Genomic DNA, 72,089 nt, shown 5'->3' on the forward strand with positions numbered 1-72,089 from the left:
TCCCTGAATCGCTGGCTGTCAGAGTGGTTTTCAAAAAATGACATGGACTTCATAGATAATTGGGAAAGTTTCTGTGGAAAACCTGGTCTTGTTAGGAGAGACGGCATCCATCCCAAGTTGGATGGAGCAGCTCTCATTTCTAGAAATCTGGCCAATTTTATTAACCCTCCTAAAAACTGACTACCCAGGGTTGAGACCAGGAAGCAGAGTTGCAGTCTTATACGCCTCCCTCTCTGCAGCTTCTCTCCTCTTGCCATCCCCCCAAAACCCCATCCCCATAGAGTCGGTGCCTGCTCCCAGACCACCAAAAAACAAAGCTAAAATCAGCAAAAACACAATTTAAGCTTTAAAAAATTAAAAAATCAACTGCAACAAAGAATAAAACAATTAAATGTGGATTATTAAACATTAGGTCTCTCTCTTACAAGTCCCTGTTTGTAAATGATTTAATAATTGATCAACATATTGATTTATTCTGCCTTACAGAAACCTGGTTACAGCAGGATGAATATGTTAGTTTAAATGAATCAACACCTCCGAGTCACAGTAACTGTCAGAATGCTCGAAGACAAAGAGTCAGAGCTCTGTAGAGCCGAGTATTCCTTTCACTTTAACTAGTAGTGACTTCATGAATTTCTTCACAAATAAAATTTTAAACATTAGAGAAAAAAAAATCTTCACAACCATTTCAGAGACTTATCTACATGTTCAGCTACTTTCAGCACTGCTGGTATTTTAGACTCTCTCTCAGATTGATCTTTCTGAGTTGACTTCAATAGTTACTTCCTGCGAACCATCAACATGTCTATTAGACCCCATTCCTACTAGACTGTTCAAAGAAGTCCTTCCATTTATTAATGCTTCAATCTTAAATATGATCTTTATTAGTTGGCTATTTACCACAGGGTTTTAAAGTGCCAGTAATTAAAGCATTACTTAAAATGCCATCATCTGACCCAGCTGTCTTAGCTAATTATAGGCCAATCTCCAGTAGTTGTAAAACAGCTAACTGATCATCTGCAGAGGAACGGTTTATTTGAAAAGTTTCAGTCAGACTTCAGAATTCATCACAGTACAGAAACAGCATTAGTGAAGGTTACAACTGATCTTCTTATGGCCTCTGACAGTGGACTCATCTCTGTGCTTGTCCTGTTGGACCTCAGTGCAGCTTTTGATACTTTTTGCCATGTGAGACCCTAACCCCCTGGTAGGGTCTCACATGGCAAATTGGTCCTGGGTGTGGGGCCAGACAAAAAGCAATTCAGAAGACCCCTATGAGAAAGTCATCAAGGTAACGGTTTACCCTGCCTAGGATAAGGTTATTGGGGCCCCACCCTGGAGCCAGGCCTGGGGAGGGAGCTCAAGGGAGAGTGTCTGGTGGCCAGGCATTAGCCCATGGTGCCCAGCTGGGCGCAACCTGAAGAGACACATGCCGGAGGCACCTGCAGGGGGCATTGTAGGGGTTGGGTGCAGTGTGTGTCGGGCGGTGGCCAGGGGCAGAGGCCCTGGTGGAAGGAATACTTCGAGGACCTTTTTAATCCCATTGACACGCCTTCTGTAGCGGAAGCAGAGTCTGGGGATGAGAGGGATGAATTGCCCATTACTCGGGGTGACATCACTGAGGTGGTTAAACAACTCCTTGGTGGCAGGGCACCTGGGGTGGATGAGATTCACCCTGAGTTCCTGAAGGCTCTGGATGTTGCAGGGCTGTCTTGGCTGACGCGCCTCTACAACATATCGTGGAGATCTGGGGCAGTGCCACTGGATTGGCAGACCGGGGTGGTGGTTCCCATCTTCAAGAAGCGAAACCAGAGGGTGTACTCCAACTACTGGGGGATCACACTCCTCAGCCTCCCTGGTAAGGACTATGCCAAGGTGCTGGAAAGGAGGGTCCATCCATTAATTGAACCTTGGATTCAAGAGGAACAATGCAGTTTTCATCCTGATCGCAGAACGCTGGACCAGCTTGTCATCCTCTCGTGGATGTTCGAGTATGTGTGGGAGTTTGCCCATCCAGTCTACATGTGTTTTGTGGACTTGGAGAAGGCATTTGACTGCATCCCTTGAGGTATCCTATGGGAGGTGCTGCAGGAGTATGGGGTGTCTGGCCCATTGTTGCGGCCCATTCAGTCCTTGTACAACCGTAACAAGAGCTTGGTCTGCATTTCCGGCAAAAAGTCGGACTCATTTCCCGTGGGTGTTGGACTTCACCCCTTTGTCACCGATTCTGTTCATAATTTTTATGAACAGAATTCCCAGGCATAGCCCAGGCATAGCCAAGAGGCGGAAAGCTTCTGCCTTGGTGGACTCAGATCTCATCTCTGCTCTTTGCGGATGATGCGGTCCTATTGGCTTCATCACTTGGTGGCCTCCAGCTCGAAGTGGAACGGTGCACAGCTGAGTGTGAAGCGACTGGCATGAGAATTAGCATCTCTACGTCTGAGGTCATGATCCTCAGCTGGAAAAGATGGAGCCTTCAATGCACATATTTTACAAATGTGTAGGACTGCTTTTTTGCATTTGCACATATAAAATAACAGATAACAACCCTACCCTGAGCCTGGTTCTGCCCAAGGTTTCTTCCTGTTAAAAGAGATTTTCCTTCCCACTGTCGCCAAATGCTTGCTCATGGGGTTTTTTTTGACTGTTGGGTTTTCTCTGTAATTATTGTAAAGTCTTTATTTTATAATATAATGCACCTTGAGGCAACTGTTTATTGTGATTTGGCACTATATAAATAAAATTCAATTGGAATTAAACTCAAATTTATATGTTTGTGAAGGCAGTCAAGAGAATACTTTTGGCAATATACCATATCTATTCATGGAGAAACTCAGCAGCAGTTAATATTTTCCTTTTCTGACCTATAGTGTTGTAAATGGTCACTTTGCTGCATATTTACAGAAATTTGCTTATGAACTTATGATGTGATAACATATAGTGTAACTGGTCACCAAATATTTTCCACTCCTTCTCTGGGTGAACTAACCAGTTAATACTGGCAGCTATAAGAATGCCTTCCAAATATATGCTGTCAATCTCACTGTGACTGTTTAACAAATGCAGATTGAGGTAGAAACTGGAAAATGTTTAAATGGTAGTTTGTGGATTATTCACAGTAAGAGTTGCTTCTGTTTTATTGTTTGTTTGTTTTGTAAACCAATGATGTAGCAACCAATTACATTTACCAATGTCCTCTATGCATGTCACTTACAGCCAGTTATTGGATTAGTGTTTCCAAAGTAGAACAGTTACTGTATAAGGATACACTGAAAATGTGTGTGGGTGTGTCGGTGTGTGCATCTGTGCGTGCATCTGTGTGTGTGTGTGTGTGTGTGTGTGTGTGTGTGTGTGTGTGTGTGTGTGTGTGTGTGTGTGTGTGTGTCTATGTGCACCTGCTCCGAATTGTGGCAGATGTGGGTTGCAGCTTTCATGAGAACTGCTCAGCCATACAACACAATATGAGTAAAAATTCATTTGTCACATTAAAACAAATGAAGAGTAAACAACATTTAATAAGAACAAGTCCAGTTATCTTTGAGAACCAGTTTAATTTAGACCTTCACTTTTTCACATGCTTTCAAAGGCCTGTTAACATTAGAATCAAATTTATGTTATAGCAATGTGACTTCCCCAGTCTGTAGAGAAGAACCACCAGACTGCTACTTTTATAGGCTGGGTTATTTATAGCATCATATTAGAGTTTTGCTACACGATCACCATGGCCAGAAAGATTTAACTCCAATTATATTATTAGATGTCTAATATATATAAAAATAATTTTTAAAAAAAGTTTAAAAAAAGAAAAGAAAAGAAAATACAGCAGGCAGTTTGTGTGTTTTGTTTCTCCTTTCACTCAAAGAGGAAGGTGGAGTGAGTCCATATCCACAGCAGTGCAAAAGCAGTACAAAAGAATTTTACATTTTTTTAGGGTACCATATGTGTCATTAGTGGACAATCCTCAACTGCAGAGGTGTTGTTATATACCAGTTTTGAAGATAATCAACATATTTTAAAATGCAATATCATTTAGTTAGTCCATCCAAAGTTGGGCCATGGTGGCAGGAGGCTAAAAAGGCTATTCCAGATGCTCTTTTCCCAAGCACTGTTTTCTAGTTCCTCTCAAGAGAATTACTGGTCCAAATGAGCTACTATATAATCTCAAGGTCTGGATCAATCCTGGGTTCTGCTTCTTGTTGGGCGTGCCTTGAAAGGGTCCATAAGTAAGATACCAAAAGCTTTGCCACAACAACCACACAACACTGTGTCTGCATTACTGCTGATGCTACACCAAACCCTTAAATCCACTTCACAGCCCATCACCCTTAATACCTCAACTCCCTCACTAAGGGATTATTAACTATTGGACAGTAACAACATTCCCTCTTAAACTGAAAGAAAAAACATATTAGCAAAAAAAAAACAAAAAAACAACGGACTCCTCTTCAGGTATGCTGGGTTCTTCTTTAAACTTACATTTCTTTTTAATTTCCCACCTGAAGGACAACTCCAGATTTATTTAGTAACAGCTTTACAACCAAGATGAACCATTCCCCAGCTGGTCTCAAAAGATGACTGCAAGAAAGGTTATGAAAGAGCTTTCTTCTTGTTAAAATGGAGTTGATGGGGATCGTCTGTTGATGCTCTGTCTCTAGCAGTATGATTTTTACCTTACAATATAAACCACCTGTGATGACTGTAAAATTGAATTGAAAGTTCAATTTTCAATTCAATTTTATTTATATATAGGACCAAATCACAACAATCAGTTGCCTCGTGATTCTTTATATTGTAAGGTAAATATTGTAAGGTAAATATTCAGTTTTCCTTTTTTAATAAATTTGCAAACATTTCTACATTTCTGGGTTTTTTTTTCTGTCAAGATGGGGTGCTGAGTGTACATTAATGAGAAATAAAATGAACTTTTTTGATTTTAGCAAATGGCTGTGATGAAACAAAGAGTAAAAAATTTAAAGGGGTCTGAATACTTTCCATACCCACTGTAAACTAGTAAATAGCAGCCTTATGATATTGCATCAGTGCTATGGATGTTATTACTAACGAACATAATTTTTCTCCTTGCAGCATTGTCTGATCTGGTGCAAAGAAAATTAAACTATTTCTTATTTATTCATAGTAGCTGTCGTTTTCAGCGCGTTCAGTTCATTTTTATTACTACAATGCGGAACCACAAGCTTTTTAACTGCCAAACTTAGACAGGACGCTTCCACCGGTTTTGCATAACCCACAGATTTTGCTTTGATCTATTTTCTACTTAATTTTCCTTTCTTTTAAAAGATTTTTTAAAAAAAGTATGAAAGAGAGATGTAAAAAACATCATCCTCCACCAGCCCACTCCCCACGCCCCCATGTAAAACATCCTTGAGTTTAAAACACATACATGACAGATTAGCATAGATCAGCTGCAGAGCTATTTTGTTTTTTCAGAAATAATGGGCACAGAAACACAGAAAAAATTACAACAGAAGTAGTGGTTAGTTGTGTTTATAAACCCCTGAATGTCAGTTAGATGAGATCCCCTTTCACCCACCTGTATGATTCTGTGGTCTGTACACCCCCTCATCTATTCCCTGTGTTTTTTCTTGCATGTATGTGTATAAAAAATACATTGTATATGCATATGTACAGTCATGTTGGCATTCATGTATGTTTGTAGTTTTTTGTTTATACTTGTGTACATGTACAGGCTTACCAGTAAACTTGTGTCTTTGTGTGTGTGTGTGTGTGTGTGTGTGTGAGAGTGTGCGTGTGTGTGTGTGTGTGTGTGTGTGTATACACGTGGGTATTTGTTTTCTATAGTTTCACAGCTTCACACAGGAAATGCTCCTGTCTGAGTAAGCTGCATGCCTCTCTTCAGCAGCTGTAATATTTAACATGTTGTTAGAACGTGGCAAATAGCTTTTAGATAGTGAGGCGTGTGACAGAGCTCCTCGCACCTTGCAGCAGAGGATAACTATACCCATCATAGACCACCATCAAACACTGGCAGCTTAGTAGCCTAACAGGAGGACACGATGATAGTGGGGGTTCTGTGTATGGTGGTGATGGTGTGTTTCAGTGCTGGGGAAGGCACATACTGCTCAGGTAAGACGAGTAAAATTGAAGATAAAATAACTTCAGAATAACAGCTAGGTGAGTGTTTTTACCAACATTACAACTTTCAGAATAACTGAGAGCCTTCATTTTCCCTGTCAGCCATTTAGAGTCAGAGCCTCTCCTTAGTGATTCTCTGTTAGAGTACTTTTATTCACTTTCCTGTGTTCTCTGGTCTGCACTTATTAATGATGTTGAGTTTATAAACTGAATTTTAATGGCATATTTTACTATGGACAGTCCTAAAGCTATAAATCTCTGTGTTCTTCCAGCCTACAGTTTCTTGGTACTCTATATTGTGCAATATGACCGTGAATTAAATGCTAATGCATGGGGTGCAGTAAAAGTCCATTTCAGTCCTTACATGCACAGTCCACATCCATAAAGTACAAACTCATTGGCTAAGAACAATTAAGTAAGGGGTGAGTTATACATATTCTGAATATGAGGTACTTACAAAGAATAACTCACATAAACTTAAGTGATTAAGTACTTTTACTTTATATTAAATTAAGTTAAAAGCCCTTCATTTACCCTTAGCAAATTTAAAGACAGAAAAAGTCATTATGAATGACCTAGATTTATTTCATTTCTTCAGAGCACTTATTGACAATATTTCCATTTTAGGAGAGGAGGCCTCATCGTATTACCGCATACACCACACAGTAACGGGAACAGGAACCCAACAACAACCCTAAACATAAACACTGCCTCAATCATGGTGACCTGTTAATAACTAAGCTTTTACACTTTTCTAGAACACATAAACACCAGAAACCATATTAAAAAACACCTGAAATGGACAAAATATCCAGTGAGCTGCAGTTCTCTTCCCAATAATGCTTATTTAACACCAAAGGCCAGACCTATGTGAGCTGACAGGAAGGCAATAGTAACTTAAATAACCATTTGTTATGAGCAAGCAACACAGAAGAGCATCTCTGAATGCACAGTATGTCAAAACATGAAACAGATTGGCAGAAGATGATCACAGTGGGTGCCACTCCTGTCAGTCTGATGAGTCTCAATTTTTGTTGCAACATTCAGATGGTAGGAGCTGTGCTGCTGGTGGTATAATGGTTTGGAGGATGTGTTTTTTTTTTCACACTTTGGGCCCCTTAGTACCAACTGAGTATTGTTTAAACACCACAGTGTACTTGAGTACTGCTGTTAACCACGTCTCCCATTTTATGAACACAGTGTACCCATCTTCTGGTGGCTGCTTCCTGTGGGATAATGCACTATTTCACCAAGTCTAAATGATCTCATGAAACAGAGAAAGCGGTAATGATATTGCCAGATAGAAGGCAAGAATGCAGTCCAACTGAAAAAAAAACAAACAAACAAACAATTCTGACCAATGTCATTGGATGTCATTCTTATAATATGGTGGAGCCATTCTCCCAGTTTGAGGGTCACTGCCCCAGGTGTTCCCATTACCACGGGAACACCGTTACCTTCACCTTCCACATTCTCTCTAGCTATTCTCTCAGCCCTTGGCATTTATTGAGGTCCTCATGACCCTTGTTCCTGATGTTGCTATGACTTGATTTTGCTACATCTATCACTACGGCCTTCTTCCTCTGCTTGTCCAACCATTTTGTCCATCTGTATCTGAAAGTCGCACAGCATCTTAGCATGGTCAGTCTCATATTGGGCCTGTTCTCATATTGTTCTCATATTGCCAGTGAGAGTATACCGTGGACTGACTACTTTTCATTGTGTCAAAGTGTCATTTTGTCAGTGTTGTCCCATAAAAAGATATACTTTAATATCAACAAAGTGGCTTTTACATATTCTTTATTTATCAGAGTCAAAGTGTCATTGACATTAACATTTCTTTTAAAAGAGAAATCTGGCCAAGAGGGCAGTATAAATCACAAAAAACAGATATTTTAAGTAGCCAAAAAGGACTTAATTGATTATACTGCAGGAGCCACAAAGATTCTTCCAAAACTGGTCGTTTCTTAATTCACAAATTCTGTTGACTGCACTCTTTTTTCCTTTTTTACCAAGATAAGCTAATACATTACACATAAAATCACTTAGAAACATCAGAAATCACTTTTCAGGAACTGAATAATATTTTTTCTATTAAATTAAACAACAATATTTTATTTTTATTACTAGGGATAACTGACCCAGCTGTTACTGATAAATATAATAGAAAGCTTTATAGGATGTTAACTTTCTGTGCAAGAAAATGTCTTCTCCTTAACTGGTTAATGGAAAAAATTCCTTCAAAAACACAATGGCGGAAGGCTATTTTGAATTAAATATCTCTTGATTACCTGGCATGCAGGTTGCACAAAAAAGATATTTTTGTTAAAACATGGGAACCCTTTCTGTTATATATGAGAATGAATATTTCTAAAATCTTTACAAGAGCCTTTGTACTGTAAATATTATCATTGAATATGGCCTTGTATTAGTTACTAATAATACTAAGTGCTTTTTTTTTTGTATATGCAAGTATTGGATTGGGACTCTAGAAACTGATTATGTCTATGTTTATTGGCCAAATGTTTGTCTAAATTTTATTTTATTTTTATTATCAGGCCCGAGCCTCCCGAAGGAATCGGCGAGGAGCCTATTGTATTCACTTGCGCGAAAAACGAAAAAGGGTCCATTGTCAAAGTCGAGCGGTAGGACAGGTCGAACGCTTCTCGAAAAAGTATGTATGGGAGTGAATGGAGCAGCCCATAACTGAAATCGTTAGCATCATGAGCTAGCTTGTGCAACAAAATTGGGTCAATGAATCAGAATCAGAATCTTTATTGTCATTGTACACAGAAGTTGCACAACGAAATTTAAAATGCATTCCTTTCTAGGTGCCTCAGACAATAAATAATAAAATAATAAAAATATGAGTGATAAAAATGATTACTAAAATACAGTGCACAATAGTAAATTAACAGACGAATCTAGCCCCAATACACACCAACGCACGCACACAGTCAGCACTACCACCCCACATCACTGTCCAAACCACACAGAGTTCAGTTCAATGATAGCCCTGGCATAAAAGCTGTTCCTCAGTCTGTTTGTTCTGGCCTTCATTGTCCTGAAATGTCTGCCTGATGGCAGTAGCTGAAACAAGGAGTGTCCAGGGTGTGAGGGGTCCTGGAGGATGTTCTGTGCCCTCCTCTGGCAGCGGGCATTGAACAGTTCCTGGAGGGAGGGCAGGGGACAGCCTATGATCTTTTGAGCCATTTTGAGCCAATGACGAGCGTAACAACGTTGGTCGGATCAAGCGCTTTCCGAAAACGTATATATGAAGGTGACTGGAAAAGCACATTATTGGAATTGTTAGCATTCTCCATTATTATTCTTCTCGTTGTCACAAAACAATCGAAAATTTGACCCCCTAAACATATACGAAAAGTCACCAATTTTTGCACAAAATTCAGGTCCCGTGAAAAATTTTGGTTTTTAATGTCACTATTAAAAAAAATCTTTAAAATGGTCCAACTGTGCCCCCTAGTTTACTCAAAATACATTGCGCCTATGGGAGGAGTCCCAAAATAAAGTTAGGCCAAGAGTCATGAAATTCGGGTCACATAATGTACGTGTGCAAAGTGACAAAAATTTATATTATACCAACTCTGCCATAAAAACAGGAAGTAGGCCATCTTGTATTGAATTTTGAAAAGTGCCAAGTCTGCATTTTTGCACACCTCGTATTTGAATCAACTTGTCCTAGGGCATTTAACCTACTGACACAAAAATCGCTCAGGATCATCTAGGCAAGCGGGGCATCAAAAGTTATGCGGGGTTTTATAGAATGGCGATGCCATGAATTTGACCTTTGTTTTTGTGTCTCGCCACTAATTTGTTTGTGCATTCGTTCGCACAATCTTTGGCCGATCAGCCTCAAAAATTTATCACTTATGTACTTAACCAGCACGAACCCACAATTAGAGAAAAAAGATATAGCTGCAATAGTGCCCATTACAGAAGCAAATGAAAATTTGTATGGAGGTCCACAATTTTAGTTTCTCTGAAATGCATGAAAATTTGTGTCAACATTCCTAACATCATCCCAATCAAAAAAGCCAATCACACCCATAGTCTATTTTCTAACAGGTTGCCATGGTGAAGCCCAAAATGCCCCAATTTATTCTAATGGGAAAAAGCGAAAATTCTCGAATACAAAAGTTTCGACTTAGTTTGCCGGAAATACATGAAATTTGGTAGACAGATTCTGGATGTCAGCCTGATCAAAAAGGGCAAACATACCCATATCATATTTTGGACACTGTTGCCATGATGATCCCAAAACGGCCTCATTCTATTCCTATGGGAAAAAATTTGAAATTTCTACGATTGAAAAATGACCCTTTTATCAAAAATGCATAGAAATGCATGAAATTTGGTACACACGCTCTTCACATCTCCCTGAACAAAAACCTGCAGATGAAAATAATGTAATATGTAAGGTGTTGCCATGGCGAAGCCCGGAATATGGCAACTTTTTCCTTGGTTAGCCAATTCATCCATTTCAACATCTCACATGTAGCAGCTATTAAAAGGGCTAAAATAGGCATGGGTGGAAAAGATGGGTTCAAATCAGCACCAACACCTGGGCCGCGGCCGGCGAGGGCCTATTATTGCCGTTTGCGGCTATATTTATTTTTGTTTTTGTTTTCTGGGGGGGGGGGTTTGGCAGGGGTTGTTTTTTTTGTTTGTTTGTTTTTGTTGTGTTGACAATTTTAATATATACATATTTTTAAAAAAAAAGAAATCACTTCATGGCAGACAGTTAATTTTTGGCACAAGCCTTAAAGGCAACGTGATTATAACCGTAATTTCACTCATGCTAATTTCATATTCACTCCTTTGCCCTCTACACACACACACACACACACACACCGTAGAGACCAGTGGAGGCGTTGGAAAACACAACACATATTTCTGTGTTAGAAGTTTAAGCTAACAGTTAGGCTAGCCTGGTACACTTTAAGCCTATTGGATAACATAAAAATGAATATACACCATTTTCAAGAAAGAGTAAACTAAATTTTAGTGTACCACAGTTTGAAAACGAGTGTGGGGATGATGATATCTCCCGCCTGACCTGATATCCTGGCTCACCTTTTTCATAGCATTTGCGTTGTACCTTGTCAATCTCTAGTTGCAGCAGCAGATGCTGGAACACTGAGCTACTAGTTTTAATGTTAGTATGGACGTTGCATGTCGAACAATCCATAGGTCACACATCCTCTTCATGTAGCTCCTTTCACTGGGGTTAAATGTACAGTAACATTCCAACAGTTCCCTATTCTCACTTGTTCCAGTAACCCACTTATTGTCAGTATGTCCTGGTTCCTCAACACCTGACATGGACCTTGTTATTCCAGGCGATGTCTGAGCCGGTATGGCTTCAATCATATATCTCTTGCTCATAGTCAGAGGTAAGCTTAGGTATTGTAATACTTATTTATTTAAGGCAGAGAACAAAATACAAGGACACTCGACTTAATAATAATATAACTTTATTTATAATCTCAGACTTAAAATAGTTTAATAGGTACTCAGTATGACAACCCCAGACAACAGACAAAGATCAGCTCAGGCAAGGTTCTCTCTCCAAAATGACTGCACCCAATCACTGCAAAATGGAAATCAACACATGCTATTCCATAACACCCCACTGCAACCCAAATGGACCGTCACACTACCGGCCTAAATCACTCCACTGCAAAACACCACAGAGGGAGAAGGGGGACCATCCCTCACAGCTCTACTGCTGCTTCCTAAAATTATCAAACCGGTTCCCTATAAAAACAATCACTTACACAATGAGTTTAAAGATTTATAAAAAGCCACTTAGCTGCCGGTCTGATGACAAGACCCCCTCCCGTGGGGTCTAAGTGTAGAAAACTCCCTTGGCTGATTGGACACACCTTTGGCTTCCGGGCTCTTCTCTCAAGATGAAGGAACTCCAGCTGCACTGTGATTTCAATGGACAGGTGTGGCTTCACTCCAAATGACTTAAACACACTTCAATCTAACCCAGCCACAATGTAAGGCTGGAAGGGAACATCTAAATCCCCAATCCCTAACTACCTAAAAGAGGCAACTAGCCTCTCCTCCTCTCACAGGAACAGCTCTCCTTTCTAACTGTCTTCACCGCCGGCAACGCTGATCGCTGCGAACGGCACCCTCCCACCTGGTGCCCAGCAAAACACAGAAACAAGGAAGCACCCCTCATCTCTACGCCTGTTCCCTTTTATCTCCTCCTCCCCAGGTGAGTTCAGTTACTCCTCATTACGTCCTCTGCTGTGCCAGAGGCCCTGCTATTCATCACAGTATCATGGAGGGCCTAGCCTCGGGAGCCTTATTGAATGCATCCCCTGGCCAGGATTCAAACCCCCGATCTATTGTTCCAAAGATGGTAAAATGGTTGTCACTACTCTTTCTTACTTACTATATATGGGGAGCCACAGTGAGACGCTCACTAAATAAAACTAACTGAATTTATGGATAAAATACTCTTTGTTTTGATATGAAATAATTTTTTCTGCTCTAGCAGTTTTAGCTGGGAGCACCATATGGCACCTCTCTGTGTGTGCGTCTGCTCACCGTGCTAGTCTGCAATATAATGGCAGCAGCAAAAGTTGGAAGAAACCAGCAGAATCCCATATGAGATTTACAATAGAAGAACAATAGAAGCAGATATTTGAAGCTGAAGACAGACAGAAGCAAGTGTCTTGTTGTGGACGATGACAAAATGTGTGGAATACTTCTCAACTGAAAAAAACGCACCAAACTCAAAGTCCACCTGAGAAGCGCGCACAAGTTGGCTACAGAAACCCCTCTGAACTCACACAGTAACCTGCAACACAACCTGATGTGCGCCTCCTGAGAAATGTAACTACACATTGGGTCCACGCTACTGGCACTGATTGTGTTTGCCCAGCACTGTTGAGTTCTCCTGTGAATTTCCGGCTACTTTTTGTAACAGTTTTTGAATTTATCAGTGAGAGAATAACAGGAATAATAATCAAAGCATCAATATAAGGACTCACAAACGTCAGCAAATTCCTGAAGGGAGACTGCTGAAACTATGAGAATGGATGTGATGGAATGAACAAAGACAAAGGGACAAAAAACTGACCACAAAGAGCCAAGGAGGGGAAAAAGTCCCAGCATTTTTTTGTTTGTCGGCTCACACCGCATATAAAACACTGGCACACAACCACAAGGTAATTAACACACATAATGCAGCTACACAAGCAGAAATGTGGCAACACCATTTGCGACTTATGTAGGTTATATACAGAGGCCCTGCAAAGATCCAGGGCTGAAGTCTAATCAGTGAGTATCTAAGACAGAGAACTAGCATCATGTGATGTGATCTATAACATCAGAATGCAGCTGGATTTGAGCTTCGATTCCTTCAAAGATGAAATACAGCTGTATTCTGACCTTATACACCACATGCAAGATATAATTAATCTACTGCACTGATGCTGAAGTTTATTGGGAGTTTATTGGGTTTCGGAGTCTATGATTTTTCTTTGTTTCTCCCTGTTGATGGCTCATTATGTTCATGTGTGTCCTGAGTACTACACACATTTAGCACATAATGCTATCTTCTGAACAGTTGGTTGTTGGGTGTTGAATACAATTTTTTAAATGGTATCTTTAGTTGACACAGTAGTTACTCTTGCACCTTGAATCTTGACAAATAAAGTATGAAAAACTAAAACTAATACTAAAATGAATGAAAACTAAATTTAAACAAAGCATGAAAAAAAAAGCATAAAAAAACCCCAAATTGAGCAAAACCACTCTAAAAACTAATTAGAATTAAAAGTTACAATGAAATAAATCCAAACTATAATGGAAAATCCAAAAAATTATGACCTTGCTCCACAGCCACCAAAATTCAATCCAACAGAGAACATTTGGGATGTGGTAAGATAGGAGATTTGCATCATGGATGTGCAGATGATAAATTTGCAGCAACTACATTATGCAATAATGTGAATATGAAGCAGAATCTCTGAGGAATATTTCCAGCACCTTGTTGAATCTATACCACAAAGAATTAAGACACTTCTGCTGACAAAAAGGGTCCAACCTAGCATGAGCAAAGTGGACCTAATAGTGGCCAGTGAGTGTTTGTGCCCAGTAAAACATTTTACTGGGAGGAATACAGTATGAGGAGCCAGTCTGTGCTTGGAAGAAAAAAAAAATCTGTTGTTCTTTAAATGAATTAAAAAGCATTTCACATTTTCTGACCATTTTTATTCTATATCTGGGTTGTCCAACAGCAGAAAGACGTGAGGTTAGGTTAATCACTTAAATTACACCATAGATAGAAATAATTTTTTAAAAACTTGATTTGTCTGTCATTATATTTAGGTTCAAAATAGTCATGAGGGACCACTCACAATTTATCCTTGTATAAGATACATGGGTAAAAATATGTACCCCTTGTCAAAAGTACAGTGGCAGTACTTTAGCAGGTCCCACTGTAGTGAAAAGCTAGTGACTAGCTAGCCAGTTCAGAAGCTGAAAATGCATCAGTTGATGTTTCAATTCATGTTTGAGAACAACTGCTTTACAGTAACAACTGAGGGAAATACCAGTTCCACCACATGAAACTACCCAGATCAGAACATGTTTTCAGCCATTCTGGCCTGGTGTTTTCTGCAAGGCCTTGGCTTGCAAGGATGGTATTCTAGCTGTGGGTGGCAACGTCCCTGTGTGAATCCAGCTGCAGATCTGAACTGCTTTTGCCTTTGGTTATGATCCATCAAGATGTTCCAGCACATTTTCAGATGCTCTTCTGTTTTAAAAGCAAATATGAGTGAAAGTTCTAGCAAAATGAAGAAGAAATTTTTAAGAGAGTAGTGCAATACTGTCAAAAATGGCTGTTAACAGTTGACAATAATTGAAAAACTCAAATCTTTCATGCCTTTATTGCTTTGCATCTGGATTATATATATATAATACACTATACCTAGATTTGTCCCCTACTATTCTCTGGTTATGTGTTTATGTTTTGTGTCTGCTTACTAGTCCACATGTAAATATATGTGTGTGTGTGCTTATTTGTTCAGGTATACATACTTTGTACAGCACTTTGGTCAGCTTTATAAATAATTTTGACTTACTTTTGCTGCTCATCATAAATTTGATGTCAGCAAAGTTCATATATGTATATGGCATGGGTTAGTGAGCATCTAAGTGCTATATACGGGTTCTGGTGAAAAGATATGCTGTTTATATTTACTACAACTTTATGGTCTTCCAGGTCCTGTGGAAACAGTGTTGATGATGCAGATCACACTGTAGATTATAACTCTGATATCACCATTGTTATTGGTCAGCTATGATCAATAACAACATGAGACCACCTTATGCTTTGTCGATTTGACTAATTTTTAGCATTTTGTTTTTCTGTCCATCAGATGGCCCTGTCCCCTCAGTACCTAAGTCTGCTAAAGTAATGGTCTCCTGTCCATCTTTCCAAGCCTCAGAGATCAAGTATCAGCTGTTCTTCAATAAAAAACTTGTCACTAAAGTCGGCCTGAATAAGGTAAGTGTGTGAGCTCAAGTGTTCAGCTATTTATACAAATGTCTGTGAGCTTGTAGGTTTCTTTAGTTGCCACATTTTTGGGATACCTGGGTCTCTCCACCATTTGATTTGAGAACTGAAGAAGCCTTTTGGATGAGAGGTGAAATGTCTTCAAGAAACAGAAAAGAAGTTTTTCAAGCTCCAGAGACACTTTTGGTACTAAAGACATTACATGATGGCATCGGGGTGGCTGTAGCTCAGGAGGTAGACCAGGTCACCTACTGATCGGAAGGTCAGCGGTTTGATTCCTGGCTACTCCAGGCTGCATGCCAATGTATCCTTGGGCAAGATACTTAACCCCAAGTTGCTCTCCGATGCAACCGTTGGAGTGTGAATGTGTGTGAATGCTAGATAATTAAAGCACTTAGCTTAGTTAATCATGGAAGTGCTTTTATGAACGGGAGTGCATGGGTAAATGTAAACATGTTGTATAAGCACTTTGAGTGCTCAAACTGAGTAGAAAAGCGCTATATAAGAACTAGGTCATTTACATTAAAAAAAACCCTTTAATATAGATTTTTGTATCATGTAAGGTTCAGTTTTGTTGATTTTTATTTTCACTGTCACGGAGTGCAGTACTGCACAGTACACTGAACTCCTTAGCCACTATGCACCACAATTATATAAACATTTAGTTTATGAGCATTAATGTACATGAACTATTTTTATTCAAAATATTCATTCTGCCTTTTTTGTCTTAGAGGAAGCTTTTATGAAGTTGCAATAACTGTTGGACTGTTGAGGAAACCACATTGTCTCACTTCTGCTCTCACAATGCACTGCACTGAAATTCGAAGTTGGGGTTTGTAGGCATGTCACAGTCACAGCTATGAGCGATCGAGGTCATGACATCCACATGTGACCATTTTCAAAGGACTGAAATTGCTTCATGCCCTTTATGAAGTATCTTATGTAAGTTGTTATGCATCTTTGTACAGAATATATTTAGTGCTCTTTGGCATCGATTCTAAAAGACAGTGGAATTTCATTGGTGGGTTGGATTACATTCTTCATATATTTCTTCGTTTGGTATTTTGATAATGGTGGAGAGCTCTGCCTAACACTCGGTCCTAAAATCTCCCATGAGTGCACAAATGAGGTCAGATTTGGTAACTACAAAAGCCATAGCACAAAATCATATCATTTCACTCTTTGTCACTCTTCAAGCTGGTGCACCATTACCAGAGTGGGGCTGAGCACTATATGAAAAAGCACAGGAGAGGAAGAGGCTCTGACTCCTGTTCACGCTGACTGGAGCCCTAAGGCTCTAGGTGACATTTCTATTTGAAAAACATCTCCAATAACAGATCCACAACAGTGTGACCAAAATGAATAATTTGGGCTCTGTACATAAAAGACAATTAGAACATTTTTTAAATGAAATAAAATTTAATTTTATTTCAATAATATAATGGCAATGTACAAAAACAATTGTCTTAAGGTGCTTTATATTGTAGGGTAAATGCCCTACAATATTCCAGAGAGAGAGAACAATGATCAGATGAGTAAAACATGGCAATGGTGGGGAGGAAGAACTCATTTTTAACAAGAAGAGACTTCTGGTGTTTGAGGTTTGCTAGAGAAGTATAATCAGGATGTGGGAAATACGTGTCGGCATATGATTATATCATTTCAGACACCACACACACATCTGCTGTTACTGACATCAGCACAAAATCTTCAGAACAACCTCAGTTCTTTTTGTTTATAGTCTAGTACTTTTTGTATGGGTGACATAACAATCAAATGCTCTTGGTGTAATGTTCCTTAAAGCTATTTTACAGTTTCTCTGTATAACCAACTCATGTTGTTACTTTCCAATCATTACTCTGCACTTAAAACACGAATAATATTGATTAATATTATTAATATATATTATACTGATTAATAGACTTAAATGTTTTCAGAAGGTAAATATATTTACTGGATGCTATATTGCATACTTTCACAGGCAGGAAATGGACCTGAATGCAAAACTCGGGAGACATGAACTAAACAACAGACAAACCAGCAAACAAAAAAACAAAAAAACAAAGTTAACAAAGTACAGACAGAGCTGGACAGGAGCCAGAAGAACAAAACAGGAATCTCACAGAACATGGAAAAATACACAGCAGATGAGGGATGACGAAGAAGAAACACACTGGGGTAATTAGGGAAATGAGAAACATAAGAGTACACAGCTGAACCTAATCATAAGAAAACAAGTTAGAGGAAGCAAAACTGAACACAATGCGCACCAACACAGGACTTGCAAAGTCCAATAGGAAATGGCTAAACATAACAGAAATGCAGACTTGACACACAGGCAGGTACACTGAGGGAAAACCACAAACGCCACAACAGAAAACTAAATACACAAACCTGAAACACTAAAGAAACATTCAAACCTCAAAACTGACAATAAACTAAGAATCTAAACCATAAACTTTGAAAGACAACTAAAGAAATTTAACAACAGCAGAACCTGAAAGACCAAAAAAACACAAAGCAGTGGGCCAAAGGCATGACAGTGTGCACATTACAACTTAAGTGCCTTCTAAGTCAACTTATTATTTCAGTTAATGTAATTTACTTTGTTCAGTATATCCCATTGCTCCAGGCAAGGACAAGACATTTAACTATTATCTTCTTAAAGCTTGTATACTCTTAATGCTGGTCTGAAGCCTGGATAAAGGGTTGCATCAGGAAGGATATTTGGCATAAAATCTCAGCCAAATCAAACAAGCAGATCATAAAGAATGAGACTTCTATAGCAGGTCGGTTGAAGCCCAGGTGCTGTTAGCCAACAGGGTGCTGGTGGAAACTGCTACTGTTGGCCGAAGACAACGAAAGAGGAGAGGGGAAGGTATGTTGTGGACTATGACATTGTGATCTGTATTGAGAGTAGGGAGCAGGTGGAAGAGAATCTGGTGAAGGAGGCTTGCACTGCAGTGAACTGGACTGAAAGTCAGTAGAAGGAAGACAGAATACATGTGAATGAGAGGAGAAAGGAGAACATGCAAGGAGGTAGTGAAGGTACATGAGTTTAAATACCTGCGGTCAACCATCCAAATCAGCAGACAGTGCATTACAGAGGTGAAGAAGAGAGTGGAGATAGGATGGAGTGGGTGGAGACGAGTGTCTGGGTGATTTGTGACAGAAGGAAAGCAGCAAGAGTAAAAGGAAAGGTTTACAAGATGGTAGTGAGACCTGCTGTGATGGATGATTTGCAGATGATAACACCAAAAGAGACGGCAGAGTTAAGATTGTCATTGGAGCAACCAGAATAGACAAGATTAGAAATGAGTATATCAGAGGGACAGTTCAGGTTGAGCAGTTTGGAGACAAAGTTAGAAATGCAAGGCTGAGATGATTTAGACATGTGCAGGGATAGTGGACAAGTTTTATCGTGAACAATATTTGACAAAGGGTGTTGAATATGGAGCTGCCAGGTGGAGGAAAAGAACAAGACCTCAGAGGAGAGAAGAGCAAACAGTCCATCTGAAAAATAACAAGGGGAGAAGCAAGATTACGAATAAAGAGGAGACTAAACACAGGAAGTCACCCAGAAGTATTTCTGTGGCATCCATAATTCAGTTCAGTTTAATCCAATTCAATTTTATTTAAATAGTACCAAATCACAGTCACCCCAAGGCACATAATAAGTGCTATTCGCATTTTCTAAGTTCTCCTTTAGCAGAGGATACACAGGAACATCCTGTATGAAAGAAAGTGAGTTCATAGTGCTCATACTGACCTTTTAACACAATGTTGCCAACCGGCAGGTCATGTAAACGTGAACTTATTAGTGGGTTTTTATTTCATGCCATAAGTGGCTGATATATCTTGAAAGCATAACAACAGGCTATGTTAAATCCACAGGCGAACATATAAACATTTCATTACTGTAAAACATCTGCTTCTTTTAAAGTTGTTACCTTGCATTAAGCACATAAGTTTTTATATATAAAAAATCTCTATAACTCAAGATCATGAGCTATATTAAAATGATCAAAGTGCATTTAATAGAAATGAGGTTTACCTAATCCAAACAATAGTTCAGTTAAAATGAATCATCAACTCAGAAAAGGACAGAATGTAACAGAAACTACAAATATTTAAACGTATATTCAGCAAATTTTTTAGGTTATGTAATTGACAAATATTGTATCATAAACATACATAAATTACTGTATAATTATGTCTTCCAACAAAATGATGCATTCTCACAAACTTAAACTTAATTTATTCAAAATTCAAAGGAGTGGGAGCAGGTTGATGGAAGCCACCATGTTCCCCCACCATGTTTGAATATAGTGGAAGGAAGGACATACAGGGGTTGGACAATGAAACTGAAACACCTGTCATTTTAGTGTGGGAGGTTTCATGGCTAAATTGGACCAGCCTGGTGGCCAGTCTTCATTAATTGCACATTGCACCAGTAAGAGCAGAGTGTGAAGGTTCAATTAGCAGGGTAAGAGCACAGTTTTGCTCAAAATATTACAATGCACACAACATTATGGGTGACATACCAGAGTTCAAAAGCGGACAAATTGTTGGTGCACGTCTTGCTGGCGCATCTGTGACCAAGAGAGCAAGTCTTTGTGATGTATCAAGAGCCACGGTATCCAGGGTAATGTCAGCATACCACCAAGAAGGACGAACCACATCCAACAGGATTAACTGTGGACGCAAGAGGAAGCTGTCTGAAAGGGATGTTCAGGTGCTAACCCGGATTGTATCCAAAAAACATAAACCCACTGCTGCCCAAATCACGGCAGAATTAAATGTGCACCTCAACTCTCCTGTTTCCACCAAAACTGTCTGTTGGGAGCTCCACAGGGTCAATATACACGGCCGGGCTGCTATAGCCAAACCTTTGGTCACTCGTGCCAATGCCAAACGTCGGTTTCAATGGTGCAAGGAGCGCAAATCTTGGGCTGTGGACAATGTGAAACATGTATTGTTCTCTGATGAGTCCACCTTTACTGTTTTCCCCACATCCGGGAGAGTTACGGTGTGGAGAAGCCCCAAAGAAGCGTACCACCCAGACTGTTGCATGCCCAGAGTGAAGCATGGGGGTGGATCAGTGATGGTTTGGGCTGCCATATCATGGCATTCCCTTGGCCCAATACTTGTGCTAGATGGGCACGTCACTGCCAAGGACTACCGAACCATTCTGGAGGACCATGTGCATCAAATGGTTCAAACATTGTATCCTGAAGGCGGTGCCATGTATCAGGATGACAATGCACCAATACACACAGCAAGACTGGTGAAAGATTGGTTTGATGAACATGAAAGTGAAGTTGAACATCTCCCATGGCCTGCACAGTCACCAGATCTAAATATTATTGAGCCACTTTGGGGTGTTTTGGAGGAGCGAGTCAGGAAACGTTTTCCTCCACCAGCATCACGTCGTGACCTGGCCACTATCCTGCAAGAAGAATGGCTTAAAATCCCTCTGACCACTGTGCAGGACTTGTATATGTCATTCCCAAGACGAATTGATGCTGTATTGGCCGCAAAAGGAGGCCCTACACCATACTAATAAATTATTGTGGTCTAAAACCAGGTGTTTCAGTTTCGATTTCCAACCCCTGTATCTCTCCCCACTAATTGCATTTAATGTATATAGCTACACTGGTCACATACGCAGTACACCAAAAAGCTGAAGAGAAGTTGTAGATGTTAGCCTGCTGTCGAGGGGCATTTATATTTGTGCCTGCACCTACAGACTCAAGATAAGAAGGATCATACCCCTGTTTTATTGTGGGAAAAGGAGTCCCCCTTCACTAAAAAGCAAAAAAGGAAAATTACAACACAACCAGCATTGTAATAAAATCCTATCCTCTTCCTCCTTACCTCAAGTCTCATATCCTGAAGTCAGAGCTCTAACACATGAAAATGTGCATAAACATGTTTATTTGTTCCTGATTTGTTATATTGTCAGTAGATTAGATAGATGAACCTCCCTGGTAGCTGACAAGAGTTGGCAAAACAACAACAGCTGGTTAGAAACTAACATCACTTTCTCACATCATATGAGAGCTTATCCACTAGGAGTCCAGCAAAGTTGCATCACTTTGAAAGACAGTTTCACTAACAATGGCTAACAGTAGCTAACAGCAGCAAAAACAGCAGCACTTATTGACAGCAAGTCAGAAGTGAGCTTCTCTGACTCACTGACCTGTATCGGACTTTATTCACAAAGTCTGAACCACCTCACCTGTCTCCTTTCAGTGACGAGGCTTTCAGTAGAAATGACCGTATATTTACTTTCTTTAAGCAGAACCACACAGCACAGTTTGAAGTCACAGCCAGTGAGAGTGGGGTGTACTGCTGCATGATGGAGACGATTTATCCTCCGCCATACAAACAGAACTGTAAAACAACTCAAGTGAATGTGACAGGTAAAATACATGACTCATATACACAAAGTCATGTCCACATCATGTACTGTATATATCTTTGTCACTGGTATTGATATTATCCTTATGAAATCATTGGGTGGTGGTTTTGGGGGTGTCATCGTGTTTGAACTTATTAACTTAACTATTTACAGCACTGTATTTTTCATAAGCCATTCCTTTCCATTTTGTGTCCGAGATCATGATCAAGCAGAAGGTTTTGCTTCCATTTTAGCATCAGCTTTCAGGCAGATGGCCTCATATTGCTCAAACATTCATTGATATTGTGGAAATTTTTTTGATCCAAAGTCCTTGACTCAGTCAATAGATAGTCAATAGTCAGATATTAGGTCTTATTTTTACTAGCAAACCATAGTTTTTTTTTTTCATGATTACTAGGATTATAGTGAAATTAATAACTCAGCCTAGTAATAATAAAAATCCAAGAGAACTAGAACAGCAGGGAAAACAATCAGAAAGCACTTAATAATCAACATGAACCGAAAGACAAAAGGAACTCAAAACCTTGGGTCCAAAACAGGCACCATGGCAGCAGATGAGAGGCTACTGATATTTTTTAAGTAAATTTGAAATCAAACAAAATGTGGCTACATCATTTCCTCTAAAATTTAAATAGTCTAATTGTAAAAAAAAAATAGTAAAAAGTAATATCAATTTCAATTACAAATCTGGTAATTCAATAATCTGTCTGTTCAATTCTTGTTTTACTCACAAACTCATGGGATTCTGTGAGGTATATCAGTTCTTGCAAATGCCTCACAACGTTAAGAAAAGTGATCAACTGCTACTGGAGTTGATGGCCTCTGGAGTCAGGTTAAACTCTTTGAACACCACAGACTCAGATAAAGTGTCTTTTACCACTCAAATTGATGACTTCCTCCTCATTTAGGCTCTTCAATCACAGTTGTGTAGAATCCTCAGGCAGCTGACGGGTTGCACCCACATCTTTAAGCTAAGATTTTTGGTTTGGAGTCAGGGTTTCCTACAGATGATGGGCAAAAAGTTAGGAAAACTTGCCTTTTCATTAAAAGGTGTGAAAATGGTCAGTAATTTGAAATCTGGCATTTTTAGAAATTTAAATGGAAGCATTTCTTTCAAACATAAATGCCCAGACACATAAAACCCTCTTCATAATTGCAGAGCTCTTGGAATGATGACACCATATGCTTCAATAGCTTTTGAAGTGTGATAAATGTAGCAACACTCTGTTTTTTCCCTGTATTTAAATTACAAAAAATACTTTTAAAGTATTTTTGCTTTTCCAAATATGTAAAACAAACAAAAGTTCATCAAGTTCTAAGCAGGAGGTACTTCTTTTTCCACATGAATATAAAATCTAATGTGAACTGTCTTCTTGTGAAATTTCAGATGAGAAGCCTTTGTCATCAATCAATGCCAGTGTCACACCTGTTAAGAGCTGTGCATGCAAGCCTCCATTAATTCCAGAGGTGGTGATGTGGGGAGGATGTGGTGCTTTACTGGTCTATAGCCTGACAATCACCTGCATAACCATTGCTATATGGGTAAGAATAAACAGATGGATGGATTTCACACATTTGCCTGCAGTAGGGAAAGTAAGTAAAGGAATCAAAATAAGGTTCTGCTTCTCTTAAGGCCTCATTCCAATATTGGGTATCATTAGATAAAATTGAATGCAATGAGGTTGCTTCACCAAAAACCGCCTTGGGATTGCTTTGATCACTAACAGATTTCCATAGTTGTCCATAGTTTGCATGGAAGTTGCTACTCATTGAGTAAAACTTGAAAAAGTATGACACAAACCAGAAATGGGGAACATTCACCTTCAGAGTAAAGTTGTACCTCACTGCTGCAACAGGTGACTGTAGAAAACGTGGCTGAAGGCAACCTGAGTGTGCCCTAGAACTAAAGCAAAGACATCTCTATGTTAGTGATGAAAAAACAAAGTTCAACTCATGATAACAAAGATGGTTTCTGCCATTTTATGTAGTTCTGATTTGAGTTCAGGGGGTTGTTATTCTCATAAGTCTACTTTGAATTACAAACTTGATGCTGTAAAACTAAATTGTAATGCCATGATTGACAGCTTTGATTGACAGCTGCAGTCATAAGAAACTAAAAAACATCTTTCTGCAGGAATTGCAGGTAAAGTAGGAATGCAAGATGAGGTGCAGTTTAGTTTCTAGAATCGTCTGTTTCAAACAATATGAGAGCTGTTTTAAACTGGATTAATAAGGGACTTGAGGCACCATCTTACTTTTTTTGGTAAGTTATATTTATGTTTTGTAAGCTAACCTGTAAATGAACATCCTTAGCTAGCCAGAAAGGTTGAGCAGTTGTTAGCCATCGAGCGAAAGAGTTTTTGGTCACTACAATGTTTTAATGTGAAGTTTGCATGTTCTCCCTTGTCTGTGTGGGTTTCCTCAGGGTACTCTGGTCGCCTCCCACAGTCCAAAGACATGCAGTTACTAGGGTTAGGTTAAATGGTGATTCTTTTTTATCCTCCATTGAACTGTCATGTTTATTGGAGGAGGATAGAGAGAGATTGGACAAGCCCTTTGTTAAAGCTGAAGTATTGGATACTATTAAATCACTCCCTAGAAATAAATCACCTGGTGAAGACGGTTTTCCATCTGAATTTTATAAAGAATTTCAAGACCTTCTTATACCACTGTTGATGGATGTCCTAGAGCAAAGTAGGAGAGATGGGTACTTTCCAGACTTTTTCTCTCAAGCTGTTATAACAGTCATCCATAAAAAAGGGAAAGATCCTCTAAAATGCTCCTCCTATAGACCAATCTCACTTCTCAATACAGATTATAAATTAGTTACAAAAATGATAGCAAGGAGGTTGGAAAGCTGTTTACCCCTTCTTATTAATCAGGATCAAACAGGTTTTATTATAAATAGATTTTCTACTAATAATTTAAGGCGTTTCTTTAATATAATACATTTCAAAAAGATACCAAGTGTAGTTGTCTCACTAGATGCTAAAAAGGCATTCGATATGGTTGAATGGCAATATTTGTTTTCAGTCTTTAAGAAATTTGGCTTTGGTGTGGGGTTTACTGATTTGATACGATCTCTTTATAGATCCCCTCAGGCTAGGGTTATTACTAATGGGATTATATCTGATCCTTTTAGGCTATATAGAGGCAATAGACAGGGAGATCCAGTAAGTCCTGCTCTCTTTGCACTTGCCACTGAACCCTTGGCAGAGGCCATTAGAACAAATCCTAATATTTGTGGATTTGAGATGGGTACTGATATACATAAAATTTCACTTTTTGCAGACGATATAATTTATTTCTGACTAATCCAGATCACTCTCTTTGTTCCCTTCAGGAACTACTGGGTAAATACAGTTCATTTTCCGGATTTAAGGTTAATTTGGAAAAAAGTGAAGTTTTACCGTTTGTTGAATTTGATAACAGTATAATTAAATGTATACCTAGTTTCAAATGACCTCCTTTGGGTTTTAAATATTTAGGGGTGTTTGTGGATAATAACATTAAAAATCTTTTTAGACTTAATTTGGAGAGCCCACTTCAGAGGGTGAGTGAAGACTTGAGAAATGGATGGTTTTACCCCTCACATTACTTGGTAGAATTAATGTTATATTCATGTTGACAGCAGACGAATAGAAATCCGGCTTCAAACAATAGGGCAAGAGAGGGCTCGCGGTAAATCGTGTGAGAGCGGAGCACAGCATCCGGAGGTTGTTGAAGTTAAACTGACCCGAAGCAGTCTCTGAAGATGGCATCCGCTGAAGATATCCAGGTTAAAGAGCTTGACAAGCGGGCCTCTGGTCAGGCCTTTGAGGCCATCCTGGGTGCTCCTGCCCCTGATGCCAAGGGTAATTTTCCCCTGTCTCCTCCCAGAAAGATGGATGTCTCACTGGAGGAGATTCAAAGGAAGCTGGATGCTGCAGAGGAGAGACGCAAGAACCATGAAGCTGAGGTTCTGAAGCACTTAGCTGAGAAGCGTGAGCACGAAAAGGAAGTGCAACAGAAAGCTATGGAAGAGAACAATAACTTCAGCAAGATGGCAGAGGAGAAGCTCAATCAGAAGATGGAGGCTAATAAAGAGAACCGTACAGCAATTATGGCAGCGATGAATGAGAAATTCAAAGAGAAGGACAAGAAGTTGGAAGAGGTGCGAAAGAAGAAGGAGACCAAAGAGCCCTCAGAAGAAGGCACTTGGAAAACTGAAAGTTACAAACTGGGGATTGTATAGGGTTTTTTACGTATCCAAAGATTGATTTATTTTTTGTTCAGCCAGTATTTTTGTTGTGTTCACTACCCACCTTTTTGAAGTAAATACAAGTTCCACTTAGCAGAAGAATTGAAATCTTCACAAAGTGTATTTGTGCTGGTTTTACATGTGGATCATCACCCCCCCACCTTGTCTAATCCATCTGATTGTGTAGCTTGTCAGTGCAGCTTCTGCCCTTTTTGAAAATTAGCAGTGTGTTCCTAGATTTCTATATATGTTTCAGTCGCTTCCCATTCATGTCCCAAAAGCATTTTTTTCCTCTCTCAAAAAAATAATTAGGAAATTTATTTGGCAAGGCAAGATGCCAAGACTCAGCATGGATAAATTATCATTGCAGTATGAGGATGGAGGTCTCAATCTCTCTAATTTTCAGTTGTATTTTCATGCTGCTCAATTTAGGTTTTTGGCACAGATGTTTGACATAGAAACTTCTCCTTCATGGCTTAAAATTGAAACACTAGAGATGAAAGAGACTCCTCTTTCATCTCCCTTAATTATTCATCCATCCATCCATCCATTCGCTTCCGCTTATCCTGGTCAGGGTCGCGGGGGGGCTGGAGCCTATCCCAGCTGTCATAGGGCGAGAGGCAGGGTACACCCTGAACAGGTCGCCAGCCTGTCACAGGGCCAACACAGAGAGACGAACAACCTTTCACACTCACATTCACACCTATGGGCAATTTAGAATAGCCAATTAACCTAACCCCAGTAAGTGCATGTCTTTGGAATGTGGGAGGAAACCGGAGTACCCGGAGGAAACCCACGCAAGCACGGGGAGAACATGCAAACTCCACACAGAGAGAGGGAGAGGCCTGGGCCAAGGTGGAATCGAACCCAGGCCTTCCAGATGGTATTCTATCTGTGAGGCAACAGCGCTAACCACTGCGCCACCGTGCTGCCCCCTTAATTATTCAGTCAATTCAAATTTGGTATAAACTTAGTGAATTGTTTAAGTTAGAAGGGTTTCTTTCTCCTAAAAGCCCTTTATGGGGAAATAGACTGCTACCGAAGATTTTTCAGACTGGTAACTTTAAATCCCGGCAGAAGAAAGGTATTAGCTGATTAGAACACTGTTACTGTATAAAGATGGAGTATTTATATCCCTAGAACAGTTAAAAGAGAAATTTAAGTTGACAAATAAGGATTTTTTTAGTTATCTCCAATTACGTGACTTTATTAGAACTAATCGAAAAGGAAATTGGAAGTTACCTCCCATGTCTTCGGTCGAGTATATGTGTCATGCCGGCCAGCCACTATTCAAAACTATTTCAAGGGTGTATACAGCCCTTATGTCAACTTTAACAATGATAAATATGGACAGTTCATATGGGTGAAAATATTTTACTGCTGGCTTACTTGTGGTTCCTAGGATACTTAAGAGTAGAATGGGAGGCAGAGCCTTCAGCTTTCAGGCCCCTCTTCTGTGGAACCAGCGCCCAGCTTGGATTCAGGACACAGACACCTTTTCTATTTGAAAAACTTTCCTTTTTGATCAAGCTTATAGTTAGGGTTGGGTCAGGTGACCCTGAACCCTCCCTTAATTATGCCTTAATAATCCTAGGCTGCTGGGGGGTTCCCATAATGCACCGTGTTTCTTTTCATTCACCTCTTTTTACTTTGTTTATACCCCACTTACCATTTAACCACTAGTTATTATTAATCTCTGGCTCTCTTCTACAGTGTGACTGCCCCTCCCTGAGCCTGGTTCTGCTGGAGGTTTCTTCCTGTTAAAAGGGAGTTTTTCCTTCCCACTGTCACCAAATGCTGCTCATAGGGGGTCGTTTTGACTGTTGGGTTTTCTCTGAAATTATTGTAGGGTCTTTGCCTACAATATAAAGTGCCTTGAGGTGACTATTTGATGTGATTTAGCTCTACATAAATAAAATTGAATTGAAATTGAATTATGCTTTCTGCTAATACTGTATATTATTTACCGTAAATAATTAGAAGGCATGCAGGAAATAAGAGGTATTCATACCAAAGTAACCACAGGTTTGTATATACACTCACTGGCCACTATGGAAGGCACACTTACTTGACTGATTGTTAATGCAAATATCCAATCAGCCATTTCCATGCCCGCAACTCTACATTTAGACACGCAGACATGGTCAAGACAACCTGCTGAAGTTCAAACAGAGCATCAGAAAAGGGAAAGAAAAGGGATTTCATTGACAGTGTTGATCTGCTGGAATTTTACCACACAGCCATTTCTATGGTTTACAGAGAATGGTCAGAAAAAGAGAAAATATGCAGTAAGCAGTTGTCTGGGTGAAAATATTTTATTGATGTCAGAGGTTAGAGGAGAATGGCCAAACTACTTAGAGCTGATTGGAAGCCAACAGGAACTCAAATAACCACAAACCTAAGTATGTAAGAAGGGCTTCTTTGAATGCACAACACACTGAAGCAGGTCTTTTCCTGCTGTAGCCCATCTAAGAACTAAGAACAGGAAAGTGATGCTACAATTTGCACTTTGCAGTTTTTAAAAGTGCAACCTTTACAAACTGTAGATGAACCTTGTAGGTGAATGTTCTGTTTCTGTTGTGTTGCTCTTTTCACAGGTACCCTCTGTTCTGTTGTGAATTCAAATGTTGAGTTTTTTGCTCTAGGCACATGCAGAGGTTGTTAAATTAGTCTTTTTTTAATGCTTGCATTGTTGGCAGTTAGTGTAGATAAATTTCAGAAAGCTCCAAACTGAGTATGTGATTTGATTTCATCAGATCTGCTTCACTCTTAGAGAAAGGGTTTGTAAAAATTGGATATTGGATAATCTGGAGTGGTGGCCTAGGGGAGAAGAAGAGGGTTCATCACTGAGAGGACCCTGGTTCAAATTCTCGGGCTGGCATCACTGTGGGTCCCTGAGCAAGCCCACCCCCCCAGGTTGCTCCCCGGGCGCCCTTTGGCTGCCCCCTGCTTCATGCTGTGCTGTGTGTACTACATACTCCATGTGTGTGATGGGTTAAATGCAGAGAATGAATCTCACTGCATCTATATGTATGTGACAAATAAAAATCTCTTTCTTTCTTTTCTTCTTAAAATTCAAGTCACATTGTCACCATCACAGTGCTACTTTGTCCAGTCATCCAAATCATCATAATTACTGTAACACAGTGTTTCAGTTTTACCTCTATCTAAAATTGAATGCACGGCATAGTACAATATCTGATTGGCTCTTGATACATTTTGCATGTGAAAATGGAAGTTTGGCAATTAATTAGTAATTAAAGTTCTTAGGGAAATGTAAATGTAGTTTAAAGTGTATATATATATATATATATATATATATATATATATATATATATATATATATATATATATGAAATACTAAGTTACAGAGGAATAATATTATGGACATGTCAGTACATGCAGATGTGAAGCTTGAGGCCCTTTTCCTTGTGCTAGATGGTCAGATGAGTAGTTATGGCAACCAGTGGAGTAATCATTCAGTCATAAGCCACTAAGGAGATCACAAATAATTATTTAAAATTAAATTATAACCACACACACACACAGACAGAATGAACATCTCTTCTATTCATCAAAAAAAAAAAAAACTTACATGGTTGTTGGCTTTGTGTTCCTCAGAAGAAGCAGAAGAAAAAGGAGATGGATACAGTTGTGTATGAAAACACGAGACCCAGAGACTTCAAGAAACCTTCCAAAGTTTAAGCGGTGCTTATGGCAACCAAGAAGTGTCACAGCTATACAACCTGCGAGTGCTGTCAACACCTTTCAGTATTAATCAGAAGACTGCTGCATGGATACGGAAGAGATCCTTCTGTTGTGGACTAAACTGAGTTGTCCCATAAATGTTTTGTTTTCTAAAATGATTTATTGGTGATGGTTAGCCTAAATAACGTGGCCATATACATCACTTTTAATGGTTTAATAAATACATGGTTCAAACTCGTCACACTTCACACTATTTTCTGAGTAACAGACATGCAACAGGCTTTAGATGAATTCCATGTACCTGGATATCAGCCACAATAGAACTGTGCTTCTCAAATAGAGGATTGATTTTAAGGTTCTTTCTTTTTAAAGTGACACCACTTGGCACCTGTGTACATTTCAGTTCTTCACTGCCTCTGCTTTAACCCTAGAACAGCTACTTTTGATTGTTCTACATCAACGTTTGAGAGTTAGAAAAAAAATATGTATCTGTAGTAGCACCACCAAAGCTTTGAAATGGCCAATCAGATATTCTCATCTACTCCTGCTTTCAAGAACAAACTGCAGATATGTGTTTTTAACAGCCTTGTTAACCTTACAAATTGATCTTTTTTGGGCAATTCTTTGCAGTTCAGCACATTATTTTTGATATGTTCTGATGTTGTATATTTTCACTGATGGTATTAGATAAAACCTGATGTAGTAAAAGGTCGTTATTTGTATGTTGAGCCAAAACCTTTGATTTGGAGTTCTTTAACAGTCAGTACTCTGTGGGTTCCACCATGGACAGAGTAAAAGATGCCCTGTTTTGAAGTTATGGAATGAGCATATTTGCCATTGCCAAAAAAAAAAAAAAGATGTGAGAGGATGGGCCAGGCTAATGGTGTGTGACTGACAACTCATTAACTATAAGCCTGAGGTTTCATAACAAAAGGAAACTTCCACCATATTACCAAGATTTACAAAACAGACCTAATTTTTTTATTCAGTGTGACCCATAATGAGTGACTGAGCCCATAAACTCAGCAGGAAAGTGTTTACAGAGGTCAACTAAAGGGGGAGGTCAGTCCCTTGGAAGTGACGGGTGAGGGCTCTGAGTACTGGCTGAATCTGAGGAGAATTTAGGGACAGAGTTGATACAGTGTGGGAGAGAGAGGTCGAGCTTACTTGGTTACATGTTGACTTCTCACTAGGAGGGGGCTGATGGCTTAGATGCTGGTGTGTATTCATGGGTTGTTTAATTCTTCAGAGGGCAGGCAATTGGTTCACAGAAGGTTAGATGGAAACAAGAGTACACAACAGAAGTCAGAGGAGCTCACACTCCCAAAGCAGTTCCCTGGAGACGATACAAAAACAAGATCCAAAAATAAAAAATACAAAGACACAGTATTAGTCGCTGAGGCAGCCAGATTACCATAGGAAAGTAGTAGACGACTCTCTGGTGAAGAGCGAGAGTTTCCACTGGTCCTCAAATACAGGTTCTTGATGATGCTTAATGACCCACAGGTGCACCAGGCTGCAACACAGAAGCACAATTCCACCCCAGAAGGGGAGGATAACAGGCCCAGGCCTCACAACCCCAGGAAACACCCAAGCAATGTTTCAATCCATGTTTTATGCTTTCTGTGTTATTCACTGTAAAATAATTAGGAGGCATGCAGTAAATAAGAAGCATTCATACCAAAGTAACCACAGGTCAAGTAAGTTTGTATATACTGGCCACTTTGTAAGGTGCAGCTGCTCAACTGCTTGTTAATGCAAATTTCCAATCAGCCATTTACATGCCAGCAACTCTGCATTTAGACATGGTCAACACCACCTGCTGAAGTTCAGAAAAGGGAAAGAAAAGGGATTTCATTTCATTGACAGTGTTGATCTGCTAGGATTTTACCACACAGCCATCTCTATGACTCACAGAGATTGGTCAGAAAAAGAGAAAATATCCAGTGAGCAGCAGTTCTCTGTGTGAAAATATTTTGTTGATGTCAGAGGTTAGAGGAGAATGGCCAAATTACTCAACAGGAACTCAAATAACTACAAACCTAAGTATGTAAGAAGGGCTTCTTTGAATTTGAACACACTGAGGCAGATGGGCTACAGCAGGAAAAGACCTAAGAACTTTAAGAACAGAAAACTGATTCTACAATTTGCATGTGCTCATCAAAATTGGATAATATTACATAAAATGAATGATAAAATGTAAAATATTAATATTTTCTACAGTCATGAGCTGTTGTGCATTTAACCTGTTAACAGCCACCAGATCACCAGTGCTCTGTTCAGAAGTTAGACAGGCTCACATCTATCCCTTTATATGTAAATTGTACCTAAATGGTACACCCAGATTAAAAAATGTTAGAAGAAAAGAACTGCAAGGTAGCTATGCTTGTTTAATATATGGCTAAAATGCAACCTAACCCTAAGTGGTTTACCAGTGGACTGATGGTCGTTAAAAGTTTAAATATGTAGGAACCTTATCAACTGATAATAAAAAACTAATAAGTCTGTCTTTGTGTTTTATTATTTAACTGGAGATGTTACTGTGAAGGCTATAGACACTGAATATTGTACTGTGAACATTTTGTTACAAACATCCGACACTTTAAACTTAGAAAAGAAAGTCAGGTTTATTTTTAGAATATTGTGCCATTATGTAATGCATGACTGCAAACACTTTTGGGGTTGACGTACTGAAAATCAGTTTCCTTCTCTTGCTTTGTTGATATGAGTAATTTTCCTCCATATTCAGCCATATTATGCTGTCATTACTTCAGAAATGCCTCATGCACGAGTGGATTTACTCAGAAGCGACTGCAAGATTTTTTTTTTATCTTTTATCTTTGCTGAAGATGAAAAGCTTCTTATTCGTCAGAATAACGGCTCTCTTGTCTCTGCAGGAAGACGTATTGTCTTACTGACTTTTCTTGTCACTCATTACACTTTTACAAATTTAATTAGATTTGGTGTCTAGCTTGTATAAAATTGAATGGACAAATCATTCCTAGGAATGAATCCTAGGAATCCTAGGCATGATTTATTCATTCCTAGGATTAATTGGTAACTGGAATCTGCCTGAGCTTTAATAATGAAAAATCAGTTAAGTGGCTCGTGTTCCCTCTTCCAACACAAAGTCTGAGACCACCAGTAAAGATTAGTCCTCTACTTTAACATTTTTTTCTTTTTTTATTTCATACAAAATGTTTTATTGGAAATTATACTGTTTTAACATTTTGAGTGAAAAGATGGATATTTAAAGAATATTCACACATTTTCTAATATCTGTATTTGGGCCTGTGACAGGCTGACAACCTTTCGAGGGTGTAATCTGCCTCTTGCCCTATTCTAGCTGGCAACTAGGGTTTAATCCCGGGATCCGGGAAATGCGATCAAAGCTATTTCCCGTTTCCCGGGAAACGTTAAGACGGGAAACCGAGAAAAAAGTCGCGCGAAAGAAAAGAAAAGAAAGCTTCAGAATGTTAAATTTAAGGAAATATTGAGAGAAGGGTTCGTTTAATGCGAAAAGCATTACTCTTCATTTCAGGCACGTTCAGCCTCCGTTTAAGGCTTCAGCCTTCATCTCAAGCGTTTTAATAGAGGTATTACACAGTTGTACTTTTTTCCTCTTTAATTTGTTGAAATCGTAGGCATGGTGTTTAGCCTAAGGTATTTTGTATTATATAATTTTATATTATTATATATTGTTATATTGCATTATATAGCCTATAAAATATGCCTGCCCTGAACAATAAAGAAATATCTGTTTAACTTCGAGTGTTTCTTTTTCTCGTTTGCAGCCGCTTACTAACAATCATGAATTAGGATACGGGCCTAATGTGTGAAGAAAGTATCATGAAATAGATTGCTTTAACATATTTCGCTTTTTAAATGGAGTTGAGTAAAATGTATATTTTTTAGGCTATAAGGATTGGCCAGTTTTTCAAAAGACGATTCACAACGAACCTACTTTAACCCTCAGACACGGTGTTATAAATTTGCTGTTGCCAGAATGGCAATGACCAAGTCGCAGTGCATTACTCAAGGCCCTGTGTTATGTCATATTATAGTGTAGTATGGTAGTTAACTTTTCAATGACTATTACAGCGTTCCACTGGTGGAGATATAGCGCAACAGATGTCGCCACGACAGCGTGGCTGAGCCTTTATCAGTGCTGTGGAGATGAACCGTATTGTTTTGCACCAGCAGTTGTAAAATAGCTTGGTATAATTCCATGTACAATGGAGGAATATTTGAATTATACTTGTTAAGGGAGTGTTGAGGAACGATACAACACTGCATAGCTCGAGCAATCGAATGCCGAGATGTAGGTTTTATTGCATTAATCAAGCCAACGTTGCCCCCTACTGGGCATAACAGGACATAGCTGGAAAGCTACCTCTACAATATCAAAATAGGTTAAGGCCGACACAGGCTACAGAAGGCCTAATTAAAATAAAAATTTAAAAAAACTTTTTCCCGGGATTCCCGGGAAATGGCTCGTCTTTTCCCGGGATTTGATTCATGTTATTTTCGGGAAAAATATTAAACCCTACTGGCAACCATCCTTGCATCCCTGAATGGACGGACGGACGGATTGATGGATGGATTTTGGACTTAACAAATTAGTTCAAAATTGATAACCTGTTGAGATGACTGTGGATCAAAGTCCATGACAGTCAGCATTTCTTGGTCTTTACAGGTTTTCAAATAGTTCTTCAAAGCTCTGGGGTGTGTTTGGTTTATTAACCTACTGCATTGTGGGTCATTCTCCACTAAGATGTGATTCTATAATACACAGATCTATGTTACGTTTGCCATCATGGCTTCTGGAAGTGTTACAAAGAACATGATAAGCTTACATTTAAATGATAACTCTAGAAATAAGTCCTGTTACTTGGCAGCCACACTGAAAAATCTGAGCATTTCATAGGTCAACGGGACATAAAAACTTTATGTACAGAACATTCTGTCAAATCAGATACAATGCCTAAACGCTTGCTGACTTTGCACAAATAAGACTCTAAAAGCTTTTCCCTGGTAGTTATAGTTCAATTACTATCCTTCCATCTAAAACTCTTTCATAAAATTTAAATTAGTAGACTGGCCTAAAAATCAGAATTGAGTTCCATGGCTGTCTCTTCTGTCTCTGGTGCTACCCAGGACCTAATCTAGCACCCCAGATTTGCTGCTGGCTCTGGGGGGCATCCGTTTGCCCTCACTTGGAGGGGGATCAAGTGTGGATGGGTGTTTCAAAAGTAGTCAGGCAGGAGGTACATAAGAAATGCAAAATTTCCCAGTATATGCATAAGGGGGCATGTATTTGATATAATATACAAATAAGGATAGGCAAACAGACTATATATTGGGCACAATGGCTCAGAAAAGGTGACCTGTAAAGAAATGGCAAATGCCTTTCATTTAACCAACTTCAGGAAAGATTCCAACTGGGGGGAAAGGGTCATGTTTGGAAGTATCTACAGACATTGCATAAAAGACATAAAAGACAGACATTGCATTTCATCACATAGACACGGACACTAACGCAATCACAGCATAACAAAATTGTTGTTCTTATACAACCATGCTTCATTTTGTTGTGCTTTTTCCACATAGTTATTTTTCCAGGTATTGCTTGTTTTGTTTTGTTTTTTTTGTTATGTTGTCTTTTTTCTTTCTTTTGTAGTTGCAGCATTTGAATTGTTTTGGTTAGTTTAGTGGTGCTCTGTCCTCTTTTTATGGCTTCTCCCCTTTCTCTCTCCTTTTTTTTCTCTCTTTTTTCCCCTCAACCTGTCAACTGGAATCAAATGTATATGTACACAAATAAATAAATAAAATAAAAGTACAAACATTAACAAGAAAAGCTTATAGAGACTCTATAGAGCTTATCTTGGAAGAATAAATATGTTTGGCACAACAGTGCATTCAGATCACGATTATGCTTGTAAACACTGCCAGACACGACAGGCTTTATATATAAAAAAAAAATGATATGGTTTCCCTTGATGGGGACACAAATATAATAGAGAGCTATTTAAAGTTACCTAAAATGCATCTTAATGCATCCAAATGGCATGAAATGTGTCCTTGGATAAATAAAAGTGGCTGTAATAAACTTAGTGTCATGGCTGGGAGCTAGTGGACTCAAACAAGCAGAAATCCAAGGTTAGAATTTGACAGTGTTTATTTACAATGTGCAAGGGACGAGGGGGAAAAACAGGAAAGCCCACTTTTCTCTTAAGGTCCAGCCTAGTTCACAGGTAAACCCACTTCCCCACTCTCCCGTGATGGTCCTCTGGTTCAGAGCTCACATCCACATATCCCATCTGAAAGCTTCTTGACTCCTTTCTCCAGATACCTGAGTATAAAGACAAGAGGGCATAAGACCAGCAAGCTGGTGCGTAAGGGAGCAGGAAACCTGAAGGCGCACTGTCAGCACTGTTTACAGCAACAACCCAGCAAAGACTAACTGCCACCAGCCAGCTTATGTAGGAGACCAGATGAGCCAGAACCAGGTGTGTCTCTTTACTCCCAGGTGAGTCAGATAACGAGGGTGACGATCTGGATCTAGCTCCACCCCTCAAACTTGAGACCAGAGAACACACACACACACACACACACACACACACACACACACAGGAGAGGAGAGAGAGGATGGAGCCAGGAGGATGGAGGGACCATGACACTTGATATGGGGAAAAGGTTTGTCATGTAGAATTGAGGAAGAGATGTGGGAGGGGATATTCTCCCATGCCAAAGAATATATTAGGGATGAAAGAGGCAAATTTACACAGTATAAAATAATTCACAGATATTATTTCACCCCAAAGAGTCTTAATAGAATGGACTTACTTAATAATGATTTATGTTGGAAATGTGGGGAGAGGACAGGTACCTTTCTACACACAAATTTGTGTGGAAATGTACAAAGGTTCTGCCCTTATTGATTGTATAGGTGAATGGTTAAATTACAAACTTCCCAAAACACCAAGATTGTGTCTCCTTAGAGACAAATCTATGGTGCCATGCCAAGTTTAGCATACTAAAGACTGGGTTAATGACATGTGCCTGGATAATTCTGAGCATAGGAGCTTGGGACCCCCAAGCTCCTATGCTGAATATGTGGAAAAATCAGATGATGGAAATCATTGCATGTGAGAAAATGTTGGGGAGACTGAATGCTCAGGAAGATACAGGCACTGAACAATAAGAGTGTTTTGGTATACATATACTAAGAGGAAATAATAAGAACAAGTGAAGAGCCCCAGAATGTGGACTTGGACATTGCCCTGGAAGATAACACATTTTTTATTTGTAGAAACATGTTGCTGTATGAACTGCTATGCCTGCAATTTTTTGTGTGTGTATGTGTGTTTGTGTGTGTTTTCATTTGGTATTATGATGTTTGATTTAATTTATGTAAAGATTAAAAAAACCCAATAAAATTTTGAATTTAAAAAAAAGTGTGGATGGGTGTGTGTCTTTGGGTATTTATTTTTGTCTTTTTTGTGTGTGTGGTCCTTGCTGCCCCCTCCCTGGGGCATGGGCAATTTGCAGTTCCAGGGTGCGTGGCCAAATGATTTGGCATGGTTGTTGATGTATTCCCTTGGGGGTTGTGGTCCAGCTGGCTCAGACCTCTTTGGTGTGGGGGGGGGGGGGCTCTGCTGGCACTTGGGGCCCTGTTCTCGGCTCATGTTGGGGCGGCAGGCCTTTCACAGGGTTGGCAGCCCACTGCCTCTAAAAGCAAGACCATGTGCTTGGTTCTGTCTTTCTCTTTCAGGTGCTGTTTGTTCTGGCCTGTCAGCTCCAATATAGGTAAACTGCATAATGTCAATAGTAAATAAATAATTTAAAAATAAAAAAAATTAAGACTAACAAGAGTTGTAAATAATCAATTTATTGCCATTTATACTGCCTTTGCTTGTTGTAAATACCAGGTCCTTATTTATTTTATTTATATTTCTGGTTTCTATCTTGTATTATTATTTCGGCACATGGAGGATGGCTCCAACAAAATTTCCTTGTATTATGCAATGACAATAAAGATATTGATATTGATAACAAGTATGTCTGGCTCAACACAGCATGCTGACTATAATTTTGCTTGCTTAAGCTGCTGGACATGACAGGTTAAACAAACAAAAACGAAAACCTTTAGATCCTTTGTATGCACAGAGGTGTCTTCCAGAAATGGTGATACAATTTTCTAGATAACTAAATGGTCATACACAGTGTTTTCATACTCACTGCTCTCTAATCTTGAAATCTGCTCTGTACCTGGTTAGATCTGTAGCATACAGTAAGTTGCCATGGCAATGTAAGAAGTAAACCACTTTCATAATACAGAAAACGCAGGGTTAACCCTGAAGTAACTTGGATATGCCCCCAGGCCTACGTGCTTCCAGTCTTTTTTGAACACAACTGATCAGGTTTCCTCATAAGTGATTTAGAGCACCATGCACTGTGTGTAAAAGATGGACATAGCTTCCATCAGCTGGTTGTGGTGAGAGGACCTAAATGTAGTAAACTGAGGCAGACAAAAACAAAAAGCTAAGTGTTATTTTGGCTGACACAAAATTCCAAAATAAATTAACACGCAAGAATCTCAGAGTAAAGAACAAAAGGCACACGAGGCACAAGGAATCCAAGAAGAACTGAAGAAATATAACCAGGGAGCACAACACATGATGCAACAAAGACAAATTAGAAGCCAGGCCTATATATGCAGACATGGGACTGGGAGTGGAAATGGATCAGCTACGTGACACAGGTGAAAGAGGTGGCTGTAGCTCAGGAGGTAGAGCAAGTCACCTACTGATCAGAAGGTTGGCGTTTCAATCCTGGCTGCTGCAGGCTGCGTGCCAAAGTATCCTTGGGCAAGATACCGAACCCAAAGTCGCTTGCGTTGGAGTATGTGTGAATGTTAGACAATAAAAGCACTTAGCTTAGTTACTCAAGAAAGCGCTGGTGTGAATGGGTAAATGTAAACGTGTTGTATAAGAGAGTAGAAAAGCACTATATAAGAACTAGTCCATTTACCGTAGGAAGTAAAAGGCAAAACAAGATGCAAGAGAAAATTCAACCATCGCATTAAAGCAGGAAACAACAAAAGGACATATGCTAAACACAAAACAAAGACAATCAAACATATAAAAGGACAAACACAGAGACTAGAAACATGAATAAACTCAGGGACACCTTGCCAAGATTTGTAGCAGACAGGAGGACACAACTGCAGGACTCGGAAACAGGCTGAGGTAAGAAAAAAGTAACCACTTATCCAGAAATGTTCCAAAATCCCAAACAAAATACAAATAGGCATGAGGCCAAGAAGCAATAATACACAGTGAACAGATGATCTGGCAAAAGATAAAGGGAGACTTTGATTATATATACACAGAAGGGTGATTAGGGCAGAGTGGAGACACCTGGGGCCTATTCCAAGAAGCAGGTTTTGCTAACAACTCTGGGTTTGTTAACCCTAAAATGAGGGAAACTCGGGTTTTCAGTTCCAGAAAGAGAGCTATCTCCAAATCTGAGTCAGTTACTGGGGTAACAGACTCTGTGAACCTAACCTGCTCGCTGGCAGGTTTTAGCCAACAAACCAAAGTGTCTCTCTGACTCCTTCCCTCCTGCTGCACCTGAACCACCTGTCTGACACTCCCATTCATTTCCTCATTCATAAAGACGCTGCAAAGCGATCAGAGAAGCGAATTCATCTGCAGACGTTTATGTTTCTTCAAGCACTGAAATCCCAGTTAGACGTTAGTTCGTTATTTTTGTGCATAACATGAAGCTTTTACAGTCGTTCGCTCGTCAACAGGCTGTAAGGACGGAGACAGCGATGATGTCACGGATTTATAATGAGGCAGCTGCAGCTGTCAGACTGTCAGTCAGTTTCTCTGAAACATTTACTGTAGTTACTGTAGCATCACTGTTACATCACACTGATCTGGATGAAGCTTTAGACGCAGAACACACTTTGGATGGAAAAATGTCTGGATCAGAAGATGATGTGAATTTTTGAGTGAAGATGAGGCTTGAAAACTGTACTAATTTAAAGTGACTTAAATGATGTAAAAACTTTAAAAGTTATGGTGTCTGAAATTCAGAGTGTGAATTTCGATATATTTTCCACTGAGAATCACCTAAATCGGAGATCATCGGCTCTATAACGGATCAGCAAACCGTGTCTGAGTCCACCTTCACAGGAGGATCCAAATGGATAGGGATGAGGCCCAGATCCAGTTCAGGCTCCAGTCATTTTCCAACTCATCCAGTCCGGATCCGTTAATAATGGATTCATTTTCCAAACACGATCTGCATTCTTTACTAAAAATCTCGTTACTCATTTTTATCCAGTAAGAGCAGAAATAATGAAATTTTCCATTAAAAACGATTAAAGTGAGGTTGCTAATCCATCAATAGATTCAATAATTATTCAGCAAAAATGTTAAACAATTAAATGGCCATAAACTGAACTGTCATAAACTGCAGCAAAAACAGTTTTTATTAAATAAAAGCTGACCTGAGGGAAGCTCCGCCTCCACGGTCTGCTGCTGTCTTAGTAACTAATACACAGGTAAACTCAGTCTGAGCTGTTTTGTCCGTCAGGCTGCAACTGAATAATTTGATTTTATAAATCACATGTAAAATTAGGATTCAGCTTCATCTGATGAAAATTCAAGTTGTGTAAATAATGACAGCAGATATTATAAAGGAAACTATATATTTTTTAACAAACTTTTATTCTGTTTTTTTTTTTTTTTTTTTTTTTTTTTTTTTTTTAAGACTGTCATGTCTGGTAGATCTTGCAAGCAGAACTGTGATCTGAATGCGTTGTTGTGCCAAACATATTTGCTATTTCAAGATGAGCTCTATAGGTTCTCAATAGGCTCTTCTTGTTGTTGTTTTAACCCTTTATTTTATTTATCTGAGTTATTTTTCCACATACTATGTAACAGCCAGAGCTGACAGGCTGAAGAAGAGGAAAATAAAGAGAAGAAAAAGGGAGAGAGAAAGGGAGCAAAAAAAAAAAAAAAAAAAAAAAAAAAAGGGGAAAGAGCACAAGTCTATTAATCAGATACTTCATCACTTTAACATATAAAAAAATACTATCAATACTTGCAAAAATAAATTTATGTGTGAAAAACAAAACTAACAAAGCATGTTACGCACACCAACAATTTTGTTGAATTGTGATTGAGTGGGCGTTTGTGTCTGTGTCATGTTTGTGTCTGTGTCATGGAACGTACTTACCAATGAGGGCAAAACGCTGCAGCTCCACCCATCAGAAGCCAGAGGCAGGTACGGAAAGCCCCCGGAACCCCAGGCCACCAGCAGCCCACCAAGAGCCAGGAAGACCCCCGGCCACTCAGTCCAAAGACAACCGCACACCTACCCCAGCAGACGGGAGAGGGTGGTCTCAGACGGAGCCCCCCCAGTCGAGGAGCGAGGGCTCCAGGGAACCCAAGGCGATGAGAAGCCAGCCCCCCCCCAGCGGCCAGCCCCCTGCACTGGCCGGCGGCAGGGCTCCCGGGCCCACGGCACCCAAGGACCGCCCGACCCTCCACAGAGCCCCCCCCCACGCCGAAGAAGCCAACGCAGCCCCGCACCGCACCCCCAAGGGGGGCAGGCCAGTACCCACGCCAGAACACCCAGCCCCACCCAGGAACCCCGAGGCACCCCCATCCCAGGGGGGTAGGGGGGAGGAGGCAACCAGCAAGGAGTGGCCAGGAGGCAAGGCACAAGGCCCAGACCCAGGTCCAGCCATACATACAAACACACCCAGACACCCGTGTACACATTTATACACAGATACTCATACATGCCCATACATACTTACCCACACACAGATATGCCATACATACACATTCACTCACCCACCCATACTCACGGAGACGGTGACAAATACACAAAGACACACATTCATCCATAGCTACCCACCCTCTGAAGGCGGGGCAAGTGGAAACCACCCCAGGGCCAACAGCGACCCCAGGACGCCACCAGCCCGGTCCCCAAGGAACCACCCGACCCCTACCCCGGGCGAGACGCAAGAAATCGGGGTGTAAGATGACCCATCCACCCCTCCTCCTCCCCAACTTGTAGGTCTATGTGTTAATGTTTGTGAGTGAATGAGGTGTATAGGGTGCAGTTAAAATTGAGGGGACAGTTATGCCACAAGCGCCAACTGTTGGTCGTCAGCGCTTGCCCACACTGCCCCCCCAAAACCCTCCATGTCTAAAGTGCAAATAAAATTTGGAGACAGACAGTGACGAGGATCCGAGTGGGGCCACCTCAGCGGCCCATCTCATCAACCTCTGAGTAACATGCCTGCCCCAAAGGTCCTATGTGTATCAGGGTGTAAGTGTGTATGTGTTGTGAGTTATAATGACTAAAGTGCAATTAAAACGGAGAGGCAAGTGGTGGTGCAGCTCTCCACGTGGCCTCTCCATCCTACATCTGTGAGTGATGTGTATTCTGTGTGTGTGTGTGTTTGTGTATGGGGAGGGGGAGGGGGGGGGGGGGGCATATGACCAGGAAAAATCCTGGAAGAAGAGAGCCAGCTGGCCGCTGGCTCAATAGGCACCCCAACCTCCCACACCCCAGCACAGGGCAGGGGGAGGTGACCCCGGGGCCGCGGTGACAGCATCCCGGAGCACTGCAGCACCCGAGGTTGGCGCCCTCGCCCCCACCGCAGAGGGCGGCCCGCTCCTCCTAGATGCCCATTCACTCAACAATAGACACAGACAGGCGACAGGACATACTGGCCTGGGCATGGAAATGCAGTGCCCAGTCCCCCCCAACCACCCCACCGCGGCCCCATCCCCCACCCCACCCCCCCGCAATGCAGGCACCCCAGGGCCCCAAAAGCGTAGACCGGACATCCCGACGTCAGGCCAACCCACCCCACCCGGCGGCGCGGCCGGGACAGCAGAGGCCCCCCCCGCGCCAGGGGGGGCCCACCGGGAGCCGGCGCGGCCCCAGTGCCGGGGCCCCAGACCCCAGCCCCCAAGCCATACAGGGAAGACCAGCCAACCGACCGAGGGCCGGCACCACCCCCCCAAGCACCCCGCCCACACCCCAGGACCGAAGGCAGCACCATCCAAGCCCCCACCACCATCAACCAGGACAGGCACACAGACATCACCAGAAGGTCGCCCCAGGACCCCAGCCTCAGGCGGCTACCAGCTACCCCGGCCCCCGGAGTCCCCCCCCCACCCCCCCACAAAGCACATCAGGAGCAGAGCCCGCAGCCCACCACCCCCACTAAGTAATGGAGCTGAGCAGTGGGAACCAAAGAGAGTCAAATTCCTCCAATTTGTTTTTAGAAGAAGCAGACATTCTCTCTAAACTAACATGATCTACTAATAAATTTCTGTACTGAGTAATACATAGTTTATTTTTTGTCTTCCAGTTCATGAGGATCATCTTCTTAGCGATGCACAAGGCAGTAAGAACTATGTGTGATATATTTAACTCCATAATTAATTCACTGACATCACCTAAGATGCATAGTCTGGGGGAAGTTGGGATATGACAGCTAAACCATGTGGATAGATCTTCACAAATCCTCTGCCAAAATCTCTGAACTGGTACACAAGACCACAGAGCGTGTAGATGATTATCCTCTGAATTGCTTGTACAGTGGGTGCATATGTTTGAGTGTGTAAGGCCCATTTGGAACATCCTTTGTCCAGTGTAGTATGTTCTATGGAGAATCTTATATTGTACAAGTTGTATTTGGGGTCTTTTAGTCATTTTGAAGATATTTAAACATATTTCTGTCCATAAATTTTGATCCAGGTTGACAGAAAGATCACGCTCCCATTTTGTAATTGGGAGGGAAACTGAATCATCAGTTTTTATTAATAATTTATATAATTTTGATAACAATTTTGGGGTACAGAGGTTAAGAAATTCTGTTACCCAAGTAGGCATTTCTAGATTCAATTGATTAAGGTTAAATCTTCCCTGTAGGACGGACTTAACTTGTTGATATTCCAGAAATCTACCGTTGCCAATTCTATATTTTGATATAAGTTCTTGGAACGTGATAAAATTTCCATCTTGGATAATATGTTCTAAGTTATTTATACCCTTATCACGCCATAACGGAAAATTCAGCATTTTCTTTTTCTGACAAATATCTGGATTGTTCCAAATGGGTGTTAGTTTACAGGGGATGAGTGAAGACTTAGTTATTTTTAAAAATTCCCACCAGGCTGTCAGAGAGGTATTTATACTAAGGACTTTATAGCAGTTATGATGTTTAATACTGGAACTAATGAAAGGTAAATCTGAGATTTTTATTTTTCCACAAAACGCCTGTTCTAGATCCAGCCATGGGTTGTCTAATGAATTGGATTTGATCCACTTTGTAATATACTGCAATCTACTGCTTAAGAAATAGTAATAAAAGTTTGGTAATTCTAGACCTCCACTGTGTTTTGGCTTTTGTAAAGTTTTTAAGCTTATTCTTGACGGTTTGTTTTTCCATAAAAATTTTGAGATGTTTGAATCTAGTGACTTGAACCAAGGAATAGAAGGTTTATTAGGGATCAATGAAAATAGATAATTAATTTTTGGTAAAACCATCATTTTAATGGCAGCAACTCTCCCCATGAGTGATATAGGTAAACTGTTCCAACGTGTGAGATCATCCTCTATTGTTTTTAATAAGGGGATATGATTTAATCGTACCAAGTCTGAGAGCCTGGCGGAAAAATTTATGCCTAAATATCTAATATTTCCTGACTTTAGTGGGGTCCTAGAGGTTCTCTGGAAATTACAATTCAGAGGCAAAACTGTTGATTTACTCCAATTGATAGAGTAATCAGATATAGATGAGAACTTATCTATCAGTGTGATAGTCTTCAAAAGAGAGCCTTGTGAATTCCCAAGGAAAAGTAATACATCATCAGCATAAAGGCTAAGTTTATGGTCCATATTTTCAGTTTGAATCCCTTTAATATTTGCATTTTGACGGATTGCTGCTGCTAGCGGCTCAATGAAAATTACAAAAAGAGAGGGAGAGAGTGGGCAGCCCTGCCTAGTGCCCCTCTGCAGACTGAAACTTTGTGAAATGAGATCATTTGTCCTAACACGCGCATTCGGAGAGCTGTGTAGTGTTCTGATCCAGTTTATAAAGGATGAACCGAATCCAAATTTTTGCAGAACTGCTAGTAAGAATTTCCAATTTACCCGATCAAATGCCTTCTCTGCATCTAAAGACACGATTGTCGTCTCTAATTTGTTAATAGAACAATAGTCTATTATATTTATCAGTCGACGTGTAAGATTGGCTGAGTGCCGACCCTTGATAAAGCCTGTTTGATCTGGATGTACAATAAATGGAGTAATACTTTCTAATCTTTTGGCAAGGGCTTTGCAAATTATTTTAAGATCTACATTAATGAGAGAGATTGGCCTGTAGCTGGATGGGAGTGTGGGGTCTTTGCCTGGTTTAAGAAGCAGGCTAATGTTAGCAGAGTTTAAGGTTGGAGATAAGATGTGGTCATTCTGAATCTGAGTTACCATTCTGAAAAAAATGGGAGCTAGCTCAGACCAAAATTCTTTATAAAACTCGGCTGGAAAACCATCTGGGCCTGGGGCTTTATTATTTGGGAGATGCTGTAGGGCTTCACTAAGTTCAGACAATGAAAGAGGTAAATCCAGAGCTGCAGCCTGGCTGTCATTTAGTTTTGGTAGATTTATATTATTAAGAAATTCTTCAATTTCAGTATCAGATGGGTTAATCTGTGGTGAATATAAGGCTTCATAGAAGTCTCTGAAAGAGTTATTTATTTGTTGTGGGTCATGAGTAATAATACCAGTCGAGTCTTTAATAGAAAAAATAGCTGTTTTTTCTTTATTCAGTTTTAATTGCTTGGCCAGGAATTTTCCAGATTTATTTCCATGCTCAAAGTTTTCCAAACGCAGCCTCTGCAACATAAATTGTGTCCTTTTATCAATTATTTCATTTAGCTCCAGTTTCAGTTTCCTCAGGCTGATAATTGTATGTTCTTGTGGTGAAGCGGCATAAGCAGTTTCTAAAGATTTAATTTTTTGTTCTAATTCTAACACTAGTGCTTTTTCTTTATTTTTCCTATGCGAGCAGTAAGATATTATTTTGCCCCGCATTACTGCCTTTCCTGCTTCCCAAAGAACACATGGTGATATTCCTGGAATATCATTATATTCTAAGTATGCTGACCATTCCTTTTTGAAATAATTAATAAAATCTTCTTCTTTAAGTAATGATGTATTAAATCTCCAGTTCCTGATTGGTGGTGTGACTCTTTTCTGTGTCAGAGACATAGACACCGGTGCATGATCGCTAATAGTGATAGGGTGAATCTGAGTGTCTGTGATATCCATCATTATGGAGCTGCTAACTAAAAAGTAATCTAAGCGGGAATGAGATTTGTGTACTGGTGAGAAATAACTATAATCTCTCAAAGTAGGGTGATGTGAACGCCAAGCATCGCAAAGTCCAAAATCCTTCATGTACTGTTTAAGAATGTCTGCAGACTGCCAGTTCCTCTGACTCACTGCTGTACTGAGCCTGTCAATATCTGCATTAAGTACCAGGTTGAAGTCTCCTCCTATTACAAGTGTGGTGTCAGAGTGATCTGAGAGTGAAGTGAACAAAGCATGAAAGAAGGAGGGGTCATCAACATTTGGTCCATATATACTAGCAATACATAAATCTGTATTCTGTATAGATAAATTAAGTATTATAAATCTACCTTCAGGGTCTATTGTACTGTTGCTAATGTTAAAGTTTATCTTCTTGTTAATCAATATAGCTACACCTCTTTGTTTGGAGTTATAGCAGGCTGAGTACGTGTGAGGGAACTGTGGAGAGGAAAGAGTGAGCACAGATGTTTTGGACACATGTGTCTCCTGTAGAAAAACAACATCTGCTTTTAAGTCTTTTAACCGATTAAAAATTTTTAGTCTCTTTTCCCTCGAACCAGCCCCGTGCACATTCCATGAGACAAATCTGAGTGTGCTCATATTTAAACTAACTGATGGACTGTTGTGTGCTCACTAAGGATGTGTGTGTGTGTGTACATATGTTCTGTATGTTGGCGTGTGCCCTTTATATTGATGTGTGCGTGTGTATGTGCGCTGTATGTTGGTGTGTGTGCATCTGCGCTGTATGTTAGTGTAGTAAACTGTAGCATTGTAAGTGACGTAAACATATTGCTGAGTGCAGAAAGAAAAAAGACGTGTAAAAAGTGACCTAAGTGACATAAGAATGAAATTAGATGAGGGGAAAACAAAACAGAACAAACAAACAAACAAACGATCACGGTACTATGCTGACTCGTCGGCGTTAATGGTACTACTTAGACAGATTTAGACTATTTAATGGTACTGTTTAGATGGTTGAGAAAAAAAAAACTCAGAAAAGAACGTTAATATGGACACAGATCACCTGATCGATCAGCAGAGCCATGGCGTGGTGTTTTTGTCTCGGTAAAGCTGTCCGTTTACATACAGTTTGTCCACGGCGATGACAGCCTGGGAGCCTTCCTGCATGAGCTTCTTCCGGATGGGGAATAGAGCCTTGCGTCGCTCCAGAATCTCCTTTGGAAACTGGTCGTTGACGCTGAAGTCTGTCCCTCTCAGCTCCCGGCCGCGGCTCTTCACCAGCTCTTTTTCTTTGAAGTGTTCGAATTTGGCCACGATCGGTCTGGGTCTGCGTGCTCCGGGTCGCTTCCCTCCCAGGCGGTGGACTCTATGGAAGGCGATGGTCTTCACGGCGTCCTCCGGGAGCTTCAGGTGAGTTTGGATAAATTCCTTCACTGTAGCCTCCGGGTCCTCCTCTGCCTTCTCCGGGATACCTGAAAACACAAGATTTTCTCTCATGCTGCGGGCCTGAAGCTCGATAATCGATTCTTTAATTTTCTTATTTTCTTCTGAGAGCCGGGTCGTTTCCTCGGTGAGGGAATTCACCGACTCTCTGAGGACAGCGTTTTCAGCAGCCAGTGTTTCCACCTGATGCTGGCTGAACTCGACTGACTCCCGCAGGGCCTGAAACTCCTTGTGAAGGATTTCAACCAGGGCCAAGCGGGCGTCAAAGCTGGACAATTTGTTATTAATGGACTCCAGAATGTCCACAATATTGGTGGTGGGTGGCGAAGTTGCCTCTGGGGAATCTTCTGGGCGGCTTCTTTTTGTGGACGGCGTTGCTTTGCTGGTGGAGGGAGTCGGCGTCTTGTCTGTTTTCCCCATGACGACTCGCTCAAAACACCCGTCGATGTACCGCAGCAAACTATCCAGGTCCTCTTCACCGTCCTCCAGATTGTTGAAAATAATTTAAGTTAGGCTAAGAAACTACCTATATTTTTTTAGTTTTAAGCCTGTCTAGTTATAAATTGGCGAAAAAAAAAAAGGCTAATCACGCAGATGTTTGCTGATAGAGTCACGCCGCCATTAACGATACTGCCGAGATTCACAAAGTCTCGCGTGACTACAGCATAGTCTCCGTATCAGTTGTGTAAATAATGACAGCAGATATTATAAAGGAAACTATATATTTTTTAACAAACTTTTATTCTGTCTATGATGATGACAGAGTGGGTCAGGCTGATTGAAGTGACTCGTCACGCTCCACACTGAAACGTGCGAACCTCCATCCATCCATCGGATTAAAATGGAGGTTCTGCTCATTATTTACGCGTTGCCGTGGAGAATCATGGTGTCGGCGCTCCATTGATGATGGCTTTCTTTTCTTACTCACGCACGCGCTAAATCAGGGTGATCATACTCGGAGCTGATTGAACTAACTCTTATCGGCTGTTCTGGAACGGGAAACTCAGAGTTGCCGATCTCAGAGTTGGTCAACTCAGAGTATGTTTTTAAACTCAGAGTTTGTTGAACATGCTTCCTGGAACAGGCCCCTGGGAAACAGATACAAGCAGACAAAATCTGGGAAAGTAAAACTAAAAGCAAGGCACAGGACATAATCCAAACAACACCCTGCAAGCATGACAGGACTGAACATTGTAACCAAACAGAAATTGTTTTATTAAATCTGCATTCTTTCTAATAGCCAGCAGGGGGTGACTTCTCTACCTGCTAAAAGAAGCCTGACTGCATAATTCTGCGTGAAAATGACCCTCAACTTCCTTGACCTTCCTGATAAGTTCATTGTCTCAATCAACTCTTACTGAATATGTGGCACCTGGGTGTAGATAGAGGTAGAGAAATAGATGCCCCCCCATTTAATTTTTACTCTATAAAAAGGACACATTTGCTTGGGACAAATACTATTGCTCTTTTTGTTACTGTCAAATCATCTAAATGTGTGTTTTGGGTTGATATGTAGTTCCGCCAGCAGGGGGTGCTTGGTGCCTAACGCATTAGCAGCTGACGGCCAGAAGAAGAAGGCTAGTCAGTTGTAATGGCAGACTTTACAGCGAGTGCGCTCCGAGAGTAAACCTTTCTCTGTATTTCCACAGGTAAGCTGGTTGTAAACAACACTTAAATGATAGACAACAGTAGCAATAGATCATAAATGCCCAGTAGTGTCAAAGAGATCGAGCTAAAGAGTAGATCTTAAGGTTTGTGTCTGGTAGGATCAAATCGCCACACCGTTATTGTAGAATGGCGGATGCGCGTCCGTGGCGACCGCGGCGATTAATCAGACGAGTGTTTGTTTGTGAAAGCTAAGATGATGAGAGTAAACTGTCAAAGGAAGCAGATGTCTAGCACAGAAGCACGAGTGGCTGGCGAAGAGTATATTGGACAGAGTGAGTGTGTCAGGATAATGAGATGACATCAGAGCTAAGTGTAAAGCTAAGCTAAAGCACCAAGTGGGGGCTGTGTAGTAGTACAGACCCAGTTACTGAGTCGTGATTAAAGTCTATGGACTCTATATGCTTGTTATGTGTTTTAAAGCAAGGATTTATATTTTGTTTGTGTTTGCTAAAGTTTAACATGCCTGAAGTTTGTTTTAAGAAGAGTTAATACAATATAACAGTGTGTTTTGAGTTCTTAAAAGAATTTGTTTATTATGTGAATTTATAAAGTTATGTGTAAAACTGTGGCTACAGATACACCAGTATGGTGATCAGAGAGACTGTCCAGAAGTAATATGGTTTGTGTTTAACAGTATTACTGTAACATGTTATGCATAAGAAGCTGACAGCAGAAGAAGAAGGCTAGTCAGTTGTAATGGCAGACTTTACAGCGAGTGCGCTCCGAGAGTAAACCTTTCTCTGTATTTCCACAGTGTCTGGAAAAAAATAAATATGTTGCACGGGATCTGACTAGGCCCATCATTTCCGTCTGTGCTACATATTTTGGCGAGCCAGCCAGGAGGTGGCGCTCGTGAGTCACAACACCACCAGCCGCCCCTCCTTCCCAAGAGACGAACCTCCCTCAATCAGTCAAAGATGGAAAAGGTGCAACCTCTGCGAGACCAAGTGAGTGCAGCTTTGTGGCAGCTGGAGAGAGAGCCTCTCGTGGACGTCTGCAGGCGATTGAAATGTTCCGGCTTAGACAGCGGAGGCCTTCCCAGCCAAACCAAGAGGACACTCATCAAGATGGCAGAAGGCGTGTTTGATGAGATTGAGGAAGCTCAAGAAGTGGATGAAGTGGAACAGTTCTACACAGACATAGCCACATACATCCAGAGTTTAAGTGGAAATGAGTGTCAGTCATCTGAGAAACCCCTATCAGAGGAGTCTGTGCCAAAGAAAGACCCTGAGAATGTCAGGTTGTGCGCCACTCCACTGAAGACTACAGATTCTCCACCCAAAACCCAGCCAGAGCCAACACGAACTCTGCAAGAGGTAACCTTGAGGAGGGAGTTTAAAATCTGTGGGCAGATTGGAGAGCAGGGACAGAGGGATAAATTATCCTATCTCAGCTTAGTCCGCCAAATTGAAATGGGGGTTGAGAGAGGACACTCAGAGGCTGAAGTAGTTGAAGCAGTAATCAGGGCTATTACCCCAGGAATGCCTCTAAGAGATATGCTGGAGATAAAGCGTGGGCTGACCCTCAGTAAAATGCTCACTATATTAAAGGGTCACTACAAGGTAGACAGTCCCACAGAACTTTACCATCAGCTCCTCAACATCTCCCAAGAGCCCAGAGAAACTGCCCTAAATTTTGTATTTCGTGCCATTGAGCTAAAAGATAAACTGTTATGGAAGGTAGCAAACGAAGAGACTGATGAACTGTACAGCAGAGCCACCATCCAGCGCAAGTTTCTACGTTCTATTGAAACCGGGTTGCTCAGTGATTCAATAAAGTATCAGTTACTTCCTCTTCTTCACAACATAAGCATAACAGATGAAGAACTGATAGAGAGAGTCAACGAAGCTTCAAAGTTGGAAGGTGAAAGACTTGAGAAACGTAAAAGGTCAACTGCAGCCAAGATTCCCAAGGTGCAAGAGCTCCAAACAGAATGCCAGGTCACTCCGACGTCCACTCAGAGCTCCACCGTGTCCAAAGATTCTCTTACTGCAGTGGCTGTGAAGACAGTTAAAGGGAAAGAGACTAAGTCGGACAGCCCGAACACACAGCAGATTATAGAAGAGCTGCGCAAAGAAATGAAACAGATGTTTGCGGCTGCTCTGGAAACCAGTTCACGCCCTATGCAACCAAAACAGCGAGAGAGAGGCTGTAGAAAGTGCAGAGAAGAAGGAGAAGGAGAAAACTGTTCGCACTGTTTCAAATGTGGGCGAGAGGGCCACTACTCTCGTGGATGCCGAACACCAAGACAGCCGTCGGGAAACGGAGAGGGACTGCTGAGATGGGACCATCAGTAGTCCAAAACCATGTGTCCCAAAACAAACAGTCGAGACCAGCACCAGCCCCGAAGGAGACACCTAGTGCCTCATCAGCAGTAACTGAAGTTCACTACCTTCCCCCCCGACGTCAGTCACGTTTGGTGAGTCTGGTAGGAAGAAGATGCATGGTGAACTGTTTCATGGACAATCATTCAGTCAAAGCATTGTGGGATACAGGTGCACAGTCCAGCATAGTGAATGACACCTGGCGGCGAAACAATCTTCCCCACACAGTTATTCGGCCCATTTCAGAACTGTTAGAGGATGAGACGCTGACAGTTTTTGCCGCTAATGACACGCCCATCCCCTACATTGGCTGGATAGAAGTCAATTTCAGACTAGATAATGACTCTTCCCAAGTAAATAATCTACAAGTCCCGATATTAGTATCAAGTGACCCAGCTGTAGCCAGTGACCCCATCATTGGCTATAATGTTATAGAGGCTATTGTCAACAAGAAAGATGGAAGTACAAAAGATGGAAGGAAACAGCTTGCACACAAAGTGAGTAAAGCCTTTGAAATAACTGTGAAAACGGCACACAACATGGTCAAGCTGGTACAGAACAGCAGCAAAGATTCAGAGACTGGTGTGGTATGTACAGGAGTCAAGAGAGTGCCCTTACCAGCTAACCAAGTCACAGTAGTCTACCTGCGGGCACATGTTAGTCCACAAGCCAGAGGTCAACACATGCTCTTCTCACCAGATATGCCAGACCCACCACCCGAGGGCATAATTTATCATGAGGTACTTCTACAAATCCCAGAGAGAAAAGTGCCATATGTGCCCATCCCAGTGACTAACACAACAAGCCACACCACCTACTTGGAGAGCCGTAAGGTGATTGGACACCTCGAGCCAGTTAAGACAGTCTATGCAGCAACCGTGGAGACAAAGGTAAATGAACTGACACAAGAACCCAAAAGCAGTGCAGCGCTCAAGTCACCTGAGCCAGAGAACGTGTATGGAAACAGGCCAGAGTCATGGGACCCACCTGTTGATCTCCAGCACCTAAGTCCAGGTCAGCAGGCAGCGGTAAGAGAGGTGCTGAGAGAGGAATGTGAGGCTTTTGCATTTGATAGCGATGATGTGGGCCAGATACCATCTCTGAGGATGCACATCACCCTCCATGATCCAAGCCCAGTGCAAAAGACCTACATGTCTGTCCCAAAGCCCCTGCACAAAGAGGTGAAGGAGTATTTGCAAGACCTGCTTAACAAAGGCTGGATCACACCATCACGATCCCCCTACTCATCACCTGTGGTGTGTGTCCGGAAAAAGGATGGTAGTCTCCGCCTCTGCTGTGACTTCAGAGAGCTCAATCGCAAGTCAGTTCCAGACCGCCACCCGATACCCAGGATTCAGGACATGTTGGATGCGCTGGGTGGGAGCTCATGGTTCTCAGTTTTGGACCAAGGAAAGGCGTACCACCAGGGTTTCCTGGATGAGGAAAGCCGCCCGTTGACAGCCTTCATCACACCCTGGGGGCTTTATGAATGGGTGCGCATCCCTTTTGGGCTGAGCTCCGCACCTGCAGAGTTCCAGAGGAGCATGGAACATTGTTTGGCTGGCCTCAGAGACACTATCTGCCTCCCATACCTGGACGACAATCTTGTGCACAGCGATAGTTTCGAGAACCACCTAGAGCACATCCGCCTTGTCCTCCAGCGGTACAAGGAGCATGGTGTTAAGTTGACCCCGAAGAAGTGTGAACTGTTTAAGTCAAGTGTAAAGTTTCTGGGTCGGTTGGTAACAGGAGAAGGCTATACCATGGACCCAGCGGAGTTGGCTCCAGTAAGGGCTCTAAAGGAGAAGACACCTGCCACTGTTGGAGAAGTACGTCAGATGCTTGGTTTTCTGTCTTATTATAGACCCTTCATCCCCAACTTCTCTCGTGTGGCCCAGCCACTGTACAGCCTGCTTAGTCCGCCAGCCCCTGAAACCAACTCTACAGCCTCACCAGCAGATAAGCACAAAGGAGGAGAGAAGAAAAATAGAGGCCACTTACCTTCACGCACACCTGTCCAGTGGACCAGCTCCCACCAGGAAATACTGAGTCAGCTTGTAGACGCTCTTACACGGCCTCCTGTCCTCGGATACCCTGATTTCACCCAGCCCTTCGTGTTACACTGTGATGCTTCACAAGTTGGTTTGGGTGCTGTGTTATACCAGCGACAGGAAGGAAAAATGAGAGTGATAGGCTATGGCTCCCGCACCCTAAGTCCAGCAGAGAAAAAGTACCACCTGCACTCTGGCAAATTGGAGTTTTTGGCGCTGAAGTGGGCCATTTGTGAACGTTTCCGGGATTACTTGTATCATGCCCCATCCTTTGTGGTATACACAGACAACAACCCGCTGACGTATGTGCTCACTACTGCAAAACTCAATGCCACAGGCCACAGATGGGTTGCAGAGTTGGCTGATTATAACTTCACCATACGTTATCGTCCAGGCAAGACCAACACCGATGCAGATGGGCTGTCGCGGATGCCGCTGGACATAGACGACTACATGAGTCACTGCACAGTGGAGGTCAGTCAAGAAGTATTAAGTGCATCCATAGAAGTGGTGGCAATAGAAAAGAACGACCCCTGCCAAGGCATTGGAGTCGTCCAGGCCAGTGCTCTTGAGCTGGTAAAAGACCAGAACAGCAATCAGCCTTTTACCCCAGAACAGATCCGCAGAGCACAACAGGAAGATGAAGTCCTGGCAAGAGTCCTCTGGTACAAGTCCCAGAACCAAAGACCGAGGAGAATTGAGGTGAAAGCAGAACCACCTGCTGTAGCTACACTACTTAAGCAGTGGTTAAAGCTTCAGGTAGACCGAGATGGCATTCTGCGCCGGTATACTTCTCGTCGAGAGCAGTTGCTGATCCCCAAATCTTATCGTCCATTGGTCTTTAAGGAACTGCACCAAGAGATGGGCCACTTAGGAGTGGAAAGGACATTAGACCTCATTCGAGAAAGGTTCTACTGGCCTCAGATGAGTAAAGACGTGGAACACTTTGTCACCAAAGAATGCGAATGCCTCAAGAAGAAGAAGCCGAGTAAGCAGACCCGTGCACCTCTGACACCGATCCATACTACCTACCCATTCCAGCTTGTGTCTATAGACTTCCTGCACCTGGAAAAGTGCAAGAACGGATATGAGTACATATTGGTCATCATGGATCACTTCACGAGGTTTGCCCAGGCTTATGCTACAAAGAACAAGGCAGCTAAAACAGTCGCTGACAAGCTCTTCAACGACTTTGCGCTCAAGTTTGGTTTCCCAACCAAATTGCATCACGACTTGGGCAAAGAGTTTGACAACAAGCTGATGGCAAGGTTAAAGGAACTGTCTGGCATCCAGGGCTCACACACGACACCCTACCATCCACAGGGTAACGGTCAAGTGGAAAGATTCAACCGAACCCTATTGTCCATGCTACGTACCCTGGAGGACAAGGAAAAAGATGATTGGAAAGAGTCGCTAGCGAAAGTTGTACATGCGTACAATTGTACAAAGAGCGAGGCAACAGGCTACGCACCCTATCACCTGATCTTCGGACGTTCACCACGCTTGCCCATTGATCTGCTGTTTAGTCTAAAGAAGGATGAAAGTCATCTTGATTATGATGACTATGTGGACTGCTGGAAGAAGAGAATGCAGGAGGCATATGCAATTGCTGCCAGGACTGCTAATAAAGAGGCAGCTCGAGGAAAGGCCTATTATGACAAGAAAGTTCAAGGGAGAGATCTTCAACCCGGTGATAGAGTGCTCCTCCGGAACCTCACTCCTAGGGGTGGCCCAGGGAAGATCCAGTCCTACTGGGAGAACCACGTCTACAAAGTGAAGGAGAGGAAAGCTGATGACAATCCTGTCTACCAGATCAGTCCTGAAAACGGTAAAGGAAGAGATAAGGTAGTGCACAGGAACCTCCTGCTCCTGTGTGACTTCCTTCCCCTTGAAACAACGCCAGCGAAGACTGTTCATCTGCAGAGAGACTCTCAGACTGTTACAAGGAGAAGGTCACCACCAGCACATGGACCACAGCAGCAGCCAGAGGACAGCGACACTTCAGATGACGACTACAGTGGTACCTATCAGGGGTACCTCAGACCCGCTCCAGGGAGAACACAGAGGCACACTTCACTAAACCCCTTGGTGGAACCCTTCCAGCCTCAACGAAGTCATCAGGAAACAGCAGAGTTGCCACCGCAGAGTGACAAGGATGTATCCCTGCAGGTCGGAGTCCCTCAACAAAGTCGTCAGGAAGCAGAGGAGTTGCCACTGCAGAGTGACAAGGATGCATCCATGCAGATCGGAGTCCCTGAACCTGACCTTGACAGGTTGGGGAGTGGTGAGTCAGAGACAGATGTTCCAGCTGGAGTTGGAGGTGAGACAGAGACTGTAAGACAGCGGCCTCACCGGTCAAGACAACAGCCAACGATGCTGAGTTATGACACGTTAGGTCAGCCGACTTTGGTTCAAAGACACTGTAAGATAATTAAGACTCAGGCTATTGAGACAAGGGCCTTTTGGAGACCCTGGGCTGTTGGACTGTGTTAAAGACACTATTGACTTTGTGATTTGAACTGAAATGTCAGGAGACATTTAATTTTGTGGGGGAGAGTGTGGCACCTGGGTGTAGATAGAGGTAGAGAAATAGATGCCCCCCCATTTAATTTTTACTCTATAAAAAGGACACATTTGCTTGGGACAAATACTATTGCTCTTTTTGTTACTGTCAAATCATCTAAATGTGTGTTTTGGGTTGATATGTAGTTCCGCCAGCAGGGGGTGCTTGGTGCCTAACGCATTAGCAGCTGACGGCCAGAAGAAGAAGGCTAGTCAGTTGTAATGGCAGACTTTACAGCGAGTGCGCTCCGAGAGTAAACCTTTCTCTGTATTTCCACAGGTAAGCTGGTTGTAAACAACACTTAAATGATAGACAACAGTAGCAATAGATCATAAATGCCCAGTAGTGTCAAAGAGATCGAGCTAAAGAGTAGATCTTAAGGTTTGTGTCTGGTAGGATCAAATCGCCACACCGTTATTGTAGAATGGCGGATGCGCGTCCGTGGCGACCGCGGCGATTAATCAGACGAGTGTTTGTTTGTGAAAGCTAAGATGATGAGAGTAAACTGTCAAAGGAAGCAGATGTCTAGCACAGAAGCACGAGTGGCTGGCGAAGAGTATATTGGACAGAGTGAGTGTGTCAGGATAATGAGATGACATCAGAGCTAAGTGTAAAGCTAAGCTAAAGCACCAAGTGGGGGCTGTGTAGTAGTACAGACCCAGTTACTGAGTCGTGATTAAAGTCTATGGACTCTATATGCTTGTTATGTGTTTTAAAGCAAGGATTTATATTTTGTTTGTGTTTGCTAAAGTTTAACATGCCTGAAGTTTGTTTTAAGAAGAGTTAATACAATATAACAGTGTGTTTTGAGTTCTTAAAAGAATTTGTTTATTATGTGAATTTATAAAGTTATGTGTAAAACTGTGGCTACAGATACACCAGTATGGTGATCAGAGAGACTGTCCAGAAGTAATATGGTTTGTGTTTAACAGTATTACTGTAACATGTTATGCATAAGAAGCTGACAGCAGAAGAAGAAGGCTAGTCAGTTGTAATGGCAGACTTTACAGCGAGTGCGCTCCGAGAGTAAACCTTTCTCTGTATTTCCACAGTGTCTGGAAAAAAATAAATATGTTGCACGGGATCTGACTAGGCCCATCATTTCCGTCTGTGCTACAAATACAACATGATGTTTATTTTGTAAATTATGGTATAGATTCACAAAGGCCAAAGCAGGGTATGCCTTAGGGTGGAACCAGCGTATGATTCACAAGTATGAGTGTCCCTCAGTTTCTCAGTTAGATTCACCTCCTGCTAGTCATAACTGGTTTCAAAAGCACAAATATGCTCAGCTCAAGACTTTGCAACCGGACTTCATTAACTAAGGGGTCAGTGCTGACTCAGTCCATCTTTTCTGTATAGTCTGCAAGGTAGCAATGATGAGAGTGAATTTGAAATTTCTTAGAATAACAGTCTAAATTATGAGATTTTCACTTAGTTCTGACACCACGAGAATTAAGTGAAAGGTACTATCAAAGTGTGGCTTAGTATCCCAAGTTCTTTGGGAAACTTGGACACAGCTTTGTTTCTAACAGGTGAACAATGGCTGCAGGTTGATTTAGCTAATCAAGTGTTTGCTGAGTCAATCTTTTTAAATATTTCTAAATTCCCCAACTTTCAGATTATTCCAAAGTTTATGTAAAATCAGATGACCTGCCATTAGCATGCACTTTGTAACAGTGGAGAAGAAGAACTCCTTTATAATAGGAACAGACCATCAACAGTAGCAGGTTCAGGACCTACTCTTCTGAGACCAGTTGAGTGATTTTTGAAAAAAGGAAACAACTTGTGAGATGTACAGTTCAATACAATAATAATCATCAATAACAATTACTACATGTTGCCTTTTCTTGTTATTTCTTGCTCTGATATATTTGCATCACACCTGCAATACAAACTGAAGAGTAGCATTACACATCCAGACTGTTCTAATTTCACTGATAATAAAGCAGTTTCACACCCATTTCTTGATCCATTTTTAGTTCCCCAAATTCTCATAACGTCAACTGTTAGAGTCATAAACCCAAGAGAAGTGAAAATTTGATTCATACTTATGAAATCGATCTTCCATAGCATGGAGGCAGCTTTAATTAGGTCACAGGCATATTGAAATAAAGAACTGTTCTTTGTCTTGTCATAAACCACTGTTTAATTTTAATTGTGTTATGGTAACATACTCTATATATAAAAGCTGGATATAACCACAGTGCCACTGTCATGGTTCTATATGTTCCATCTGTTTCTTCTGTGTGTTAGCTCCCACGTTGTCCATTTATTTCTGCTTCCAGTTTTATTTACACAATGGCTTTTCCTTGTGTGTCCACTAGGTATGATCCTGGCATCATTTAAATGAGAAAAATAAATTAGCTAACTGGTCTAAAAGACAGAAAATTGTCAGAAAATATTCAAAAATGAGCACACTTTAAATGGATGGGTTAAGTTAAACGTTGGGCAAAATTATTTTGTGTGCATTTTAGGAGCTATATGAAACTAATAATCACATTTTTCATTAATCAAATTATGCTTTAAATGCTGCTGAAATACCAGCAGAGTTTGGCTAACCTTAACAACTCTAGCAGTAGTAGCCTTGGTTTCTTTAAAACCCAGTGTGCGCATATATGTAACGTATACCAGTTTATTCTGACAAAGCCTGCCTTTTTTAAGATATGAAAGTACTGCATTTGCTTACTTTCCACCATTTACAATTTCAAATCACAGAGAGTGAAAACACGAGAGCAAGCCAGTGCTAATGGCCAATATGTAATCGTTGAACTGGTAACTGCCATGCTACTTGGAAAAAAAAAAAAGAAGAATATGTTTAACCAACTAAAATTTCTGGCACCAGCTAGCAAGTGTAGCAGAGTTTAAAGGCTGTCCCAATTCAAAGGCACCTCAAAATGCAGCCCACAAATGCAGCCTTGTTCTTCCTGGATTTTAAGGTCGGTGTATCTTTGCTTGCCTTGCTGGCTGTCAGCTGGCCTGGAGAGAGAACACCTGACTCCTGTAACATAAAACACCTGCTGGCTTTCACCGCTCAGTGGAAGTTAAACACAGGTACCTAATGTCGATGTTTGGTTAATTTCAGTGTTTCATTTGTTTCTGAGTAAATCAGTTTAGCTGTGATTAAAGTTAAGCTTCCTTCCAGCATAGTTTTATTTAACTTTAATGTGTAGTTGGAGAGCTGTCATTATATTTTGAAATGAATCATTCACTCATCTTTATTCCTTGATATACCAGTGACTACACTGCAGTTCCTCAAGGACCTCCATCTTTTGTTTCCCCACCTGTGTCTACTCCTCCAATGATGGAGTAGAACCATCTCAAGGAGGATCAGAAGAAATGGACAGCATGTGAGTTAAATATGAGTGTGATAGCAAAGGATCTGAATACTTATGACCATGTGATATTTCAGTTTTTCTTTTTTATTAAATTTGCAAAAATTTCTACATTTCTGTTTTTTTCTGTCAAGATGGGGTGCTGAGTGTACATTACTTTTTTGATTTTAGCAAATGGCTGCAATGAAACAAAGAGTGAAAAATTTAAAGGGGTCTGAATACTTTCTGTACCTGCTGTAATATAATAATTATGATGACTCTGCACTGTGATCTAACCAAGACTCATAGCATAATTAATAGCTATCCTCTTCAAAGTTGTCTATTTGTGCAGTAATGCACCACTTCCAGTAGTCAGTTATGCACTTTTGCATTTGGTGCAAACTGTCCAAAATATCACATATGCAATTATGCAAACATGTCATAGTGCAAAAAGAGTGCAAACCACCATCTCTGGATGAAGGGAAAGTAACTTATGAACAAGAATGAGAAAACAACTGACTCTTTCCTGGAAATCATATTTTTTTTACAGCAGTGCAAAAAAAAAAAACATATGCTGTAGATTATGTGGAGTAAATAGAACAAACTGTTTCTGTGCTCTTTCCCTTCACTATAGGGGGATAGCACAAGCAGTATACTATATACTATAAGTATAAAGTTTAACTGCACTGGCAGGAACTAAGGATGTCCATGAAGAAAACAACCACATACTACATTGGGGAAAATGAACAAAAGGTTTACAAGCTCTGGAAGACAAAATATTATATTCTTAGTACAAAAAAAAAAAAAAAAGGCTGAAGATAGAGGTACCCAAGAACTGGGTATGCTGGGATTGACTTTCTCTGGCTGATTGTTTTTTTTTTTTTAAGGTTACATATTTTTTTACATTTTCTCTTAGGATGGAAAGGATATGGCTAGGGCCACTTATGGAATGAGTGGCTCAAAGCACTTTAGCCCAAAGCACTTTAACCATATATTCATACAGAAGTTTATTCTATACATTTTAATCACTTTATTTACCTCACACCAGTGGCCCATTTAGAATCACCAATTAACCTAATGTGCATATATTTGTACTATGGGAGGAAGCTGGAGGACCAGTGAAAACTCATGCATCAAACAGGGACATCATGCACAGTCTACACAGAGAGGGCTCAGACGGGGTTCAAACCAGGGTTCTTATTACTGTAAGGCTAACATTGCACCACCATGTCACTCAAATATGTGTATATAGAAAAATGAAATAGGAAAGTCTATAAGCTATTCTAATGAGTAGAAATATATGCATCCTGAAATCAGTCTTGGTGTGTTAATAAACTTTACATTCCTGTCATATTTAAGCTGTCACAATATTTGCTGTGCTGCTACACACATTTTTACAGTTTTGCAGTTGTAATGGTGAGAGAATGGCACTAACCCTTAAAGGTTTAGGTCTGTCTTTTAGAGATACTGTTTATTTGTTCTTAGCTTTCATGTTAGAGGAAATGAAAGCAAAGAACATTTTAGTTGAAATTGGCTACATTTCAACTAAAAACTAGTGTAACTACACAACAGCAGAATATGATTTTCTAGCTGTGAATCTGCTTTTGCACTAAATTCAAATCAGCTTCCAGGAGCTGCCATTATGGCCAGTGACCTTTTTCTTTGAGCTAGTTCTGTGTGTGCTTCATTTTACAACTGGTGCATCAACATGGTTTACTGATGTAGATCTTCACTCTTGCACATACCAGGTAACTCAATTTACTGTTAAGTAGATTAATCAGAGAAGCACGTGCGTTTGCAGCTCTTTTTTAAAGATGCTTTGCAAAACTAAACAATGAAACTAGCTTCTTGTGATAGGTTTTCGCACATGCAGAGGCTGACAGCTTCTGATTATATGCATGCACTTCATAGTAAACCATCCCGAAACAATGACAGCAGCAGAAATAAACCACTGTTTTCCGGGTGACTGTAGTGCTGACTGTAACTTCAGTCAGCTTTGTAAAAAATGGGGTTTAACCCCCACAGAGTGTTTCCAGGCAAAACACAGATGTGACGTCAGGACACTGAATGTCACAACATCAGCACTTTCACTGTGATCTATCTCAAAATGTGCTTGCAAAATTAGCTGTTTTCCACTGTTTGTGCCTTATCACTGCATATTAGGTGCCACGGGGCTGAGAGGAATGCAGAGATGAAACTACAAAAATGATTGTTAAATTCCAAAGAGAAATAACAAATCAGCAGTAATGTTAAATATAAAAAGTTTCTGATGATGTGAAACTTGAAGGCTTTGATTGCATCATGCACTGTATTCTAGTGCAGGCTGCAAAAGAAAAGGACTGGAATTATGTTTTAAAGGTCTTTCAAAGGCTTTACAGGCTTTGTTTACCTTGTTAAATGAAACAAACTGTCTTTTTCCCACCTGTATAAGAAATATTCATAAGAAGATAGGAGACAAAGGAGGCATGGAGAGTTGCCAGGAAGCTATTTATTGCCAACAGAAAATGCTGTTTTCTGTTTTGCAAAAGTGTGAAGAAAGTCTTTTAAAAATGCATAACTGACATACTGTGGTTACTATTCTTTTGACTATAAATAGGTAAATTTCAATTAAAAGCTTCAGGCCCACCATGTAGCAGTACATTTAACTAAACATAGTTCAGTATTAATGAAGACAACCAGTGAATTCTTTGTCATACAGTTTGTTTTAGCCTTGAAATCAGTCTGGGTCTCTGTATTTTACTTGCTGCAAATAGCATAAACAGTATGTTTCATCCTACACTAGATGTACCTTTGCTTCTGTCTCAACCACTTATTTCTGAATCAGGCTGGATTAAGGTGTTCTTTGGACCCTCCGCAATGGTCAATAACAGTGCAAGGCAACGAGAATAACGTTTCCTCTTGTGATGAGGCAACACTGTTTTGGCAAACAAAAACATTCATTATGCTACAAGGTTGTGGAGCAGCAATAGTTTCTGTACTGCTCATCCCACTCACAGCTTTGTGTAGTCACTCTCCTCCCATACAGATTTTCACTGTGGGACAACATCTTGTTCTGCTGTCTGGTTTAGGGTTAGTGGTGAATCCTGCTGTGTTTTGTCCCTGTCTGTCTAAACTCTGCTGTTTGTGGCTGCCTCTTTCTGAGCCTGGTTCTGCTGGAGATCTCTTTCAGTCAAAAAGGAGTTTTTCCATCCTACCATTGTCAAACACTGCTCACAGGAGATCATCCAACTATTGGAGTTTTTTCTGTGATATTGTAGGGTCTTTACCTGGTAATATAAAGCACCCTGAGGCAACTGCTGTTGAGAACTGATGGTATATAAAATGGAACTGAACTGCATACATGCATACTCTCAGGTCACTAGGAAGACAAAGGAACAGTGCACTTGTTTGACATGATTTTAACTTAAACCAGGAGGAGGAGAAATTTTATGCATGTAAATCTCTATTTCAAAACAGAAATAAAATTCAGTAATAACATGTATACAGGACAATTTTTGCATTATTCAGAAAATTGGGTACAATCATGAATAAAAAAAATCATATTAACAATGTTTCAGTGAATAATAATTTTGTTTTGTTTTGTTTTATGTTTTACAGACTTTGCACTGTTATCTAAATCTTGTAGGGAAATTCAAAAGCCACAGAATTCAAACTAAATATTCACCCAGCAAAAGTTTCCACATGAACAAGTTATTTGTGCATGTTATTTTCCACCCTATATTCACCCGCCAAAAGCCTGAATGTTTGTATTTTGTCTCAGAGGCACATGTTTTAGGCCATGTTATTTTAAAATATGACATGTTTTATGAAAAATAAACAAAATTATTAAAAGCAAAACTATTTTCTCTGAGCTGAATGATCTCATTTTGGAATCAGCACTGGATGAAAAAGCTTCAGTGGATGGATATTTTGGTGGTGTTTCTACTAGTAAAACACAGAATTTTGGCAACTTTGTCATTTTGGTTTTGCTGAGTATGAGCATAAGCACCAGCTCTTATTATTCATAGAACTTGACAGAATGTTTGACTCTCATCTTTATTTGCATGTTGTGAGATATTGTTCTGGAGCACTTATTCTTCACATCCGTTGAATAACATAAACATGATTCTTAATTTTCTCTTTATTGTTGATGTTTAAGTGATTTTCTTTAAAATGGCATTGACTGGTGTCAGGTCTTACCATGTTTTCCTTTTCTCTGCCTTTTGTGATGTTTTCAGATTCAGTTTGGATTGGATTCATTTTAGAGCCTATTTATTCATTCTTTTATTTCTTTTAGAATTTTCTTCTTTTATTTCAAGAAAAAAGGATGCCATTAGACCAAGTCTAAACAGGTTTATTAAAATCATAAAAAATTTAATTAATGTTTTTCTCAACGTTCCTGCAGAACCACAACCACGTTGCCATCTCTCTTACCGGCAAAACATCATCATCATTTCCTGTGCTGCTACACAGTTTCCATGACAGTAGAGGGAAATATAAAGATGAGTTTCACTCATTTTGATGTGTTTCTATAAAATTTGCTCACTGTGAGGGTGTGTGATCACAAGCTTAAAGATAACTTTAACTGCCTGTGGCTTTCTATCTAGCAGTTAGAAATACTGTAGGATGTTCCTGACTCACTGTATGATAGGATGGATTGTGTTGATAGCTCTCAGCCTCTGCCTGCCCGTGTGGAATGGTGAGTATAAACAGCCTTTTACTAATGGGATAGTGATATTAGTAACACTTTTTCAAACATTATTTTAAATTAATTGAGAAGAAGACATTCAAATCACTTTAAACACTACTACCAACCGCAGATAAAGGTAAAATGGTTACCACAGTGATATAAAACAGTTGCTAATGAAGCTTTGAAACCTCTAAGGGACAACTACAGTGGAGGGCAGTAGCAAAAATATATAGCACCTGAAAGAGTTCTGCCAGTATTAGTTGGGACACGAAGGATTTGTGTCGCAACTAATAGTGACAATTCAAATTCAAACAAAGTTACAATTTCCATAGTACAAGAGATGTGAAATAGCTTGGAAGCTACTGGAGATAGAAAGCCTTTAATCTCACATGAAGATCAGTGTTTACGTGTCAAGCAGTCACTTAGTTTCTTAAGAGTCAGCAACAGTGATATGCATAACATCTAGAGTTCTGATGGCAGGAAAGTGACAAGTGCAGGTGGAGAGAACCATGTACTTGGTATTTTCTGCATTTAAAAGTCAGTGATTAAAAAGTGATACATGGAAAATCATTAAATACATGTGAAAACTGTAGAATATCTGGATCTCCAGTAATATTTCTCTGTGGACAGATATGTCCTCAGCTGAACAATATTGTCACGCGCTCCCAGGTTTACTGCTCCTTGTGGCTTTAGGCACCTGCATTCTGTCTTTATTATAAGGTATCATGCAGCGGTTCTAGCTTTTAAACTGCCAGCCATAGTGTAAAAGTGAACCTTGGCAAGTGATGCTTGACTTCATTCCAATGACTACCATATCACCTAATTGGAAATTTAATGTAATATTTATGTCATTTCAATGAGCATCATGAACAGTTCCATTGTCTGATAACATAAATAAATACAATTAATGAAATTTCTTATGTAAGCTTGGAATAATTTGGACATATTAAATGCCATTGTTCAGCAGTCCTTCTGTATTGAGATGCTGAATTTAACTAACAATTTGACAGACATTTAAATACAGGGAAAGGAGGGGAGAAGACAAGGCAAAAAGGTTGCATATGGAATTTGCCCATGAGACCCAGGGTTTCTGTGAGTGTCTGAATGGACAAAGCACCAGCTTACAACATACTTGACATTATATTGTATAAAACTACAAATAAAATTTAGTGACTTTTTCATTGAAGGTGTTGGAATAGCCTGCCAAACATTTCTCCACACTTTAACCTTCTGTTGAATCTACACTGGAACCTTAAAGCACTAAAAGCACACAATTTTTCTGACTGTTCTGCAAGTTATGGAATGATCTATACCTAAAAACTGCAAAAATGCTCCCATGACTTTATTATTTTGAGGTTATTTTTTCTCTGTGCTCAATGGAAAACCAATTTAAGCATGTTTAATCTGAGCTAGCTCATCACCATTTAACCAAGATTTAGGAATCACTTGGTTTGTTGTTTTTGTTGATAGGAGCATGTAGGAACCCTGCAGTTTCACTCTGATGGCAGGACTCGGCTATGTTTAGCTGAATGTTTTTTTAAAAAAAAATAGTAATATGGGTTTTTACAAGGCATGGAAAGAAATATAAGACATTAATGGCTTCAGCTCATGAGTTGTTGTCTTTTCATTACTACTAATAATTACTTATACTCTTTCTCCTGCCAGCTACAAAGGTGACCCAGACCTACAGAGTGGTGAGCACCAGCGGTGTGGCACAGATTCAGTGCGTCATCCATCCCCAAAGCCTGAAATACCAATACCCTGAGGAGGCCAGAGTCACTGTGCTGAAGGGGCTCCATGGCAACCAGGAACTCTGCTCATCCATCCTCAACTTTACAGACCACAGGGAGACACGTATGGTGCAAAAGGGAGAGGTATTTTGAGTTTCTGCCAGTTTGCCTGTTAAGATTGATTATCTATAACAGCGTTACCAAGGGCATCTGCCACTGCTCTTTTTTTTTTCCTGCTAGTGACATAAGACATTATAGCAGTTAGGTTAAAAAAACATAAGGAAAAGGAAACATTTAATTACAACTGTATACAATTCTTACAAATTACAAAGAAAGAACGGTGAAACTTGTACAGAGAATGCTGAGGAACACTGATTTCCTGTATGCTTCAGGTGCAGTGTACTGCTGAGACCACACGTGACACTGTAGAGGTGACTCTCTCTGGACTGAATGCCACTGACACAGATATGTATCGCTGTGAGATTCAGATCTTCTACCCACCACCATACCTGCGGCTTACTGGCAACGGCACACTCATTCATGTCCTAGGTAAGACAACCACATTTGCATGTTTATTCACTGAGTTGAACAATTTGGTGTACATATCTTTTTTCAGTCAAATTCTCTATATACTTTCCATTTGTCCACAGATAGTGTTAGCTGCCCTGTACAAGAAACTCAGAGACAAATTCACCACCAGGGTGAAGAAGAGGAAGATGATGAAGAGGCTGATAACATGGCACCAGTCAGCGTTCCTGTGGTTGTTCTGGTGATAGCGATCATTTGTGTCTTAAGCATCATCATCTACTTCCAGGTCAGAACATTATTATGTTTATTTTGTCCTCATAGTGATTGTGATTAATGATTATTTTAATAAGTAGCATTCAAATTACCCTCCTCCAACACTTTTTATTTAACTGTTACTACTTTATTGATATCACTGTCATTGCAAACAGTGTGTTTTGTGGCATTTATAGTGTAGATCAGGTCAATAATTATTAATTAGCAAGCTCCCTTGCAGGCCCCCAACAGCAAGGTAATCGGTTCTAATTTCTTAGGGGGAATATTGACTTATTAAAGAGCAACAACAACCGGAACTTTTGAGTTTTTTGACCACGCTTTAGAAGTTCATTAGCTGCAAGCCACTTGTCACTGATGTTTCGCCCATTTACCCCTTTAGTTACAGAACATTTCCAAATGGCGGGGCAGCCACAGTGCCTTACAGTTGGGAATGTGTGAAGGCTGAAATGTAAGGAAATGCAGAAGGTTCAGTTTTCAGAATTTTAAGGTATAAATTGTTAGCGCTGGGCAGGCTGTTCTATATATCTTGGCCATATGTGGCATTCTGTGTTCTCCACATGCTTTCCAGCTCAGCTCCCTGTTGAAATTTCCCTCTCAGGACATTCAGTTCTCTTTTTGATTTTGTAAACTGGAGTAGCAAAACTATTAAGACTTTCAGTTTGTAGAGTTTTTTTTCTCCATTTTGACAACTTTACAGGAACCTCACAGATACGTTGCAGAACATGGCCTAGGAACCTTCCTCCTCTTTACACTAGTTTCCCCCAATTGTTTCCTGCCAACCACTTCTCAGTGTTTAAGCTTGCTAATCAGTTCAGGCATAAAGCCACCAAAGTAGGTCCAGCTTTACACTTTCCATAAGCCTCTACTGTTGCAGTCATCTTTTCCAGCCTCATAGCTATTACTCTACACTGCATATTAACCACTTAAAGCATAGATAATTATTGTCTGGTGTTTAATCCATTAACATCTGTATGTTATCCATTTTCAGACTGTCCAGTGTGAACGAGGGAAGAGAGAAATTTTTAGACTGGGGCCTGGCATGCTTCATAAGGTGGATGATGCTTCATTTCCATGTGAAAACATTGTTTGTAATATGTGAACACATATCTGAAATTTGATCTTGGAGCAGATTTTCTTTTTTCTTCTGGCCTAGAAGCATTAGCGTGATACTGACTGATTCTATACAGTGGGTGGGTTAATTGTCACCTCTATTATGATTGAGGAAAAACACCAAAATACCATTTTGCTGTCTGTATATATTTTACTTATTAAGTAAATAAATAATGTTTACATTCTTGTAAACTCAAATTACAGTAAAAAGCTGTAGCTTTGATTAAGTTTCCTTTTCTATTGAGTTTAGATGTAAAACACCTGCATTGTGCACAGCTTGAATGGAAGATACAGTAAATGCAATGCTTGGAATAATTAAGGTGTTGTCTGTGAGTGCGTAGATAGCTTATTAGCTTATCTTATTTTTGCAACTATTGAGGTTGTTGCAATGGAAAGCAAATATTCATGTATTCATGTTGGATATTAAGGAAAAATAAAGTTTTTTAACTTTAAGTTGCACTTTTGTCATTTATAAAAAATATAAATTTATGATATGAGACATTTTTGGACTGAACAAACATTTTAATAGTTCCCATAACTTTATAGCAGTCTCTCCTTTATTTTGTGTCTTCACTATTATGGCTCATCAACATTCTTGGAAACCTGCTTTCTTTTAGCACCTACTTAGTCATGAATACTGTTGGACTTGCCTTTTTCTCTGCAGCTTTCCAAGTGGCCTCTTCATGGTTCCAATTTGCATGTTGGATTCCAAAGCACTTGAAGCTGTCTTCGGTGTCTGCAACGTTAGCTTCTGGTAGTGCAATCCCCTCAGTTCTGACTACCTTCTTTCTCTTTGTTACCATCCAACTATACTTCTCCAATGTGAATGACATTCCAATGTTATTGCTGTAGATCCTAGTGGTATGGATCTTTAAATCAATATCTTGTTCAATTCCCGCTCATCTTAGCTGGTATGATGCTTGATAAGAGTTTCCATGTTGCACTAAGGCAGGTTACTGGCTGGTAATTGGATGGGACCGGTCCCTTTTGAGGATCCTTGGGGATCAGGACTGTCTGGCCTTTAGTCAGCCATTCCAGGTGTGTCTTAGCCTTTAGCAGCTGGTTCATTTGTGCTGCCAGGGGTTCATGGTGTGCAGTTAGCTTCTTTAGCCAGTAGGTGTGAATCATGTCGGGGCCTGGTGCTGTCTTCATATGTGAGACTTTCTTGGATGTCTGCCACTGTGATGGTTACTGGAGCCTATTCAGGGAGGTTGCTGTGGTCTGCTCTTAGATCCACAAGCCACTGAGCATTGTGTGTTGCATCTGTCATAGTCCGGCTCAAGGGCCATAACAAATGATGGGAGAGACACCAGAGGGCCATCACACATCATTCTCCCATACAGTGTATCACAAAAGTGAGTACACCCCTCACATTTATGCAGGTATTTAAACATATCTTTTCATGGGACAACACTGACAAAATGACACTTTGACACAATGAAAAGTAGTCTGTGTACAGCTTTTATAATAGTCTTCATGTAGAGCAACAATTTGTCTTTTAAGATCCTCAGAGAGTTCTTTGCCATAAGGTGCCATGTTGGAATTTTCAGTGACCAGTAAGAGAGAGTGTGAGAGCTGCACTACAAAACTGAACACACTTGCTCCCTATGCACACCTGAGACCTAGTAACACTAACGAGTCACTTGACATTTTGGAGGGGAAATGACAAGCAGTGCTCACTTTGGACATTTACGGATGTAGTCTCTTAGGGGTGTACTCACTTTTGTTGCTGCGGTTTAGACATTAATGGCTCTATATTGAGTTATTTTGAGGGAAGAATAAATTTACTCTTTTATATAAGCTGCACACAGACTACTTTGCATTGTGTCAAAGTGTCATTTTGTCAGTGTTGTCCCATGAAAAGATACACTTAAATATCTGCAGAAATGTGAGGGGTGTACTCACTTTTGTGATACACTGTATGTTCTTCTAGTATTCCGCCATCTCCAGCCTTGTTGCTGTTCTCATATTTTTCCCCTGCCACTAAGTGCATACCTTGGACGGTTCAGTGGAGAACATCTGGTTTATTCTCCTGGCTTCTATCTCTCTGGTATACCTCTTCAGATGGTTAGCCAAGACTGTGATTCTTTGCTTGGCAGTCTCTGAGGCCTCAGGTACGGAAAGCCTATTGTAATTCTTAGCCCTGACAGTTGTGTGATGGTCTGGGGCTGCTTTGCTGCTTCAGGACTTTCACAACTTTTGTTTTTTTAAAGGGCAGGTACCCTGGTATTGACAGGTACCCTGGTCATGTAGCTGGAACAGGTGGGAAACTGAAATACCATATGTGCAATCAGCTACAGGTTGAGATACCTCCCACTACATCATTAGCCCTCTTTTTTCTTGTGTGTGTGTGTGTGTGTGTGTGTGTGTGTGTGTGTGTGTGTGTGTAAACGTGCATGCCTGTATCTGTGTATCTGTGCAGACATGAGGACATGCATGTGATTTTTCCCAAATCAAAAGTGGTGAACTTGACTCAAGAAAGAGAAAAAGTCACCAGCAAAATGCACCTCAGGGAAACACAGCATCCAGATATCTAAACAAGGATAAAGAGATTAGCAGAAACCAAATGAGGCAAATGAGGCACCCCCATTCTCAACAAAGTCAGCAGAATTGCCAGAGTCCAAACATCCCAAGCATGGTGATAAGAACCCAAGTGGCTGCAACTTACATCAAAGGCCAAGAAGTAGTGGACACCTGTATGCCAAGGCAGAAACATGCAGTAAGGTCTACACCAGTGCCTGGGGCCCTCGCCAAGACTCAATAGAGGCCAGAGAGCATAACCTGGTCACACCCAGGCAGCACGGACACTCAAAAAAAAAAGAGCCCACAGCACCGCATGAGCCGAGGGACACCGTGCAGACCCATGAGGAACACCAGCCAGCACAACCAGGGCACCTGGGCACAGCTCCTGTGGCACAGGACAACCAGATCCACAGGATATGTGAGAGTGGTGTAGGGCATGTATGACAACAGTGTGACAATGGTGAAGCATGCAAGTATGACAAATAGCTTCAAGATGGGGGTGGGATTACATGGGATTAGCTCTTAGCCTCTTGTGATGGACAGGTTCAATTAATTTCAATTCACTTTATTTATAAGCACCAAATTACAAAGGGCTTTATAGTGTAATGTAAAGACCTTAAAATAGTACAGAGAAAACCCCAACAATTAGGTGACTCCCTATGAGCAAGCACTTGGCAACAGTGGGAAGGAAAAACCTGGGTTCAGAATAGAATAAAATAGAATGTCTTTATTGTCATTAGTAGTAATAGTTAGGTGGCCCTTTCACACCTAGGTGTGAAAAAAGCCCTGCACGTGCATGAGAGGGCGTGTGCGCGTGCGTGTGTGTCCGTGCGTGATTGATTTATGATAATGACGTACAAGGTGTCCGATCAAAACAATCGAGCTCACTGTCTCTTCCTCCTGCCTCTCCTTACAAGGGTTTTTCCCAGACGGTCATCAAAGAGGTTCAATCTCACAACACAGTGGTTAATTAAAAATACAAAGGTAAATAATCTAATATCCGAGATCACCTGTTGAGCATAAAACAGACAACACAGTGATTAATTAAAATACTATGGCGAAATAATAGCCAATGTCCGACCTCGCCACTGGGCTGTTACGCTACATCATTTACATACAGAAAGCCGGCTGGCCCAGGGCGCACATCAAAGGTTAAAAATATCTGTTACCAGATTCAACCTGAAACCCATGTTTTTATTTACAACGCCACAATCTGGCGACAATAGATGGTTGTAGTGTTTAGCATTTTCACATTTCAGCGCTAGATTCTTAAATCGCTTTGTGATTATTTTTTAATCTGATTTTCCCATCGGCGACTTTGTCAGGAAATAACAACGCACACGTGTTGGAGTATCCATTCTTCCATGGTAAACAATGGGATCGTGAAAAAAAAAAAAACGACTGGGACGGTTTCAAAACAGTGGATCGTTCACTCATACAAAAGGGCGGTGCCTTATAAAACAGGGGT

At 40.7% G+C, this 72,089-nt stretch overlaps 2 protein-coding genes and 1 pseudogene across 2 annotated transcripts; all 3 read left to right on the top strand.

The window, feature by feature from the left end:
• Positions 1 to 5,887: 5,887 nt before the first annotated feature.
• LOC115800747 (T-cell-specific surface glycoprotein CD28-like) lies at positions 5,888 to 30,781 on the top strand. Its single transcript, XM_030758248.1, has 5 exons — positions 5,888 to 6,105; positions 15,540 to 15,667; positions 21,981 to 22,101; positions 23,488 to 23,642; positions 29,962 to 30,781. The coding sequence occupies exons 1-5, from the start codon at positions 6,036 to 6,038 to the stop codon at positions 30,043 to 30,045; spliced, it is 558 nt and encodes a 185-aa protein (XP_030614108.1). The 5' UTR covers positions 5,888 to 6,035; the 3' UTR covers positions 30,046 to 30,781.
• On the top strand, positions 25,806 to 26,429 carry LOC115800748 (stathmin pseudogene; annotated as a pseudogene).
• Positions 30,782 to 64,333: 33,552 nt separating the features above from the next.
• cd28 (CD28 molecule) lies at positions 64,334 to 68,551 on the top strand. The gene is made up of 5 exons (XM_030758661.1): positions 64,334 to 64,466; positions 66,123 to 66,331; positions 66,580 to 66,736; positions 66,838 to 67,001; positions 67,977 to 68,551. The coding sequence occupies exons 1-5, from the start codon at positions 64,394 to 64,396 to the stop codon at positions 68,085 to 68,087; spliced, it is 714 nt and encodes a 237-aa protein (XP_030614521.1). The 5' UTR covers positions 64,334 to 64,393; the 3' UTR covers positions 68,088 to 68,551.
• Positions 68,552 to 72,089: the final 3,538 nt, after the last annotated feature.

Source organism: Archocentrus centrarchus, chromosome 21, assembly GCF_007364275.1.
Source record: "Archocentrus centrarchus isolate MPI-CPG fArcCen1 chromosome 21, fArcCen1, whole genome shotgun sequence".
Classification (NCBI taxonomy): domain Eukaryota; kingdom Metazoa; phylum Chordata; class Actinopteri; order Cichliformes; family Cichlidae; genus Archocentrus; species Archocentrus centrarchus.

Excerpts from the sequence above, each read along its gene's own strand:
- LOC115800747 (XM_030758248.1), top strand. The coding sequence starts at position 6,036 with ATGATAGTGGGGGTTCTGTGTATGGTGGTGATGGTGTGTTTCAGTGCT. Across the intron at positions 15,668-21,980 it reads CTAAAGTCGGCCTGAATAAG|AACCACACAGCACAGTTTGA; the intron begins GTAAGTGTGTGA and ends TTCTTTAAGCAG. Across the intron at positions 22,102-23,487 it reads AACTCAAGTGAATGTGACAG|ATGAGAAGCCTTTGTCATCA; the intron begins GTAAAATACATG and ends GTGAAATTTCAG.
- cd28 (XM_030758661.1), top strand. The coding sequence starts at position 64,394 with ATGTTCCTGACTCACTGTATGATAGGATGGATTGTGTTGATAGCTCTC. Across the intron at positions 66,332-66,579 it reads GTATGGTGCAAAAGGGAGAG|GTGCAGTGTACTGCTGAGAC; the intron begins GTATTTTGAGTT and ends TGTATGCTTCAG. Across the intron at positions 66,737-66,837 it reads CACACTCATTCATGTCCTAG|ATAGTGTTAGCTGCCCTGTA; the intron begins GTAAGACAACCA and ends ATTTGTCCACAG.